At 37.2% G+C, this 63287-nt stretch overlaps 3 protein-coding genes and 1 long non-coding RNA gene across 17 annotated transcripts; 2 read left to right on the top strand and 2 right to left on the bottom strand.

The window, feature by feature from the left end:
- Positions 1 to 4925: 4925 nt before the first annotated feature.
- LOC113066512 (zinc finger protein 862-like) lies at positions 4926 to 14428 on the bottom strand. 4 transcript variants are annotated; one of them, XM_026238374.1, is made up of 8 exons: positions 14103 to 14428; positions 12676 to 12794; positions 12500 to 12576; positions 12138 to 12397; positions 11962 to 12029; positions 11615 to 11802; positions 10272 to 10802; positions 4926 to 9743 (listed from the first exon to the last, which is right to left on the bottom strand). In XM_026238374.1, exons 2-8 carry the CDS (start codon positions 12741 to 12743, stop codon positions 7585 to 7587), a joined length of 3351 nt encoding a protein of 1116 aa, XP_026094159.1. In that variant the 5' UTR covers positions 12744 to 12794; positions 14103 to 14428; the 3' UTR covers positions 4926 to 7584. The 4 variants fall into 4 exon arrangements, with proteins under 4 accessions (XP_026094159.1, XP_026094160.1, XP_026094161.1 ...); XM_026238375.1 differs by having other exon boundaries at positions 12676 to 12777; XM_026238376.1 differs by having other exon boundaries at positions 12676 to 12761.
- Positions 14429 to 15628: 1200 nt separating this feature from the next.
- Positions 15629 to 40385, bottom strand: LOC113066514 (PHD finger protein 21A-like). Of its 11 annotated transcripts, XM_026238380.1 has the most exons (18): positions 39600 to 39925; positions 36297 to 36339; positions 35712 to 35814; positions 33993 to 34025; positions 33725 to 33790; positions 30877 to 31044; positions 29713 to 29967; positions 29270 to 29362; positions 27278 to 27565; positions 27025 to 27123; positions 26883 to 26934; positions 26699 to 26778; positions 26530 to 26590; positions 24377 to 24570; positions 23587 to 23742; positions 23072 to 23147; positions 22549 to 22652; positions 15629 to 21159 (listed from the first exon to the last, which is right to left on the bottom strand). In XM_026238380.1, exons 3-18 carry the CDS (start codon positions 35766 to 35768, stop codon positions 20470 to 20472), a joined length of 2472 nt encoding a protein of 823 aa, XP_026094165.1. In that variant the 5' UTR covers positions 35769 to 35814; positions 36297 to 36339; positions 39600 to 39925; the 3' UTR covers positions 15629 to 20469. The 11 variants fall into 11 exon arrangements, with proteins under 11 accessions (XP_026094165.1, XP_026094172.1, XP_026094171.1 ...); XM_026238387.1 differs by lacking the exons at positions 36297 to 36339; positions 39600 to 39925 and adding an exon at positions 40092 to 40385 and having other exon boundaries at positions 26883 to 26931; XM_026238386.1 differs by lacking the exons at positions 36297 to 36339; positions 39600 to 39925 and adding an exon at positions 40092 to 40384 and having other exon boundaries at positions 29713 to 29964.
- On the top strand, positions 15721 to 35698 carry LOC113066516 (uncharacterized). The gene is made up of 3 exons (XR_003279181.1): positions 15721 to 15775; positions 35157 to 35269; positions 35428 to 35698. It is a non-coding gene; the product is annotated as an uncharacterized LOC113066516 (long non-coding RNA).
- A 9399-nt stretch (positions 40386 to 49784) lies between the features above and the next one.
- LOC113066370 (diacylglycerol kinase zeta-like) lies at positions 49785 to 62942 on the top strand (the record flags this gene model as incomplete). The annotated part of the gene is made up of 3 exons (XM_026238283.1): positions 49785 to 50523; positions 62567 to 62675; positions 62848 to 62942. Coding segments are annotated over exons 1-3 (392 nt in total), but the record flags the coding sequence as incomplete, so codon positions are not given.
- Positions 62943 to 63287: the final 345 nt, after the last annotated feature.

Raw genomic sequence — 63287 nt, 5'->3', positions numbered from 1 at the left:
TACTTTTGGAATTACATAAGGGTGAGTAAATGATGGCAAAATTATAATTTTGGGGTGGACTATCATTTTAATGTGGCTATCATAGTTGTTTAGTTTGTAAGTGTTGACATATCGTTTACATTGTGTGGGTTTGTGCAATAGTATTGTGTACTAGAGGACCTCTTACATACATACCTTCATGTTTGTGTCCTATTTAAATTAAAAATTAGGGAATACATTCCATGTTGATTTAACAGTTTACATATCAGTGAGTTTTTGTATTTTGTGTATTTCACATATTTAATAAAGCATATGGCATTTTATATATCTGACTGAAGGAATTCCTGAAATTTACTTTTTTTGGAAAACAGCGTGTTATGTCACAGGATTAGGGCTCAACAGCTGGGCAGACTTTACAGCGAATGAAGCTGTTCCATCTGTGTTCAGATGGTGGAGATTTTAAAGTTGTCTGTTTCAAATCCACTCACTGAATATATTCCTCCTTTTTATTAATTTTAGTGTTATATTGATGTTAGGTGCTGTATTTCAATTGCTAGTTGAAGTGGAGCTGTCCGCAGTGCTGAATAAACACTAGAACCATTGAAGGTGGTTTGAAATTGGACTTGTAAGACGGTAAAGGGTAAGCCAACCTCAAAAGCACCTGTTTTTAAAAACATTTAAAATGTATAAATTCAGAAAATCATGGTTTATGTTTAATTAGTTAATTTATTAATGTAAATATAGTACATACAAAGGTAATTTATGGGAAGATCAAGCATTTTGCTGCATTCTTATGAAATATCAGGCAAAATAAAATAAAAATAATTTTAAATAAAAAAGTCAGAAAACAAAGGTATTAGAATAAAAATAGTTTACAACAAACAGTGCTCTTTCATATATAAGTGGTTAGTTAAAACCAAACAATCACAAATAATGATACATAGTAAATATATAGATATCCATAAAGGGTATGGCAAGAAATAGCCTTCGAGGACACTAGTGAGGGATCAAGCAGTGATGCAGCAGGACCAGAGGCTGGTGAGCAGCGCCAGCAGAGATAAGATCCACGTGCTTGCCGCGGTCGCTGGGCCGCTGTTACACAGGTCAGTGTTGCAGCACCTGTAAGTATATTCTGATATTGACGGAAACTTCTGGGACAGACGAGAGTTATCACAGTCAGTGTAACGAATGCACCGGCGAATGGTCTTCCCACCTAGAAAACGAGAACTCTTAATCAGTGAATAGAGTAGAATAAAAAAAAAATAGTCACTTAAAAAAAGTATTAATACAATTAAATAAATGTTATTTTAAACGGAGCATATTTTTCAACAAACACTTTAGAAATTAGATTATTTACTTATTTATAGTATAAAAATGATGTAGCCTTTCAGATAAAATGCACTAATTACATAAACTGCATTCTTACATCCACTAAAAATCTTATCACCAATAAATCCATCAAACATCTTACCTTCTGGGGATTTAAGACAAGTTGGAAGTTTTCATAACTTTTATAGATTATTCGTCATGTTTTTAAAATAATTTATATTTATATATATATATATATATATATATATATATATATATATATATATATATATATATATATATATATATATATATATATATATATATATATATATATATATATATATATATATATATATATATATATATATATATAAAAGTTTGTCACTTTTTTAAGAAAAATTATAATATTCTTAAGCAAAGGTTTTGGGAATATAAAATATTAACTTAAGTTAGAAAATAAGAAGAGAAAGAAGAATTGTATAATTATTTTATTGTTCCATGTCTGCATTTCTTATTTTTCATTTCCCTTTAAACATCTCAGTATTTATGTCTTCATTACTAAGAAATCTAAATGCTGCAGTATAACCAAATCTTGAACACTAAAACCTTATCAAACTGAAAATTTACACAACTTATTTTAAGAAAGTTATTTGATCTTTTTAACTCAAAGAAGCTGTTTTGATGGACATTTAATTAACAAATTAATAAATAATATGAATCGGTTATTTTTAGACAGATTAATTAGCAATGTTCAGTTATATACTTATCTTACCCAATATCATTTGGTTAGTAGTTATTGCAAAAGTGCTACAGAAAAGTGATGTTAATTTTTACAAAATGTCTAGTGTCACTTGTTTGCAGGTGTCACTTTGTTTGATAATATAATATAAAATTTAAACAATCATTGTGTTTTAAAATATATACATGAACCAAACACTTAACTATTAAAGTAAATTAAAATGTAAAAGCCAAAACCTTTTTGTGTCTGTCTCAGGAGGATGTGCCATTGCATGCTAAAACTTCATCCACAAACCTTTCTCATGAAGATATAAACATGCGTCCTCATAAGAACAGACTTGCTGCAATGTGCATCGGCCCCCAGTGTAATCCTCACACTTGTAACATCGAAGAGACGAGCCTGCAGAGGAGAATCGGATTCCATAATGCTTAACGCCTGTTTCAAATAAAAAGCACTGGAGTCATGATCAAACCACACAAAATTAAGCCAACAATAATGAAGTGCATTTAACTTACCTAAGCTTAGAGTCACACAGCAGACCAACAGAAAAAGTCCAAGAGAGCACTTCATTATGAAAAAAAAACCTTCCTGACCTAAGAGACTGATAATGAACATCAGTAAATGAAAACAAAGAAAATGATTAAACATTGAAATTCAGTGCATTGATGATTTCTGAAGGATCATGTGACACTGAATACTGGAGGAATGATGCTGAAAATTCACCTGCACATCACAGGAGTAAAATAAATGTTACAATATACTCACAGTTAAAAAAAATTGAAATACTTTTTCACAGTTTTAGTGTCTTTCCTGTATTTTTAGCACATAAAAGCAGCCTTGCTGAGCAGAAGTCTTAATTAAAATAATTTAAAATCACAATGTTTGCAAAATTTTGACAAGTACTGTATATACAATACAAAAATAAAAAAAATGTCTTTATACTAATATATATATATATATATATATATATATATATATATATATATATATATATATATATATATATAGAATACATGAAACAAAAATGAAATGCAAAACTGCACAGTTTAAATATCTTTTGCAATAATGAAGGAAAATATTAGCATCAGAATTATATTAAGTATGACTTACAATGCTCAAAATACTCAGGGTTAATCCAAGCTTGTGCTCTTCAACAGTCCGAAAGCATTCTTCGTGCACCTCTTCTCTGCTCGAGCTCTCGCCTCGCCCTTGCCCCAAATGAATGATGTCATTGATGGGGTTTCTCCTAGATGACAAGACAGATTAAAGGGATCCGAAAAACGAGACAAGATTATGTTTAACAGTCATTATCATTAATATACATGAATGTATTGCAATGCCTGCGTGTTGGTGACTTATAGATAACTATAAGTGCAATTAACAGTTGAATTACTTGCATTACCAACCATTTTGTTTATTATAATAAACTAATACGATAACAGTTTGCAATATAGAGCAGCACAACATACTCTTTTTGTACAAGTAAAATAGTAAAAAGTGAATAACATCATAACGCATCTCAAAAACAATTGCATTTCGCTAAACGATTATATTGCACAGCCTGATCACTGTTATATTAGTCTAAAACAGAGCACATACAGAATCTGTATCAAAACAAAAGATCTTGACTCTTAGTTCAATCTAACTGTCTCTCTCTTTGTACAGCGTAATGACTGACCACGAGAATTAAACCCCAATCCTTTCTGCTAGGTTTCCCAACACTGCAGCTGGTGCTCACAATAAAGGCCTGTGTCACACTTCCTTTCTGCAGTCATGGAAGCACTCAATTCAGAGTCATCTCAATGCCACCCTTATTTCAGACTGAATTTCAGAATCTGAAAAGGCATGAAATGCAACTGTGAATCTGGATCTGATGATAACAGAACAATTGGTGATAAGCGAATGGACTTGTTGGGATTTTAAACAGGGAAGTAGTGTTGTTTGTGTGCCAGCCCACACAAGTACTCATGTTGTTGCTTTTCTTCTAACTTACAAAAGGGAGCAGAAATTCACCCATCACATGTCAGGATGCTAATAGGAGAAGGCATGATGATTGGCTTATTCCACAGAGCTGGAATGGGACTGTGTTTTATGGACCAAATATTGACACAGATGAACAAAGAAGCTGTGGTCATACAAGCAACAAATGGCACTCGATCTTTGTTTGGGCTGAAGCATTCAGTGCAGCATTTTAAATAATGTGTGTATGTGTCTAGTTAATCTAAAAAAGCTTTATTTTTTTAACATGCAACAATCAAGAAATGGCTTTCTTTTTAAACCTAAAATTAAATGGCAACTCAATTAAAGGAATAGTTCACCAAAAAAATTGCTGAAAACGAACCCTCAGGCCATCCAAGATGTAGAGGAGATTGTTTCTTCATAAGAGAAATGTATTATTGCATCACTTGTTCACCAATGGATACTCTACAGTGAATGGGTGCCGTCAGAACGAGAGTCCGAACAGCTGATAAAAGCATCACAGTGATCCACAAGTTATTCACACAACTTGAAGAATTACATTTCCGGTATGATATGAGCACTCTATTCATAATATTGCAGAAAAGTCATCTTGTGTGAATCAGGAGAGTAGTATGCACGGATCAAGCCCTGTTTACAAGTGTACTTGTGGGTTATCTTAATGTTTTTATCAGCTGTTTGGCACCCATTCACTGCAGAGCATCCATGATGTAATGCTAAAGTGATAATGTTAAATTACTCCATCTCCATCTGTTCTGATTAAGAAACAAACTCATCTACAATCTTGGATGGCCTGATGGTGAGAACATTTCCAGCAAATTAAAAAATTTGGGGCGAACTACTCCTTCAAGCAAACCAATAAAAAACAAACAAACAAATAAAAACAAACAAACAAACAAAAAAAAACACACAAGCGATACCACATTTTAAAAAACTTTATTAAACCATTATTTGTTGAATATAGTTTCCATATGCTGTAATTTTAAGCAGGTTTCTATAATGCATGTACACATTCCCCAGGCATACATTTCACATGTAGTTCGTATTCTGGAGTTCCAGTGTTATTTTTTCAGGAAGAAGCGGTGTATAACGTGTAAATCCAAGCAAAACACATATTTCTCTTTGCAAGAAGGAACTGAATGAAAATATGGAGCAAACACTCACTTATTTTGTCCGAAAATAAACTTGACATCAGAAGTAACTTTGTTCCTTAGGCCTAAGACCTGGTGTCTCCCAGATAAAAACATTTCCTAATAATTCATGATACGGACAATGCACATGATTGTGTTTACATGACATCTAAATCAAGGAAATACAAAATTATGAATCTAGACATAACGTTTACATTTGGTACATATAGTATTTGATTAAAGGAAAACAGATATTAAAGCATTAACTAAATAATATCAGACTTGATTTTGGCTCATTTTCTGAGAATTCACCATTAAAGATATGACACAGCTCACAATATGAGAAGATTCACTCGATGGCATACCTCACTGTGAGGTAACAGTCTAACATTCATAAGCATTCACATAAATAAAAGATCCTTACAATCCGTTTGCTACTCATGAGTTCAGAAGTGGGTATGCTATGCCATCAATTGTTCACTAAAGCATGAAATGCTAACAAAAATAGCTTCTTTGAAACACTATAGTTTAACCAATTAAATGAGACTAATCTTTTGCGTAGAACATTGAAATTTCTGTTTTTAAAAAGTACATTCATTAAAAAAAAAGGATAAAAATGGATCCTTTAAACACATGCTAAACATTCAGACTTGCAAAATCTAAATCTATTTCAAAATAAAGACAAGCCATTTCAGTATGATTAATATAATGTATAAAACCTCGCAGCACATGGAAAGTCACCATCGATCAATACTCTTCAATATTACTGCATTTAAAATTGATAAACTGAGACATATCACAAAATACAATATTTTCTAAACTGATAATAATGATGCTTTAACAACTGCATGAATAAAATTGACATGTTAAATTTCAACTGCAACATTGAAAACATTATGGTTAAAAAAGCCTATTAATAGATCTCTACAGGTGACTCTTTTTTTTTTTACCTTGATTATCATTTTTTAAAACAGTCATGGCTTGAAAAATATGGAAATTTTTAGCACAAGTAAGTTATCTTGTAAAACATGCTCAGTCATGTTGGACACCTCCAAATTACACAGTTTCAATGAATATTATTAGTATTAAACTTGCTTGTATTTAAGAATATACAATTTAAGTGTAAAATATATATATATTGCACAGGTATAATAGATGGAATTTAGTGGAAGGCAAGGTAAAACAAAAATGTGAAATATACATGATGCGGACCATAACACATGCAATTCTAGAATACACGAATGCACATAATAACACAAATTAAAAATATAAAAGCTTTGTTCTTGTATGACTTAGTGATTTAAGTAGTGTTATTCTTTCAAATACAAAAATGTAATCCAAGGTTCAGTGTCGCCTGCTAGTGGTGACAACATGCACACACATTTGTATTGGGTGAAAAGTATTGCTGAGACAGACAGTGCTAGAATTTTGGGTTATTAATGCTGAAATATTTTCTTTTTATCATTAAACATTTTAGTAAACCTTTGACTATGCAGACCACCTCTTTGCTGCATTAAAATGTAAATATATATTTGTTTCTTTGATGTGGAATCAGAAAATGTAACTATAATTTGGAATGGCTCATAAGGGGCTCTGGCATAGTAGCCGGTAGCTGTACATAAAAATATGTACCAGAAATCAAGCACTAGCAAATGCTAAAAGCACAGAGAAAACTTTTCTTTTTTTTCCGGTAAGGCTAAACCTTGCATATTTAGGCTATATATTTGAAATCTTTAAATCAGATTTGGTGTAAACTGCACATTACTGGCACCTGTATGATGGGCCATGTTATCAAATCAAGATTGACAGATAATCTTAAAAGTAGTGGTTAACTAAAGAGTATCTATAAAAAAAAAAAAAAATAAAAAAAATGTTAGGAATAGGCAAAAGAGTGGCCATTTCCATTCCAGTTAGTGATAACCAGCATAAAGAGCATGCTGTGAAAATTTGAGCAATTTTTTTTTTATCATTTCCATACACACAAGTCTACGTACAAAGACAGAATGATTGCTCAAATTATATTGCAGATATAATAATAAAACTTTTTATTATTAAAGGTTTTAGTTGAATCGGTCTTTGCAAGAAGGTGACTTTTCAAAGATTAAAAAAAGACTGTAAGGAGGCTTCACTCACCAATATCTGATGAAATGGTGCTTAGTCAAACATTCACCTTACGGCAACAATCCTTGCGACTAGAAAATAGCCTAGTTTCTCTTTGGAACAAAAACACATATCTACACATCACATGAACATTTTAAAGTGTTTTATGTGCCTGTGACCTGCAAAGGCACATTTAAACCAATTCATAGAGAAAACGCTGATCTAGGCCATTTTAGCAGCAGGGCCAGTGTCAAACTACTTGGCCAATCACATTATAGTACCGATCAGCCCTTTTCCAACGGGATGGCTTTTTGGAATTATGTTGGCTGAGTAATTGGTGCCGATCAGTTAAATATCTGGATAACACTCATATGCATTCATATCCATATTGTGCAACACAGACTTTTGTTCGGTGGTGGGCATTCTGCTCAGCACTTCTGCCGAGGGTGAATAGCTGTTCCCGGATTTCTCTTCAAACCAGTTGTCCAAAGCTCGCTTTCCATCAAAGCTCCTGATAGGTGGTCCGTTAACGGCCAAGGTGAGCAGATCATTGATCTGTTCCAGAGTTAGTCTGGAACGGCAATTTCTGCGCACTTTCTGCAAAGAGCATCTTCCTTTGTCACAGCATGTCGATGACGTTGGCAGGACCCTGACAACGTGCAGGATGTGATTGAGAAGAGGGAAACGTTGCTTGTATTTGAAGATGTGGCTGACTAATTCTTTAAAACCATTCACACTGCAATAATCAGCTTTTAGATCCCTCCATTCAACTACAAGGCTTCCTCTGGCATCTATTCTCTCTTTAGAGAGCTCACGGCCAGAGGAAGGAATCGTCTCCAGGTGGTCAAATATGACAAGGATCTCCTTCTCCCCATACACACCAAGATCATCCCTGTTAAGAGGCCACGAGGCCAGGTCAAGGACCTGACAAGCCTGAACCACTGAGCGACTGCGTGGATCAAAACGTTGGGCCAGGATGCCTTGACTTCGCTGACAGATCTTCTCTCGAATGGACTGAAACTTGGACTCAGCAACCCGCAAGTTCTTGAGGTCCACGCCATTAAAACTCTCCCGAAAGTTGTCCTCAAACTCCTGTAGGTGCTCCCCTGGGGAGTCCACCAATTGACCAATCTCATGAATGGCATCCTCAATTTTTGCATCCACCTGTGACGGCAACAGATAGTCCCCCTGAAAGATGAACGCAAGTCGTGAAAAGACAGCAATGATGTCCAACAGAAAATAGATCAGCTTCACCGACTGATAATCCAACAGGAACTGTAGGAGAGACAGAGCAATGGCAGCAGCATCGCCTCTCTGGGTTTGGCTGCTTATGCTCTTCAAGTGAGCAACCACCTCTAGATAGTCCTTGATTAGGGCAGTGAGAACATTGGGTTCACCTATGATCCAACGCACAGCTCTTATATCCCCAAGAAACTTAGTTTCCTCAGACAGAGTTGGTGCTGTTGATTTCAACTCAGCCATCATAAGTGGAGAATACCGGTAGAAGCTAAGAAGTTGCTTCAAGTTGTTTTCCAGATCCTCCAAGCAAGACAGTTCCTTTCCACTGATAGCATCCAGAACCTCCAAATGGGGACGATGGATCATCACAGGTAGACACAACACCCAAGGGATTGTCTTTCGTACGGATATGTAAATTTTTGCCCTCAGACTAGAGGAAAGGTTTGAGCCATCTATTCCCAAGCCAACAACTAGCATGTCCTGAAGTCTTAGACCAAGGACTCCAAAGGCACGATCCACAGCCTGGAGGTAGCCTTCCACGTTGCCTCCGCAAAGCCTTTGTAGGGAAAGGAACTCAGTGGCAGGAAGTCCATCAGTGGTGGTGAACTGGACGTAAACAGCAACAGTATCAGCCAAGAGCTCATCATTCTGCCCATCCATGATGATGCTTAGAAAGGGCGAAAGCCGAATCTTCTCAGCCAAATCCTCTTTGAATGCTCGAGCAATGTGTTGGATGAGAATCTGACAGTCATTTTCATTCATGTACTGATCTACCACTTTGAGGTCGCACTTCTTGAGGAGCTCCGCCAAGGGTCGCAGATCGGAAAATGGCCGTCCTTCCAAAGCCAGATGGTAGGCAGCATTGAAAAGAGTCATCATGTTACGACACATCTCCTCGGTCTTCTCCGGGTGCATGCGAAGTTTGTAAAGCTGCAAACACTTCTTGTGCAGATTGCTCTGGCTGTGAAGTTTAATAGTGTGGATTTTGAATTGCTTGGAACCAATAATAAAAGCAGAGGTGCGGGAAGACTGGACAGTGTATTGTCGGCACACGTGGCACCACATTTCATTCAGTGTGGGCGAATAACGGAGAAACCAGAACTTCTTCAGCCACTCCTGTTTGAAGCGACGAATCCGACGACCTGAGCCCACCGAGAGCTTCGAAGACTCATCCGTAGCCGCCATGAGGTCAGCAGAAATTGATTCATCAGCAGAATCAACATCCTGGTCATCTTCCTCAAGCACTCCTGGGACGGGCATCATGGCATCTAAAACAAATGAGCAAACAGAGCACAGAATTAAACTGAAAACCAACACAAAGCAAGTTTAAACTCAAACATTTCTAACTGGTTAGTTTGGGCATGAATGAAGGCATTTTTACACCTATTGTAAGCATACCTTCTCAATACAGTTCATGATATCTCAAGTTCTACATCAACTAATACACATCCTTTTTAGTTATGATTCAATTAAAACATTCTCAATTCCACACACCAAACAAACAAAGACTTAAACTTTAGTGGCAGGCTCCAAAAAGAAAACACTCATTAATAATTGTATTAAAACTTTTAATTAAGAAGGCATTTCCATTTGAAACATTTCAACAAATTTGGCAATCACACAATCACTAGCAAAAATGGAAAAAACTAAAGAATGTTAACAGTAACTGATTAACTACGAGACAAAATTTCTATACACACACACACATACATACATATATATATTTTTTTATCAACAACATCTACTCCAGAAAGGCTCTCATCCATGGTAGCATTCCATCCCAGGTGTAAACCTACCTTTGAGGTCCTCACTATGAAAGGGCTCAAATGGTGGGACTGGTTTAATTTCATGCCCCTGTCCTCTGAGACAAAGCAGCTCAGCCTCCAGCTCACGTATTCGTTGTTTTAACCTCACACAGTTTGGGCAGAAAGATGCTGATGGTCCTACTTTGGGCAGGGTCACGTCTTCTTCTGTTTCTTCCATTTTAATGCATTTTGCATCAATCCCACTCTCGTGATGTTCCATGGAAGCCAATCCAGAGGCGAAGACAGACTCTTTACACTCTGCGTCAAGCTGGCTGAAAACCTGGCAGACATTTGTTCTTGCTCTTGGAAAAGATGAGGTGCTGTTCAGGGGGTTGTTCTGGCTTTGATTAGTCTCCAGAGATGCTTCCAGGACATCTTTGAAAATGAGGTCAATTTTCTTTTTCTTGGCCTGGGGCTGGTTTTCTGCCTCATCACTTCCATGCTTACTTCGGGTCCTTCTACCATGTATTGCAGATCTCAACACTGGACCTTTATGCTCCTCCTGTTCTTCTAATTTCACTCCTGCAATACAATAGTGTTATGGTTAATGCATGTAAAACTACCAGAATATTTATATATATATAAAAAATAAATAAAAAACGGGGGAAAAATATAAGTGATTTTGAAAAAAGTATGATGACTAAAGCAGATCAAAAGAAACAAAAAATGTATATAAATCCCATTTCACTTACCTGTTAAACCATTGCAGGCCTGGAACATCTCTTCTGGGTACTTTTGGTTGATCAAAAATGTTCAATGTAAAATGAGTTACATTTTGGTCTATTCCTACCAAAAGCTACTGAAGACTTGAAATATAGCGCACGTTTTATCATGATCACATTTTTTTTGATGATGCCTTTAGTTTCCCTTTGAAAAATGAAACCTCCAACCTGCATTAATGGTTATTGAAAGGAAATCAGGGACCAGTAGAATTCTTTCAAATTTCTCCTTTTTGCATTTCACAGAAAATATAGTTTGAACCAACATGGGGATGAGTATGTAGTGCAATTTTTTGGCTGAACTACTTCAATTATAGTAAATATTGTTTACATTTTGCTCAAATCTTGTTGTGAGTTTCAGACTCCTCTAGACTGATCTAATCCAGTAAACAAAACATCTTCCCATAAATGACTTTGCAAATTTAAAATGTGCTGTTAGGATTTTATTAGAATATATAAATGTTTATTTAGAATATATTATTCTTCAGTTCTGGCCCTGTAGTGTTTGTATTAGCAGCCCCTTAAAAAGTCTTTGGAGATTCTTTTTGACCTATTTCAAAAGTGTTCAATTTTGTCAACTTTTTTTGGCTCAAGCTCCAGCGAGGGGTGTCTCACCTGTGTCCAGATTGCAGTCGATGCTGTCCCGAGACACACTCTGCAGTCTCCTCATGTACTCGCTGCTGTACCACACACAGAGTTTCTCTCCCACCGTCAGTCTCTGACACACTCTAAAGTAGATTTCTTCCCCATGTTGAAATGCACTCAGGTTATTTTTCCTCTCATCAGAAGAAATCAGAATGAACCTGAGAGGAATAAACAATTATTACTGTGAACAAACATATCAACTTAACCATAACCCTGACTAAAACATAATTTTCCACACAAGATCCTTAAATTACAATAGCACAAAGAAAAGGAAAAGATTAATTAAAGTGGATGTCATCTCAGCAACATGGTATTACCTCATCCAGTTAGACGTAGTTTCATCACTCCCATCAATGAATTTATTTTTGTTGTCCTTACCAACAATCTGTAATAAATACATTAGACATTTAAATATAGTTTTATCTGCATTATAAATAAATGTGCATACATACAACTATGCTAAATGGTGTTTAAATATATAACAATAACCTACCATCCAAGAGTATGGTCCTGAGTGTTTATCCGAGGCATTTATTTGGCCTTGATAAGGACCAAACAGCGCCCCCTTTGGTATGTTTTCATCCATGCAGCATACATCCACCTTATCACCATCTCTGCGGATCTCAATGCCTGAGGGTACAGTGAGAGCTGCCCGATTGGGAACCCCTGATTCCACAGGGGTGTCTGGCACAAAAAAAGGGGGCCCATGGGTAGGGCACTCCTCCGAGAAATATTTCTTGCATTCTTCACAGACTGTGCATGTAACATTTAATAACCAATGATTACAAACAACATAATTATATGTATATACACACCGCAACACTTCTATTTCAATATAAAGTAAATGCTACTTACACCAAAAACTGGTTGAATGCTCATAGTCAACTTTTAGTTTTTTGTTTGGCTCTTCAGTGGACTTCCCATTTGAGGCACTAGTATATAGGTAGAAAAACAGCTTATTACTCAATTTTTTTAATGCACATGGATTTCTACTTAAATGTTTGCTGTTGTAAACACTTTTTAAAGCTAACCTGGTGCTGCAATCAGCCTCAACTTCCATGGAAGAATGGTCTGGAACAGCACAGGAGTCTGCCATCATTCTGGGTAGAGCGTTTCACTTCAACATATTAAAGCTGAAGTAAAATAAATGCTGTAAATGAAGTAAAACAGGAAATTTAAAAGATGTTATAAAGAGATCATTAATACAGTTAAAACATAATAAAAAAATGAAGGTCACAGTTTATTTTAAGGTCCAGTTAACTACTATTAATAAATAAAATAAAACTAATTTTCTGCTTATTAATAGTTAGTAAGGTAGTTGTTAGGTTAAGGTACCTGTATGTGCTAGGATTACAGGATCTAAAATATGGTCATGCAAAATATGTTGTTAATATCTGCTTTAGACTGTAAGTACTAATTAACAGCCAATATGTTAGTTAATAGTGAGAACTGGACATTCAAATAAAATTACCAAAATGAAAAACATAAGAAACAGGGATCAATCAGAGCACCTAAAATAAACATTAAATAAAATATAATTTGACTTTAGCTTAAAAGTCAAATTTAAATTTTACATTTTGAAAAATGTAAAGAAATATGAAAAAAAAAACATTATGAAGAAGAATGAAGAAGTATTTAATATTATTTCTGATAATAACCATATGAAATTTTTACTACAGAAGAACAATATTTTAGTTAGAGGCGTCTCAAATCATGCTGGATAACATGACCATTACACAAACATGTGGAGTCCATTTCAGGACATACAAAATAATAAGACATTCAGAAATTAATGAGTTAATCTTTTTACACATTGTTATGCTGATTGTATATTTTGTGATTAATAAAATATATTTAAAACTTAACTAGTTATCTCAACATTTTAACCCAAAATTCTTATATTATGGAAAAAAAAAGTATGCCTGTTATGCGCTATCTTTCCTTTACAGTGGGGCACAGTGACGTCATGCTGGCTTTGCCTTAACCATGTCATCTCATTTTTAATTCTTAAATGCTTTTATAGGTTTATAAATGTTTACATGGTTACAAACTTTGAGCGGCTTTCGTAAAAACATACAAACGAGCCAACCACGAAAAGTGACCTCAAGAAACCCCGACTCTGTTCTGCTGACGTTTCCGAGTCAGTCAGAAAGCAGCGCTCTGATTGGTCGAGCCGGCCATCACTCACAGCCTACCCGAGCTGTGAGAGAAACGAGTGCAGGGAAACAAATAGGACAACAATGCTCGGTTGAAAAATAAAGCTCTTGAAAAGTTTGTTCATCTTAAACTTGTGAGGTAAAAGTTGCACATGAGCTCGAGCGCAGGCGACGACAAAGACGGTACGCAATGCTTCTGTACGGCTCGGTCTCCGCTTAGCTTCTGCAAGGCAACTGGCAATATGCCTAACGCTTTCGGAAGCCATTTTCATTGGCCACAATGGCTAGTGAGTGTAACTCACCTTCTGTAGAACATACGCAGTGCGTCTCGGGGTCTTTGGTGGTCTTCTTCAGCCGTGGTTCGTCTCGCTATCTGCCGCTCCGAGCAGGGCGGCGGTGACGCAAGGGCACGCGGGGATTTCACTAGTCCCGGGCGATGCAAAGTTTATCATCTCCAAATGTTTGTACCACAGTCATCTGCTTCTCTCTGCTGTGACCACCATCTTTTAATACAGGAAATGACATGGAAAACGGAAGAAAGCGGGGTTTGTGCCGACTGGGCATGAAATTTCAGGAAAAGGAAAAGTTCGATTGTGTGAAGTTGTATGAGGCCGCGGCTCGCGCGTTTCGTGTGCGTTCGCTTTTGGAACGCGTTTATTTATTTATTTGGTAACACTATAAAATAAGGTTCCATTAGTTAATGTTAGTTAACTACTTTAGTTAACGTAATCTAAGCAAGAACAATCATTTTATTAATCTTGGTTAATGTTAATTTCAACATTTACTAATGCATTATTCAAATCAAAAGTTGTGCTTGTTAACATTAAAGCACTGTGAATTAGCATGAACTAACAATGAATAACTATTTTCATTAACATTAAAAGATTAATAAACAGTAATAAATGTATTGTTCATGTTAATTAATAGATTAACTAATGGAACCTTATTCTAAAGTGTTACCATTTATTTATTTTTTAATAATTAAAAGTTTAATAATTAAAGTTGTAATAGCCCTTTTCACAGTCAGCCACTTAATGTTAAAACTCCATTTGAACTTTTTGTTGATAATTTTAGCCTTGGGTGTACAATGTACTTTTTGCCTCCATTATATAAGTGTTATACTTTATGAGTTCGAAAAGCTCCCGTTCACTTAATATCCTCAGAATTACTGTGATTACGACCACTCGGGGCTATTCACGTACATAATACATTTCCGTTTTTATGTCAACGCCGTTCATAACAACAAAATTGAGCTTTTGACAGCAGAATACTTAATCGTCTATATTCTCTTGCACATATGGAAGAATAAACTATCACCATATGCACACCGCTATAACATAAATAAAGACATTGCATGGTGCATAAATAGCTCTATCAGTAACTACCCATCATCCTTTACTATTGAAATTGCTGCCATTTTGGTTGATTTTATATGTCATGATCAAGTTGGAGGAATTTTCCACTTCCACATCTAATAGAACGGTTTAGTCTAGTCTTAAATTTACCATGGATTGCTTCAGGTGTGTCCTACTGGTTAGTCCCAATGCAGATTTTCAATTTAGAAGTAAAATTATATTTTCGGTCAATATCTTGTGAAGCGGTGGTGTTTTTTTTTTTTTTACATTAGCAAATTGTTGCATGCAGCAATTGTGCATTTTATGGACATCATTGTGGTCCTTAAACCCAGGCTTTGGAGGCCCCTGACAGTCAACATTCACGCCAACACTTCTCATCTTTTTTCCAGCATGACACTTCCATATAATCAGTTTCACAAGTCATCTGGTTGTCCTATAAAGCCAAGTTGAATTCAAGACAAACGGGAGGCAAATATTCTTTGTCAATTTATTAACAAAATGATAAAATAAATAAATACAAATTGATCAAATGCTCCTAATATCAATTTCTTCCCATGTTTCCTACAGTATTTTCAAAACACTGCATACAAAGGACTCATCACAGGCTCAATACAGGAGAGGTAAGAACCAACTGACTCACTCACAATGTCAGGCGAACAAACAAGGAGAAAAAAATACCAGATTGAGAGAGAGAGAGAGAGCTCCGTAACAGAAAAAAAGTCAAAAATAAACACACTCCTTTTTAAAATCATTATGAAAAAATACAAACAATTTTACAAATATTCATATTGTGTAATAAACCATTTACACTAAGTTCAGCTCACCAGGTGAACTTTTTTTTTTTTTTAAATAACTCATGTCGCTACAATGTATCCTGTTGTGTTTCATCAAGTGGAAGATTTTTTTTTCCCTCTTTTTGCACGCGTAAACGGAAATGTTTTCCAATTAGACAGCTGACTGTATATGAGGTAACGCTCACACACACACACACACACCCACCCTTGCTCAAACAAACACACTCACTCACAGACAGTGCACAACACCAGGAAAAATCACAAAGACAAATGAAATGCATCAATAGTACAAGAAGGCCACAATCATGACTAAGTAAATAGTATGAAAAGTGAACAGAAACTACATTGAAACTACAATGATTTCATTGTCACTGGAATTATAACGTACCATAATGAATATGGATGATCTACACACTAAGATCAAGGTGACAGGATGAACAGCTGGAATGGGTCTGAAATTTTTTTTTGTTTTATGCATAAAATGTACACTGCAAACGTTCGCTTTTTAAAAGTTCTAAAACCAAAATTGCAAAGCCATACAGATAACTTAGATAGCTGGCGGAAAGCGTTTCCCACACGTCAGAGCCGTAAGCTAGAGAAGAAATCAATCATGATGGGGGAAAAAAGTTGAATGATATGTATCTCGAATGCATATAAAAAGGCTTCCTAACAGCAAAATGTTTGCAGTCTCTTTGGGTATACTGACTTAAGAATTTGAATGCGTGGCTTTCAGAAGTCCCCCCCCCCTTTCTTCTAAAACCCCACCCACAAGGTTACATGCACTCTGCAAGATAAGCCATGTAAGACCATAAATATCTTCTCACAACCACTGGTAACCCCCCCCCCCCCAACACCCCATCCCAGCGCCCCAAGATAACAATAACATTCAGCATGGTGTGCTAGCAAAGGCAGAATTGAATGAAAAATAACGGTCCATGAGATTCATACACAGCAGAAACGCCACATTTCCATCTTTCAAAGAGCCCAGAAATGTGGCCAGCAAATAATTCCCTTCTGTAACTGTACATGAATTTTCTATTTTCTACAGATGCCATTGTGAAAGTGTATATTGTTCATAATTTAAATAAAAACAACAACAACAACAAAAACACTGCAAGTGTTTTTAAGAGATGTACATATGTATACTGTTTTGTTTTGGCATCATCTTCGCCAGACATGTAAAAAGGAAAGTGACAGAGTTTACATAAAAATCTTTACAAAATAATGTCGAAACTAAATGCATATTAAAAAAGTCTGACAAAAATTATATAAAAAATTTGCATAAGAAGGCATGCTTTTTGTTTAACTGATTGGACAGGTTGGTGTTCTTGGGGGTTGAGTCTATCCAATCAGATTGCAGGTTTTCTTTGATCAGGTCAGCCTGGCTAATAGTCAAGGCCGAAATCTAAATACCTGATTCAGGTACAAGTTCAGTACGCTAACTCAGTGACTGAAGGAGAGATGAAGGAAATGAAGCGAATAAGAAAGGGTGTAAGTCTTTTAAGAGCAGAGTGTTACGTATGACATTAAGTAGTAGTCACTGGCCTGAACAGTCCTGTTTTGTGTTACACGAAAAAAAAAAAAAATGTCCTGAATAACACACTAAAGAAGAACTTAAAATGAGCAGACACTTAAGTGTTTTGAGGGGGAAAAAAGTAATACTTAGGACATTCCTATAAAAAGTGCATAAAGACAGGAAACCATGACTTCCTAAACTTCCAGAACTTTTTCCCCAATGAATGTCAATCCAAAAAAAAATTCCTTTCGCCACAGTTTTCACACAATTAATATTTTGCTGGCACAGAGTGCTCTGATAAACCAATTAATTAATTTAAAACGCATTATAATGAACAACTCCTTTTTTCTTTTCACAGACCAATTTTGTGCAATCACTAAGATATACTTTTGTTCAGAGTGTAAAAAACTCAAGGCAACTCCTTGCCTCTTTAAAATATAGCCTACTCTTAAGGGGCTCTTTAACTTCACAGCAGATAACTAGATTTAGTAAATACAGACAGGACTAGACCAACACAAGCACATCACTACAACCATTTTACTTTAACCAAATGAAATTACAACAAATGTGCTTCCAATCAAAGTTAACTGAGTGATGTTTTAGAGAGAGAGAGGGAAATATGACCAGTTTATGAAATTAAATTCAGTATGTAAAAGGTTGAAGGCACTCTGGGCACCTGTACAGGAAGGATTAAAAGTAGAATAAATATTAAATATTCTCTAGACTGACAATGGTGACTTCCGCAAGGCCTTTAAAATTCATGTCGGTATGTTATGCCACAATAATGGTTGCAATGATATGAATGTTTATCCATTATTACCCAGTCCTGGCTCAAAGGGTAACAGGGCATTATGGGAATGTATTTAGTACAAGTTTGTACATTTTCACAGTAGATTGTGAGAAATTGCAGCACATTGTTGATATAACCAAGATCCCATCCATTAAGAATTACAAATTGGGTTTTAAAGCCATGAAATCCTGACTAATCAAGATAAATACATAATTTAAAAAAACAAAACAAAACCGTAAACATCATCCCAAAAACAGAATCCATATTGTGGTAGGTTATCTCTCATGTTTAAACAGCCAGAATGAGCAAATCATCATCCTTTTGAAATCAGAGATGTCCAAACAGATATGTGGAATTTGATAAGCGTAAATTGTTCAATCCTTGCCGTGGCTGTCATTACAAAGCTAAAAGGGATATGCTTTTTTGGAATGGCCTGACATTAACGTAACAAAAGGTGCCAGCTGTGCATTACTCTTAAGACAATTAAGACTTAAGATGTTACGTGGGACAGGTTAAGATACTATGCAGCACAAATAGAAGCCAGCAAAACCCAGCATAAGACGGTCATAAACAGTGCTTCCTACTTTGTATGTAAGCAACTGGCTGTTGTTTTCCTTTTTACAGGATGTTATGTTATGTGGGCGAGCGTAAAAATCAAAGGATAAGATTTAAGCGCTTTTGAAAATTTAGCTCAGAAAGTCTCTTTAGAGGTTTTTAGTGCGATTGCTCAAGTTATCTGCAATAACGCTTGTGCTTTAAATGAAGGGTTTTCTGTAGTTTCTTTATTACTCAATTTGGCTCATACATCAAACCCTCAAGTTTAAGACAGCAAATTGTGACAGTCATTATTGTTTTTTCAAAGACAAATAAAAGATTTTGGAAAAATAGGGATGGGACTAGTCTAATATATTCTTGACTAAACACACGGTAAGAGGATATTTCCATTATTTTCAGTAAAAAAAGAAAAAAGAAAAAGCATTTGGCAGTTCGGAATTCAAATAAAAACAGACACTCTTTATGCAATGTGCATCTCTCGAGATTGAGGAAGCTGCTTGCATAATTCATGCCAATTTTAAACACCATTGATAATAAATGAATGGTTCGTGAAACAGAAATGCACTTATTATTCATCAAAGACTAGGAAGACCTGAATATGTTTTCTTAAAAACGCAGGGGGGGGGGTCCACAAACAGCATTGAGTACACACAAACTAACTTTAGAACGAGACTCATTCAATACATAGAACCAACACCATTTTTCAGACTAATCTATCACACATGATTTGTTGCAGTTACCAAGATGTGATTTCTGGTGTAGCTTCCTCTTCCAGCCCTTTGTCAAAAGATCTTGAGAGGCTTTGCCATGCGCTCTACCACCGATTAGCCTGAGATGACATGGAGACGGGATACTTCTACAGGTAACTGGGAAATGCAGACAAGATGTAGAGTGGAGGGGTTGCTATAAGCAGTCCTGATTTAGTCTAACCCATGCCAACAACAGGAATCTAAACCTCTGCCATGTCACTGGCAAATACTGATGGGTCGATTTTTTTTGTCATGTTTGGAAAGAGAAGCTTTTGGTATTGCCGGTCCACTCTGGCTGGAGATGCACAGGGTGTGGGCTTAGTCATGCAGTCTTTGGACACGTCTGCCCTGCCTTTTTCCTCTCGAGGAGAAGACAACCTATGAAACAAACCCCATGTTGGAGGCACACACTGGTCTGATCTGATCAATCATCCATCATCTTTATCACCATCATCATTATAATAATAATTATTATTATTAATGTTATTAAACTACTATTTTTGTTTTTTCATCTAATAATTGGCATGACATCTCTTTCGTAAATCACCCTTTTCACCCACAAGATTGGGCTCTATTAGTCTACAAGAAACAAGACTACTTTGTCTTGGATGTAGAAGTACTGTTGACACAGTTTTACCATTAAAAAAAAAAGAAAGTAAAGGGAAATGAAAGAAAAAAAACCCGAAACATTTATTTGGATATAGATAATATATATATATATATATATATATATATGTATAATATATATATATATATATATATATATATATATATATATATATATATATATATATATATATATATATATATATACGTATAGATTGGCAACTTTGTGCACCAGTCCAAGGTGCAATAGGAAATCTGTTTAAATGTTTTGGTGATGTAAGTGTGTTTAGTGTGAGACTGAGAACTATTTGGGGTTATCCATGCTGCTTAGAGGAGCTGGCAAAGCCTGCTGAGAAGGTTCTGAGGTTTTGCCGTTGTTGGTGTTCACGCCATGACTTCCATCTTCCTGTAGCTCTACTTCCATCTTTCCAGCATCCTCTACACAACTGCTGTCATTGGGAGGGATGTTCTCAGAGTCTGCATCATCGACAGCACACTTCTCTTCTTCTTGGTTCAAGATGGTACAAACACAGTCCGTTCCTCCATTAGTCTTTACATCCCTGGCCTGAGGTGATTCCACAGGCTCCGCCATTTTTGCTGTATCTATCATCTCCTCGCCAACTGTGGTTTTGGGAACTTCCGGGAGACTTACACCTGATTCACCTGAAGCAGCCTCAGGTGTGACTGCGGCCGCTGGCTCTGCCATTTCGCCCACCTCTGGCTCTGCCTTCACTTCGGGAACTGCTACGGTGACTGGTGCTTGCACACTAGGCTCGGTGGGACTCTCCTGCACACACACTTGTGTAGCCTCCTTTGAGTCTTTGATGCTCCCTAACTCTGTGCAGTCCTGTTTAGAATCCTGTAGGATGTCTGTCTCCATGGGCTGAGTCAAGTTAAAGCTCTGGATGAGGTGGACCAGGTGTTTTACCTTGTCCAGAGAGACCTGCATCTCCTTCTGACGGGCAAGTATGCTGTTCTTGGTCTCCATGCATTTCTGTTAAATAAAAGGAATACAGCATTATATAACAAACACAACTTGTTCAAAAATTACACTAACATTAGGAATACAACCAACAGTCATTAAACAGAAAAGAAGAAATGCCAAGATTGGTTGTGAAACCCTAGATGGCGCAGACTGATGGGTCCTTAAACGTAAATGAAGATATTTTTAGAATTAAACGACTTGTCAGAACCTGATTGGTTCATGTTGCATATGCAGCCAATGAGCTTGGTGCTTTACATTTAAATGGCTGATTAGCATTAGCTTGAGCATTGCAGCGCACTTTCAGAGTTCCTCTGAATCTGTCCACCTTCCCCAGCTCCGTCTGTATAGATCTGCTATGGGTTATTTTATATGCTATGTGTGCAGCAGCAGTATGTCTTAAATGCTCATAGTATCATATTGGCTTATGTATTGGCAGTAGGGTTGCCCCCTAATGGTCGACAAAAATATGTGGTAGACCCACATTTTTTTTAGCAGCAGATAAGAAAATGAAATTCCACACAAAGCGGTGAAATCAAGCAGTCTGTGACGGACAAAATGCTAACGGCTGGTCTATGTGGTAATATATTACATAGGGCAGGACATAGGCTAAACTCACCTAATATTCATTGACCTCAAATACGACTTATCAGAAATATGTATGTAGTAGCAACTTTACATGGCAACTCAATCTAATGTTATCCCAGAAAAAGGTTCACTGTTCATGTGTTCTGGAAGTTGCAGTCTGGAAGCTGAACAGCGCGCTTGGGCTACTGCATGACAGATGGAAGCAACGCTGTGATCATTTGCTCTTCAAATACGTCTTCATTTTTGGTTATACAGATAAGAGTAATGCATCTTTCGTATCTGTAAAGACTCTACTTTTATTCGTGTGCACTCAGAATAAAAACAAAAGTTGTGCTTTTGTAAAATAATTAAATAAAACAGGATGCACATTTTTTGCCGTCTAGGACGCCGTGAACTTGAACATGTCACTTCGAAACTATGTGAATTCTTGCCTTATTACAAACAAGAAGCTTTTAAATGAACCTATTCAAATAGAAAACATATTCTCAGATGATCTTATCCGTATGAAACATGCATACAGGTGCATACTCTGGTGATGACAAGTCAGGGACGCCGATTTCATATCTTAAACCAAAAACACTAGTGTACCAACAAATTATTAAAACATTAATGCAGTGTACTTGCTGTGTTCCGCTAATTATGTTACAATTATGAATATAAAAATGTATAATTATTATATTTGCTGGTGCACTGTGGTAAGCCTTTTTTGTGAACTTTTATTAGGCTATGTAGGCAACTAAAGGTACATTATTATGATTTATATGGTTTATTAATAAAAGTGCAACTAATAGTAAAAATAAATAAATAACTCACTGTTATAGAATTGCTGAGCTGTTTCACTCTCTGTTCTAGTTGCTCTCGTTCCACCTTTAGTTCAGCACTCCATTTCATTAACTTCTGCTTCTCTTCTTCTTTTGCTGTTGGACAGGGACAAAACACTATGGGCTATAACATAGATGTATGCATTTGGTTATAAATAATGGTAAACACTTTATTTTAAGGTCCAATTTTTGGCTATCGATTAGTTGCTTATAAACATGTATATTACTAGCATTTTGGCTGTTTATTAGTAAATATAAAGCACATATTAATGACTTATTCTGGATGACCGTATCATAGATGCCTTAATGCACCTCATATCTAAACTTAACAACAACCTTACTAAGAATTTATATTAATAAGCAGCAAATTAGGAGTTTGTTCAGGGGAAACCCTCAGTTAATAGTAAATATGTGTTCCTTATTCTAAAATGTGACATAAATAATAAAAGAACGTACTTTTTTAAGAGTTAAACTGTAAAATTAGGGAACAAAATTCTACAATTGAAAATCTCTACCTTCTTTGTAAGCAATGTAGGAATGGACGATTGCTAGAGTTCCTGGCCATGGAATGGCCTCTTCCTTCTTCAGAATCTGTAAAAGAAATTCTCTCAATAACAGACCAGTGCTGTGCTCAGTTGACCTCTGGGAAGCCATGAAAGAAACGGAGATCAATTGTATATGGCAACAGTGATGAACAACATAACTTCAATGGGAGTGCTTGATGCTGTTTTACACTTACATGATGAGTGGAAAAAAGGCACAATCAATACCAAACCATGTGAGAGCTTACAAAGGACGGAACAGCCTTCATGCCTGAAGAAACTCATTTTGTGTAAGGGGAGAAAAATGTACACTTTTTTTTGTACATTTTTGGCTAGGATAGGGAAGTTTTGATCTCTCAGTCAGTCTTCCATTTCTAATTATATAAAAGCGTGTGTGCTTTAAAGAACTGAATTCCAGTTAAAAGGAGACATCACTGACTGGCCTGGGAAAGGAGTAGCCAAGGGCTCATTGTGCTGCTATTATTTACCTGGTCTTGACATTTAGGACAGATCCACATGCCTTTGGGAATGTTTTTGAGGGGTGGGTCCAAGCAGTCGAGATGGTAGACGCGCGAACATGTGTCACACATGAGCAACTGTCCACTGCGTCTGCACACAGTGCAGAAATCCTCATGGATGTCTCCCTGTCAGGAAGAACGGCAGGTGTCAGTACCACCGCCCCCTTCTGTTCCGGACCAATCAAATGACAGCGGGAAAGGCGGGAAGGAGAGGCACTGACTGCTGATTGGAGGTATTTGTCTAGTGGCACACTGGTGACTGGATTCTTCACTTAGACAAGGAACTGGATATTTAACTAGTGGTTTTATTACTTCTACTATTATTGGGATACCTGGAAATGAATCACTATTGAAAATGTATCATGTGATTATGAGTAATGGGTATTTCGGCTTAAATGCTAAGATATGGTTTAAAGATTTTTTTTTTATACTATACTATAATTACTTCAGGCCTGATATTTGTGTGGGAAGTAGAGAAAGACTGTTCACTTTGTAAGGCTGCTGGCTCCATTTCAACAAATACAACAAATAAACACATGAATGACAGTGCTGGTAGGTCAGTCTTTCTCTTTCAAGGGTTGATGCAGGACATTAACGGGGGTTAACTTGCTCCGGTACACTTTGAGGTGTACAGGATGAATGCAGTGAAGGGTTTTGGGGGGTAAGGGCAGCCTGTGATGTAGAGAACTCTACTAGAACAATAATAATTGTGGGGGCTTTCAACAACATGGTCGCCCCGACTTGGCAGGTGGCTACTTACATCCCCGGAGCTGGGGCTGGGCTGGGGGACAGAATGAGGGTGGTGAGAGAGGGGAAAGCCCCCCATGTCAGGCCGCCCAGGGGCTGGGGAGGCGGGAAGGCTGCTGGTGGGGGAGAGCAGGGGGTTGCAGCCCAGCTCCGGCACCGCTGTGCTGATGGTGGTGGTTGTGGTGGTGCTGTATTTGGGAGGGCGACCTGAGTGAAATGAGACAGACAAGAAAAGAAAAACAAACGAAAAAGAACAAAACCAAAAGGAACAGAAAAAATGGAGAAGGAGGAAAAGGGGAAAAGAAAGAAAAAAAATACAAAGATGAAATAAAATAATGGCATTTTCTGGTTGCAACATACCTTAGAGAGGGGATCCTCATTGGCTAGCATGGAAACAAAGGAAAGGAGGAAGAGAGCGAAGGAGAAATGGAAGGGAGGGTCACAAAAAGCAGTTAGTGCAACAGACGACCACAGCAGCATGCAGGGAATTTGAAAGGCAATGAGCAATAGAAAGGGTGAAAAAAAAGTGTGGAAAAGAGCTGAACAAAGAAAGTCTAAACTGAAATCTCAATACATTTCTCTGCAGGTGGCTCCTACATGAACAAGCAATGCATCAATCTAAAAACAGGCAAAACAATATAAACATAACATCTAAAGCCATCAAAGTAGCAGATGACCAACAGACTTTTACCAACTCAAGCCAGTGCTCAAGTCTATAAGTAGAATCCAAGTCAGATCTTTCAAGAATAAAAGCCCAAAGGCCAATTGCATACACAGTCACCACTTTAAGGCTGTGTCTAAAGAACTAGTTTGACCAACTAGCGGTTAACCAAGTGGCTTTCAGTCTTACTTTTCAGATTCAAATTAGATCAATTTAAGTTTTTATGCAACTGAATTGCAGAAAAAATATTTTAGTCTAAAAAAAGTTTATGCAACCGTCCACAAGTCAACCCTTAAGTCTTCAAGGTGGAGTTCATAGCAAGTCTTTCAAGGCCAAGCTCAAGTCAATCCCCAAAACTTTGGGGTGAAGAGCAAGTCAAGTTGTTCAAAGCCAAACTTAAGAAACTGAATCACACATGCGATTCACACTGAATCGCACATGAGCAGTCTCATCAGCTCCTCTGTTCTCGAATCGGACGTTCAGTCAGTGTACTGTTTGAGCACATTAATTACTCCAGGATATTGGTTTGTTTTAACTCAGAGGGAGTCTCAGCCATGTTAAAAATGTTAACAGCTTAAGTCCATTTGTGGATTAATGCGTATTGGAGACACGAACCGTTTAAAACGATTCAGTTCAATTTGGTGAACTGGTTCAAGAAGATCCGGTTACATCGAGTGATTCGTTCGCGAACCGGATATCACTAAACTGCAGTGTTTTGAACTCGCTCACAACAGACACAGAAGAGAAGGCAATGCTGAACAAAGTTGTAGCTTTTGCTATTTTTAGACCAAAATTTATTTTCGATGGTTCAAAAATTTTAAATGACCCTCTGATGTCACATGGACTACTTTGAAGATGTTTTTATTACCTTTCCAACCATGGACAGAATACCGTGCACACACTTTCAATGGAGGGACATAAATCTCTTGGACTAATTCTAAAATATCTTAAACTGTGTTCCAAAGATGAAAGGAGGTCTTACGGGTTTGGAACGACATGAGGTTGAGTCATTAATGACATAATTTTCATTTTTCGATGAACTAACCCTTTAAATCTTTAGGGTGTAGAACAAGTCAAGTCTTTAAAAGGTTGTAGCTAAATTCATTATATTGAAGCACTGCTCTGGAAATCAATAGCAAACCTCAAATCTGAGGTGAAGCAACAATAGGAGGATATATTTCTCCCTCTAAGGCTACTGAAATTGTTCACAAGTCTCTGATTTTGGTGTCTCAAGTCAATTGCTAACAAGTCCAAAACAAGCCAAATTCTCCATCACTGAAAACTATACAAACAGGGGGAGCAGTTCCTCAACCACTATAGGCCACTTTTTAGGTCTATTTAAACACTGTAGGTCTGCAGAGAGATCAAACCCTAGCAAAGACACAAAGCAGAATTGCAAGAGAAAGCCGAGAGGTGTCTATTATTAGTTGTCTGTTAGGTGGTACATAGAAGCAGCAGGGCTACTATACATCAACTTAAGCAACTAAAGACAGGCAGGTACAGACCTCTCTTCCGGGTGCCTTGATGCAGTGGAGTGTTCAAGTAAGTGACAGCACTCTTTTTCCTCTGAGATGTATGAGAGAAATCAGAATGTTAGAGCTGAGTTGGAAGTACAATCAAAGCTCTCAAAATCAGACCAGGAGGAGGAGAGAACTACAGAACATTTGTCTGTACCTCAGGTTCAAACACTGCTCCACTGTACACTGGGTTGGCTGTTGTTCTCCTCTTACGTTCTTGTCTTCTGCTCTGAATCTCTGGAGAAAAAAGGACATCCCATGCACATCTGGTTACAAAACATCCTTATTACTTTAATTCAGTGGAAACCCTCACGAGCACCACTGACACCAGTGGGACTTACCTTCAAGATGGTCATATGTCACCAACCCAAGAGACACCATAAAGGCAAGCTTCTGAAGGAAGAAAATTAAATTTATTATTTAGGATTCGAAAAAAAAAAAAAGACATGATGGTTTTGTTAACTCTGTGAAGGTGCACAGTACCTGTGGGCTCTCCTCACGTTTGATTTTAGCTGGAGGAGGAGAGGATGATGGTGGTGTACTTGAGACCACATGTACTGGTCCCCCCAGTGGTTTCACAGTCTGATGTAGAGAATAACATACAAGAAAAGCACACAAGTCAACTGAATGTTTGATTTTTAGAGCAAGAACAACAGCTAAAACTTCTCCTGTCAGATAAAAAAAAGGTCTTATGTCTGGAGCAAACAATCAAGATAATATAAATGGGTGCTCACACCTTCAAGTCTGAGTTAAGGTTGCTGATCTGAAGTGTCTGAGCAGGACTGATGACAATGCCTGTGACTTGCGTGGTGCCACTGGTGACTGCAGTCGTAGTCTTGTCAATGGTGGCACACTGTTGTCCGTTCACGATGTGCACCTGATGAATGGGCCCGGCAGAGGCAGGAAGAGATGACGTCAGCTTGGTGGTGAGCATCAGGGGCCGCTGGATTAGAGGAGCTGCCACCATGGGAGGAGGAGCCGGAGCGATGGGCACATTGATGGGTGTGGGGGGTTTTGGTCGAACCTGTGCAATGGTGGAATAGGGTTGGGTCACAAGCAGACCCTGGCTTGCCATACCAATCGACCAAGAAAGCCACTCTGTTTCCATGCCCCTAACATCCATGCTGTTTTGTGTTAAGTGGCAACCTCAGCCATAAGCAATGCCAACACTGAGCTCTGGTTCACCTCTCAGTGACTAGTTTAAAAGTGGATGAAAATGTGTGCAGTGCTTAATATAGGAACACCAAAACAAACCAGGAGCAAGAGTGGGCAACTCTGGCTTCAGTTTCCACTTTCCTGCAGAGTTTAGCTTCAATCCTGATCAAACTCACCTGCCTGTAACTTTCTAGTAATCCTAAAGAGTGAAAAACCTTGACTGGACCTAAGCTCTGCAGAACAGTAGACTTGGAGGGCCAGATATTTCCACCCTTGCCTTAAAATCATAGTTCACCCCTGAATAGGGTCGTCATCATTTACTCACACTTACGTCATTCTAAACCTGTATGATTTTCTTCTGCAGAACACAAAATAATACATTTTGAAGAATGTTTCAACCGATTTTGTCTGTATAATAAGTCAGTGCATCAATACAACACTGGACCTCTCTAAAAAAAAGTGGTACACACTTTTTGAAAATAGTGACTTTTGGAAAAAAATCCTCTCTATTCTCTTTTGTGTTGCACATGTAACTCATACAGGTTTGGAACAACATGAGACTAAGTAAATGAAGGGGTTCAGGTGGATTCATCGGAGCTCACTGTAGCATTACGTAGCTTTTTGAGGTTAATAAGTGAGGAGGGGGGGTTAATGATAGGTTCAGCCAAAGCAAATATCAAAATTACAAAACAAAAGCAGAAATAAAAAGCTGCAACTGACGCAAAAGCATTATTACAAAGGAACAAACAGCAACACAGTCTTACTCTCAAACACTGTGTCTATACCAGGCATAAGCAACGTACATACAGTAATAATATGCCAGTTTTCATACCAATGGACCTCTGCTGAGTTATTCACCCAAATGTTTATACAACTATTGAACAAGTCATGCAGCTTTGACACTTTCAGTGTAGAAGACTCAAGCCAATCCACTATAGACACAGTGCTAAGGGAGCTAACTCGCTAAATAAAGCTGAGATGGAGTATTTTTAAACATATAGAAATGCATTTTGAGAGTATGGACAGAAGCGGGCCTTTGAAATAGAGCAGTACTAACGTGGACAGAATTTTCACTGGTCAACAGATGCCTAAGTCAGAGTGCAGCATAAAAATTATACTTTTTCTTTAGGCTGAATGACTGAGCGCAAATTTCACAAACCCGTTTTTTTTTTTTTTACACACAATATCCTAAATGAAATCAACAGAGCATAACATCTAGTGTGTAAGCACCCTAAAGCAAAGAGAAAAAAGTGAGCAGACAGTATCACAGCAACAGACAGTGCTGCGAGGAGAAGGTGAGCATCAGTATAATTTGGTGGAAGAAAACTGAATTTGGGTCTCTAGATGTGGAACTGTGATATCTTGAAGTTTGGGTGACGCTGTTCAAGCAATTTTAGTTCCCATATTAAAAACTCTTTCAAGGTGAGAAGTATAAAAATATCTTGAATCGGAATGTCTCTGTAAACAAAGGCTTTATAGACACAAGGCCTCCGAAACTAGGTTGTGTGTCGCTCTGGTGACGTCAGTGTGGAACATACAGAAGGGGAGGGGGGCAGATCTAACAGAGACGCACCTGTGGCTGATAGGTGGGTCGAGGCGTCAATCTAGGAGGAGGGACAAACTGGGGAACTTTGATATGCTGGGCAGAGGTGGTGGTGGCCTGCACCTGTGACAAAACCAGCCATTTATTGGGCACTCAGCAGGTGACATGAAAGAAATTCACAAAACCGTTTGCTTTTAGAAGAAACTATCCCTTATTTGGTTACATCACAGAAGTATGTCACCACACACCCCTGCCAAGCACACCATTACCGTCAGAAAGGAAGTCATTTCATACTAACTGGAGACATAAACATCCTGTTCTAAACACATTAAAGCAAAGTGGGTCTGACTATGACTAGTCTACAGCAAGTTATGCAAGTTATGCATTTCTACCTCAATTTAAAATTGTTACATTTAAGCTATATCTAAACACTAAGTGAAGAGGAAGAATTTTTAGCAGCTATTCACACTCACGACAATAACATTCTTGGACACGATCCGTGGGCCCGCATCTGTATCCTGATTGGGTAGCTTGCTGGCCACCTGAAGGTTGATTGGTGTGCTCTGGGAGTCGGAATTGGCGCCGGGTCTCGGGGGGTTGCTGATGGCAGTGACCATGGCGACTGTAGGGCGTTGTGTTGCCATGGAAGCAGGCATGGTGGAGGTGGCAGCTTTCAGCACGAGAGGTAGAGTCTTTGCAGTTATGACCGGCGTCACGGTGAGAGTCTTCTAGTCGAGGAGGAAGGTTGGTTGAGGGAAGCAGTGAATGAAGATGAGGAGACACAAAAGATGTGCTATTCACTACATTTTTCTGCTGTTAATGTGTACAAATTATCAGTACATGTGAGAGAAAAAATGGTCTGTCCTTGCCTTTCATCAAATATAATAACTTGAAATGACTTTTCATTCCATTGATATTAGCTAGAGAGCAAGTACTATTACAGAATGTTAACCAATCACCTATTGAGCCACTGATTTAAGTCACATTGCAGCTTTGGCTCGATAAAATATAGTCCAACCACATTATTTTTTGTTGTTGAATAGTTTATCTTAGAAATGCACTACAAAATAATATTAATCAAATTAACTTCCTACTCCATGATTTTTTCATATTGAATATTCAGTTTCTCTTAGAAACATGCCACATCACACATAAATTTTTTTTTGCAAATGCCACTTTGTGTGGATTTTATTTCTATTAATAGGTCGACAGTTAATAAATACTATGAAAAATAGTGAATACTTTGTTAAATAGTATCACATTCACTTTAGATGGTCTTCCCTCATCACACAAAAAGAAATTGAAAACAGAGAGGCTGTTTGAGGTCGTACATTATTGGCCATGTAAAAAAATGTTTTTTACATGCTGCCCTCATTTTTCAAAAGTGCAAAGCTTATTTCAGGGACAAAGATTCGTGTGTTTGCAATTACAGAGTGCTTTTAGAACAAAGCACTGCAAAAGAGTCTGGGAAATAGTTTTTCAATAAACTAGCTATTTGGCTAATTTTTCGCTACACTAGAGGAATCAAATTCATGTCTTAACAGTGTTAAACATTCCACTGCAAATCACATCGGAGTATAACGCTTTTCTACACATTTTGTCTACAAATTGTGAGGTGTTTGGGAGTGAAGTGGTACCTGTGGCGCCCCCTGGTTGTGTGGAGCCCCTGTGGTTAGCTGTGAAGCGGGACAGGCGGGCGTCAGAAGCACCGTTTTACCATCTGTAGTCGCTGGGAGCATCTGCAGCTTCAAGTCAGGCTCCTGTTTCACCAGCAACTCCTTCCTCAACTGCTCCACCACTTTTTTCTGAGAAAGCGAGAAATTACTGGGAAATTATACATCCATACGCTGTCACATTGAGGAAATGGTGATTACAGAGAAACAAATGGTTCTGAACATACACACTTTTTCCAAGAAATAAAAATGGAAAGAACTCCCCTCTCATCTTGTCTTTTCAATATTGAGTTTATATCTGGTCGCAGCAGTTTCTAATAATAGATCATTAGTCACCAAATTCCCTGGTTTTCTTTGTTCTGGATGTGAAGCTAAGCCATGGTTTTTATTCAGTCAGTCTTAAAAGACCCTTCAGGTACGAGACCATCTTAACAACACTGGAAATGCTTTTAAAAAGGCCCACTGAGCGCTACACACACACACACACATACACGCAGAGAAAAACGTGATTGAAATTCATCTCACACACTCTGCTGCCTCAGAGTCCTCTGGAGCCAAAGCGCACCTCTGAGAGTGCAACCACACACACATTCCTCAACAAAGCTCTTGCGCTAAGCACAACATCAAATGAAAGTCTCTTCCTCAAAATTAATTTTGACAAAACTATTTTTCTCTTTAAGCGGGTGATCAATCACATGGTAGCAGCTTTAGACTCACAAGCAGAAAGTTTACATACGCAGCAGGCGGGCCTCACATCCAGGCTCAAAATCACATAAATATAAATTCATGATGCGGAAAGAGTTATACAGAATTCATATGAATGGAGCCGACTGGATTTAAAAAGAATCTGAGGAAGCATTAACCTTTCGACCTGATACAATACACACAGACAAGTAATATTTTATGGAAAAATCAAATTAATATTATGATAACGTGAAGGTCATATTTTATTCCAAATTCAAATAGAATACAAAAAAACAATATAGATTGAATTTAAGAACAATTATCATTTGTTGCATAGTGACATTATTTTCATTGCGCCACTGTTTTGAAAAATTCATAAATAAATAAATAAAATAACTTATTTTAAATGAATATTAAAGATATAATGTAGATTTTTTTTATTAATATTTTGAGACCGTTTTGTTTTTATATTCTCTGTTTTCATTTTAGGTTTAATTATTTTTTTGTGCTTTTGTAGTTTACCTTTGGCAACAAAAAGGTTTTTGAATTTTATTTATTATTTTTATATTTCTTTTAATTACGTTAGTTTCAGTTTGCTATAATAACTTTTTTTTTTGCATAAACTAAATACATAGCAAAAATATATTTTGATTAAAACAATAAAATAAAATACATTATGGCTCCAAAAGTCTGAGACTGAATTAAAACTTTAAAATCAATCGTTTTACAAGGCAATTTATGTTGTTAGGATATGTATATTTTTATTAAATTCTAACATAATATTATGTATACACATTATATGGTGAGCGGTGAGCTAGACAGATTCTTGACAGGTTTCGTGAGAGAACTGAATTAGCATTCACTGGACAGTTTCATCATCTTGTGCTCTAATCCTCGTCTGGATTGACCAAGGCTACACACACATACAATATTTGCCCTCCACATTTGAGTAGAGTTAAAAAAAAAAAATCAGATCATCTGTACTTCTAGTGATCTATTCTTTCTCTGCTTCTCAGGATAAAAGCTCAAAGCTAAGCCAGCGATCTGCGAGTCAGTAAACTGGGACAATTCTCTAACTGGAAGTGAAACATTGCCCCAAAACAGCTGTGCTACAAATCCAGACTTTTCAAGAAGCGACTGAATAAGTGCAATCTCTCAAACACTCTGAGAATCTGTTTCCAACTCCCATCAGGAGACGAGAGAAGCCCCAACACACACAATTAAACGCATGCACATACTGTACACTGCTGCATGTAGTTGCTAAATGCACAGACGACTGTCCTGCTTGCTCTTTTCTCAACCACAAAACAATTAAACGTATCAGTCTTTGCTTGTTTCCGCTATTAAAAACTAAAATTCCCACATGATCCAACATCCACTTCAGAAAACCAATAAGACCAAATCAAAAAACGCTTCATTAAACACAAACTGACCTGGACACAGAGATGTGCTGAAAACACACTGGTGTTTTTGTGGTGTTGCTTGAAAAATTAAATCTGCTTCAACTAGGGTTATTATCCTTTACTTAATCTATTAAAAGCATTTTGGAAGGAACATAAATAAAAAATCTGAAATAAAATAGAAATATTAGATAAAAAAAACTAAGTGGATTTGAACAGTAGAAGCATTAAAATCACTAGCTGGAAATAAATAAACAGTCAAACTAAACTAAATCTGAAAAGAGAATAGATTAAAAATATAAATAATAATGTTTAAAAAGTAGGACTGTCAAATCAATTAAATCACCTCCAAAATAAAAGCTTGTGTGTACTGTGTGTGTACATTTACAGTTTCATACATCTATATATTTAAGAAACATTTACATGTGTGTGTGTGTGATTTATATTATATACAAATATTACATACATTTTACATGTATTTGTAGGCATTTTTATATACATAATATAATACAAACATGAAATGGAAAATGGAAATATAAAAAAACTAGTACAAAATACATAAACAATACTAAAACAGCACTGGTTTCAACATCCCAAAACAACCCCAAAAATGACACAATCAACCTTTGCTCACTGACACATATTTGTCGTATTTAATTCATGTGTTTCACTGTTGAACAACATTGACTTCAGCACCCGAAGCAGTGAATGACGTCACAAGCTCTTACCTGTTTCTCACTCAGAGCTGTGATTTTTGCCTGGAGCTCGTGAAGTTGTTTCTTCAGATCGGCGTTCTATAAAGAGCAAAGCATAAAAATAACTTATTTTTAAAAACCATGAAATTGGTGAACTTTTGTTTAATAAAATATTCATACACACCATCAAGCTGCCTTATTAGTATAGAAAATATAATACTCAGACTCAGGGAGTCACCTTAAAGCTCTCAAACAAACCAGAGGATTATTTCTGAAGAGCAACGTCATAAAGAGTATTTACCTGTGGATCCTGCTTCATTTGGGCAACAAGTTTCTATGGCAACAGAAAAGAAGACAAGAATTTGCCGTTAATTCTTCTGCCGTCAGTTTTGGAGGGAGTTCCAGACATGGTGTGCCATCTACAGGCCACACGTGGAACTGCAGCGCATTACACCTGCCTCACATTCAAACAATACAATAGCAGACGGAGCAGCAGGCAGCCTGCCAACGGCTTTCTGTAACTGTCCTCCAGCTACCAACGGTTTAATGTGTTCATTTGGAACAAACATTTTACATTTGCAATGAACAAGTGTAATTTATATGAAAATTGTTCATTTCAGTTGATGAGTTGATCCACTTGGGGTAACATCAATCTTTGAGCGACAGATATATTAAGGAAGTGAAAAAGACAGGGGAGAGTGGGGTAAGCTGTGCCACAAAGTTGGCAAGCAAGAAGAAATGAGATGTTAAATTAGTTCTTCCCCTAATTATATTTCAGGACATCTGCTGTTAACTGAAATTAGCATTTATAACATCAGGTAACACAAATGTCTAACATAGGCAATATAAAAGAGAAATAGTTTTATTCACATTTTCATAAACCAGACAGAAAATGTAGTGAAACAGTAGTTGGGCCACTTTTACAATTTTTAATAATGTAAAAATAATAAATTAAGCATTTAATAATTCATTATTATTTATTGGTATGCTTTTTTCCCCCTAGATTTTATATATTTGGACAAAAGCAACTGATAAAGGCATACATATAACTATTTTAAAATAAACACTTCATTTTAAAATTTCATTCATTTCACCGAAGATGTACAAATTAATTTGATAAAAAGTTTGAAATCTCTCAACCACAAGCAACTCTACACCCCATGAAATGTCCATAAAAATAAGGCACAATATATTGTGTTAATAATGAGTTTTCTGTATAGGTGCTTTACCCATATTTTGAAGCACTGTGTTGTATTTTTGGATTAAAGTAAATTTAACAAAAAAACAAACAGCACCAGTAATTTTCTACCTGGACAATCAGTTTTTTTTTTTTCTTCTTCTTCTCCTAACAAGGTACATCTACAGTTCTTTCTAATTACACAGTCACATGACAAAACCTAAGAGACACACTTTTCTTTAAATTAATAATAATAATAAATTCTTCAAAGTTTTTGCTGTCCACCAGTAGGCAACAGTGAGTCATGCGGGACCACAATCAACCGTTTCAGCTGCAGAAATCCCACTTCCACCTGCCTGTCAACTACTCCAAGCCAGATGAAGACAAAACCAGACCCTCCAGTATGTAAAAGAACACCTGCTTGAGATGATTTCTTAAAATTGAAGTAATGGCTTACTCTTTATCTGCCCAGTATGACCCTGATTCTCCTCCTCTTCCTTTCTCTCCTTCCCTCCCTCCCTCCCTCTCTCTCTTTTTGTCTTTCTCTTACCCCACTCAGACAGCTCGACTAATTTTCTGCCTGCTGGGACACGCTGCCTCTGACTGCGAGGGACAAGAAGAGACACATATCTTCATTTATCAATAAATGCAATGGAGGACCTAGAGACCTGATCCTGAAATCATTTGAATCCTCTATAAAACGTCTGCTTTAAAACAACCTGTTTATACAGCAACTGCGACGCTTTCTGGCATCACATTATGATTTTAGTTCTCAAGTACTGAAAATACAGTGACACTTCAGAATAGTTTTCCCATTAGAGGACCATTTGCGAGAGCTCCTACCTGATGGACTTGTATTTCCACTTTCAGGGCCTCCTGTAATGTTTGCAATTCCATCATTGATCCAGTTCACCAGAAAGAGAGTCCCAGGAAACTTTCAGCCTGTCTAGAGAAATCAAACAAGAGAGGTTTTGCAGACTTTTTTTTTCTATGTTATGTATTTAAGCTTTATTTTGCGAGATGCTCGGCGGTTGACTTAATCCAATACCACCACGAACGGGGAACACAAGACGGTATCTAATCGGGTTTGAGAGAAAAAAATTTAAATCAAGGCGTGATTCATGATGTCTCAGGTGGTAGTAAACAGACACGCTTTATTCAGTTCACATTCTGCAACTCCACACTGCAAGAAACTCTTGTTTAAGTTCAGAAAAGTATTTTGGACAAAAATTTTGGATAAAAATTTGTGACAATCGAGAAGATGGGCAGGACTGTTTGCCCGACGGATGAATCGAAACAACCTTGATGCTTAGTGTAACAGTGAGTGAAACGGAGGCAGTGTTACAGACATTCATTCACTCTCATTGATTTTGGTGTGCGGCCCTGTGCCAAGAGGACAATTATAACAGAGGCTATTAGAGGACTTACCAGCTGGCACTAAGACTGGTGTTCACGCGCTCTCTCCAACTCCCTTCACAAGATGAAACACACACACACTATTAGACGGGGGAGAGACACTCCAATTCCCTCTCTCTCTTTTATACAGTCTGTGTAAAAAGGGGCAACACTGCAAGCGCAGCATTCAGCGGGCTTCTAATTGCTCATCCCGTCTATGAACCCCACGACAAAAAAGTCCTGCATCCCTGCTCATCTCCCAGCATCTTCGCGGACCTAAAAATAACTTCTCTGAAACCCAAGCATCGGATTTGTCTTTTGTACAGTTCTGCCAAATGGAGTTCGGAGATATTAAGCGAAGCCTGTACTCGCCAGCGATGACATCTGTCATGACCACACGGCAGACGGGTATCTCAGGACCTCCAGCCTTCAATATACAGGAAACGGCATCCGCTCAAATCAAAGTGTATGAGTCACTCTGCCAGTCGTTGATCAAATAAAGTCTTTTATAACACACACACAACTAAATATTAGGATCACTTGCACTTTAAGAAGAGAACTGTGTCAGCTCGGGTGCCCGCAAATGTTAAGAATGATTATGAAAACCTAAGTTGATTATGTACATTTTCTTCATTTTAAAAGCATACTGTCCATATTTGTAATATATAAAATTATAACAATTCTTGAAAACTAATATGTGATCCTGGAGCACAAAACTTAAGAAGCTGGGGTATATTTTTAGAAATAGCCAAAAAAAAAAAACATTGTCTGGGTCAAAATAATCTATTTTTCTTTTATGACAAAAATCATTAGGCTATTAAGTAAAGATCATGTTCCATGAAGATATTTTGTACATTTCCTACCGTAAATATATCAAAACTTAATTTCTGATTCGTAATATGTATTGCTAAGAATTCATTTGGACAACTTCAAAGTCGATTTTCTCAGTATTTTGATATTTTTGCTCCCTCAGATTCTAGATCTTGGCCAAATATTGTCAGATTCGAATAAACCTTACATCAATGGAAAACTTATTTATTCAGACTTCATATGATGTATAAATCTCAATTTCGAAAAATTTACACTTAAGACCATAAGCTGCGATGGCTAAGTGGTTAAACATCTCTACTATTAACTACCAGAAAACAATACAATACATAAACAATACCACCCTCAAAATAATAATAATAATAATCAAAAAAAAAAATTATATATCACAAGCATTCAAGCTCAACAAGAGCAAACGGGAAAAGTAAAGCAGACCATGCCAATTACTGTACAGAACGTACATACACCCGAGTCTGCCTAAGTTAATTGTGTTTATATTGTTTCACATGTTAATGTTGAGAAAAACAATAATATCCATATGCTTGGGTGAAAGTTGACATTCTGTGATCAAATACAATCAACTTGTTAACACGCTCCACAGTGCATTGCACAGCAAAGAAACATTTAGTTAAATTTCCATTAGTGTTTTTATTTTTCAAATAAAAATCACAATTAGACTATGTGCACACACCCCTAATTATTATTATTATTAAATAGTAATGCAAGTATTAAGGTAAATAATAATAATAATAATAATAATAATAATAATATCATCCGCCAGGGAAAGTTAATTCATTAAGTATTCTATCACGGATGCCATAACAGAGATTTATGTTGAAGCAGGATTCTGACTGGCTTTTAGAAAGCATTTGAACATCTTAAAACAGGTGTCTTAAAACCCTGCATATTAAATATTTTTAAACAATATACATTTACATTTAAGTTTACAATTCACATGAAGGTTCTTATTTGCATCGGAAAGCTAAACAGTACAGTAACACAGGACTTTTCTTGTCTCTGTAAAGTTTTTAGTGACCTGTTGAAATGTTCTTTGTAAAACTGTACAACCAACCCAGATCAAATCTACATCCCAGAATAAAACTTTTAGCTGTAGTTTCCTGAATCTATAATGTACTTTGTATTTAAATTAAAACAGCAATATGAATTACATCAAAAGTTGAAACAACATATTACTGTAATCAATCGCGTACACTGTACAACAAAATATTATAACGGCACATAAAAACGAAACATTTTATTTAAAAGAAATACCTATAAATGTATCAACAGACAATCATGGAAATTAATTAATCCAACTGTTAACAACTGATTCATCCGAGTGCTGAGAATGAATAAATGTAATCAAACTGATAGAAGATGGCTAAAAAATATCATACGAAATAAGGGTTGTGTGAATTATTGTCCTTTATAAATAGTATCCAGGCCTGGGTGAGGTAACAATATCACAACTACACCTGACAGGACAAGTTATAGGACTGAAATACTTCCAGTGTCATGTTACATAAACCAATACGTTTTGTTTTGCATAACTGCTTGATATTCATGAATTGCATCAACAAGAAAACTCCTGTGTATATTTTAATGTAGTATCATAAAGGAAATATATCCATTATGTACACTGGTACATGGACTCATAAATACCCAAAAGATGTGAAAAAAGTGAAACTACCTGGATAAGGAAATCAAAACCTAAAGAAAAAGAGCTCAACATCTCAGATGAGGGTGTAAACGCATTGTAAAGTCTCTCAAACAAGCGAATATCAAAATATTATACACATAATGAAAGCAAAATATGAGCAGAAAAACAAAGCAGATAGAAAGTTAATCAATAACAATAACAAACAAAAGGGTAAACATGTTACTGAAGTTTGACAAACATCAACAATCAGCTGAGAACTAAAATACATTGATTTTAAATCTGTTGAAAAGCACCTAGATTAAAAAAAAAAAGGCTTTACAAAATGTTCCAACTCTACAATAGTGTGCAAAACACTCTGACAGACAGTTAAGGTGCAGTTTGACCCCAAATTATCCTGAGCTGTACATGAAACCGGCGTTTAGTTCAGTACATCTGATCAGGAATGTGCACATGACAGGAAAAGTTCATCAGCACTTTGATTAGGCCACTATTATAAACCTCAATATGCCCAAAGTGTTTATCGCAAGCATACTTTCACAAATATTCACAAAAGTGGGGAAATGCATGTTTGAATCACTACAATATGAGGGGAAAAGCGTTGTGTTTCTTTTGCACTCTCTAAAAGAATCTAAAACACATCAGCTCCAATAACTCAGCCTCCTCCAACCAAAAAAAAAAAAAAAAAAAGAGAGCAAAAAAGAAGCAACATTTAAAAAAAAAAACACTTTCTAAACAAATAACAAAATCACATAGCTTTAAAAAGCATCACTTTACCACCCACTCACTACAAGCCAAGACACTAAAAGCGTTGAAAAACTACCAAAATAGGAGTGAATCTTTTTACAAACCTGCTGCTGGATACAAGGATCTTTCATATTGTGCTACGGCTAACTCTGCTAAAGCTAACAGGCCAACAGCACAAATTACAGTTAGATGGACTCGACTGAGCCGCAACCACTAATTCAAGCCATGCGTGAGCAAAAGATCTTCATTCTACCCTCTTTTATCCCCCCCGCTGCCATCGGATACAATGTTTCCACTGAGCTGGAAACAACCGTTGCGGCAACAATGTATCCAGCGAAGTTTAAAATGTTACAAAATAACAAGACGCGCGGAACGTTCGGTTCACGCGCTGCACTTAGAAATACACCACAGTCTCAACTCCTAGAAATAAGCGGATATTTTGCTCCAAAACCATGGGGATCCTGACTTCTCTACCTACCCGATCGCGACGGGGTTAGGATTTGGAAAAGCGGCGAAGAGTCCATGAACGAGTAAAGTCTAAAAACGAGGCGCATAAAAGTTGCAATAATAAAAAAAAGATCCCAAGGTGCACTTACCCTCCTCTACTCACTTGAGCAGTAGTGCCTCTCTCTCCCCACAAATTATTTAAATAAATATTTACAAACACTCCGAGATCTCGGTCCGATCCGATGCCTCACATGGCTGTAGAGGTGCTCTGGGGTGAATTTAGCTAGGTTAACTACCTTATTTTTTGTTTGTTTAATTTTAATTTGTGTGTGTAAAAAAGAGAGAAACTGAGATACAAAACAAGAACTCTTCTTCAATCTCATTCACCACAGCCGCAGAACCCGACGATTCATCCGCGCAGGAAGAGGGAGACGAAGGGGGCAGGAAAAGTAGCCGTCAAAAAGAACAAATACTCCGAACATCCATCCAAACGATTCAGAAACATCGTGATTACTGTACAAGTACGCGTGCTTCGTGTAAAAGTGAACGTGGAGTTTCCTTAAAACGTGTTTGGTAAGAGGACTATTTTTTGTGACGGTGCGGCGAATTTATTTCACTTTGCCTAAGGAACGGCTGTAGTGCGTCTCCCATTGCCTAGGGAAAAACCCGGATGTAAACTCGGCGAAACTCATCTGGACAAGAGAAGTGGCAGTCTAACTCACTCAAACTCATGGATATACACTCACAGACAGCAAAATACGTTTTTTATTAGCATATTGGTTATATATGCATATAACCATAAACGAACCCAAATAAATGTTTATTTCTAATGTACAGTATTATAAATGGTTATATTATGCATACATTAAAAAGCGGCAGACTGTAATACAATAAGGGAAAGGTGCTGCTTAACGAATCTACCAATATTATAAGCTGTTTATTAATAACAATATTATATGCGCTAATAATCACTAATCACTTACAAAACCATATGTCGTTTTCTTTTTATGAAATGCCCTTGCTTATGGGTTAATGAAGAAACACCCCTTTTATGACATTTGTGATTTAAAGAATGTCTTGAATTCCCCTTTTCTATGACTAATGTGTTTTCAGTTTCAGGTTTTTTTTTTTTTTTTTTTTTACGTTAAAAAGAAATACAACACTGTCCCAGGACTGTAAAACATTAAAAGGCAGACATTCCTGATAATGCTGTTATAAGTCACTTATATTAATCTTTTATAATTATTTATCTTAAAAAGTAAACAATTGTGTCTGCTAATTCAAAGTCAGTGAAACTGCCAAGAAGCCATTTTGTTGCCATGTGACAAGAAAAACCTCAACAAAGATCATGAATTTTAAAAAAGAAAAGAAAAATAACCTTTTGCTCATATATATATATATATATGCATTCTTGTGTATCATTGACACTTATACAAAACATTATTGTTATATGTATAAAGAGGATCCAGACAAATGCATCTAATGTCTATATGACTTCCTCAAAAGTATTAATAATTATACAGGCTCACACTGAAATATATAATCATGTTACCTAAACCCAGTTCCAACTCCTCTTTATGAATAATGTGTCCATCCACAACATATTTTCAAATATGCAATGTAAATAAAAGTATACCCTCTTGTCTTTGTCAACACTACAGAAATCACAGATGTAGCTAATCTAAATTCAACTAAACGTTCAGTCCAACATGTTTCACTGGATAAACCGTCAGCATCCCCCCATCCAGACCACCATGTCTGTCTGACTCCACTTCACTCCCCCATAACCTAACATCCAGTCAAAGTAAATGCCGCTGTCACAAACGGTTCAATGTGTTTCATAGCTGCTCTTTGATCAAACCGAGCACACGTGCACCGCCGCCACGACGCTTTATGACTGTTAACTGAGTAAGAAAGAGATTTAGTACAGAATATCGTACGCAAGCGAATGCTCCTACCATGTGGCCGCTCCGTTAACCAATGAAATTGTCAGGAGTTAACAGTTTTTTTCTGGTCCGCCATGACATATTTTTGAGGCTGCTCGAAATAGGCTCTTTTTTTCTTTTTTTTTGTGCTGAATCAACACACCGTGAATCAAAAAGATTGCGCTGTTGTGGCATGTGTCTGTAAATGTATGCACTGTAGAATGTGCTTCAAATACTTAAAACGAGCTTTGGTCTGAACTTAACTCAGTTTGGGGCTTTACACAAATACAGTGCGCTGCAGGCTGCAACACGCGTTTAAAACTATTGGACGTAAATCTCGCGAGAAATAAACATCATCTGTGGATTAGCTCGAGTGTATAAAACAAACGATGTGGACGAAAGTATCCCTGCCTAATATGTAAAGGAAAATATGAACGTTATCTTATATATATATATATATATATATATATATATATATATATATATATATATATATATATATATATATATATTTAACGAAGAATGTAATTCTTTAGAAATATAATTCTTTAGAAATATATATATATATATATATATATATATATATATATATAGAGAGAGAGAGAGAGAGAGAGAGAGAGAGAGAGAGAGAGAGAGATCTCCCCGTCACTAGTGATGATCAGCTCAAATATGATATGAAATAACAGTGATTTATCTAATCATCTTGACCCTTTTATTCTCCACTCTGTTCTATCATATATTGCTGCCACCTTTCACTAGTCTCAATGTCCAATTTAATAATGTTCTGCTGCAGAGCTCTAAATGCCTCTTTCAACATCATCACATATAGACCCTAAAGTCAGGCTGCACATTTAAATCTAAAATCGATCTTGAAATATATTTGGGAACTTCAATTTGCTTCTAAACTTCAAAGTAGCCTGATGCTTTTATTATTAAATTTTTTATTATTATATGTCCAATTTATTGAATAAGGATAAACTCCACAAAGACAAAGCAAGCAAGAAAGAAAGAAAGAAAGAGAGAAAAAAAAGTTAATTAGTATTCAAATGTAAAATTCTACACAAACAGCAGTGCAGATTATGTATTGTAGTTTCATCCATCATAGCTTTTTTTTCTCTAAAACCTTCTGCTGAAGTGCCTTAACACATCATTATTCATTTTGTCACGTTTCTGCAAGTAATTTATATTCCTTGTAAACAGGAGATGCTGTGAAATGTAATGCACTCTAAAGCCTGGGTGGAATGTTTTGGCACATTCATAATATGATGAATAGGACATCTTGGCCTTCTCAGCCTTGTGTAAATGGTTTTGTCTTTTTATGAACAGTAGATGGCGCTATTGTACTGGCTAAAACTCGCACTAGTGAAAGCGAGAAAGCTGTTGCACTGAGTCAAGCCTCAACTTGAATGAATTAAGTGCGTTTTTGCTCATTTGTGGTAAAAGTACGGACGGAGGCGCAGCAGTTGTAGCTTATACGTTTCTCTCTCACCTACACAGTTTGTGCAGGAGGCCGTGAATCGGGCTAAAGTCATAGGATGACCAACAGGAGGCGCTATTGTGTAATCCACTGAGCTAGATAACCAAGATCAATATTGTAGGTTTTCACTAGGTTTAACAGAATCACTTCGGTTTTACCTTCATTAAGTCTCAGGAAATTGTTTATGAGTCATCATTTAAGTTCTTGAATGCATGCATACAACTTTGCTAAATCATTTTTATCACCAGGTTTAAAGATGAAAGATAAAACTGTGTATCAGCACTCCATTATAAGTTACAAGTCACCAATTTATATGATTCTTTAGGGTCTTAATGAAAAGTCTGTAACATGGTTTGGTTAAAATTTCTCAATGTTAATGTAACAAAAAAAAAAAATTCTACCCTGTCAAAAACAGCTCTATTTAGATCAAGCTGTTTTGTAGCATTTTCCTTTAAATGTTAATGAGCTCTGCTGACCCTGCCCCTCTCTTCCAGGACCATAAACTTTAGCCGTATTCATCCTGAAACTTGCTAATTAAAACATTATTAGGAAAGACATTTTGCAAAGATAAATTAAAAACCCTTGACTCGGCTCGCTTTTCCATTACAGATATTACCTCCACAAATGTACCTGGTTATCATAGCGATGCCGCAGGAAACTGCCGTGACGTAATCTTCTATGCGACACACACCCACTACCCACACACACAGGACAATGGAGGAAATCGAGTGTATGCTGTTTTTGATCCTTGGGATGTGACTGTTTCTCACAGCAAGAAGACAAACATAGTTTCTGGAGAGGCTGTGGGCATAGTGAATAGTGACGATTTTCTGTGGTCAATCAGCAGTCTGCCATGTTTTCAGGTCACATTTTAGTATCGCCTCAGCTCGCTCAGAACATCGCCGGTGGTGATACGAAAAAAAGTACCTGGAAGCAGGTACAGGTACAACTTTACACAGTGGAAAACCAAACAAAGGCGAGACGAGTCGAGCTGGTACTGTGTAGTGGAAAAGCACCATAAGGTAAAACGCCAGTCCAGTCTGTGCTGAAACACTACTGTCAATCAAACTATCATGGGAGGGGCCTGTCTGTGTAATGTCACAAAGACAGACATCTCAGATTGGCTGGATTATAGAAAAGGGTACAGATTTTAGTAGATAAAAAAAAACTGAGTGGATTTTTATCATTATAGGGTGGTTGTGTACTTGTAAAAGTGCATGTAGCATCCGATGGCCTCTTTAAGTATTTTACCTCTGCTAAATATAGGCTCGAAGATGCAGAGATATACCAATGAAAAACAAAAACGAGCTGATTTGTGAGAAGAGCAATCACGTTTATTGTTTAAAAAAAATCTTCAAAAAGGTCTGTTGAGTATTAAATAAAATAATGTTTAGTAAAGCTAAAACGTCAAAGGCTTCTTTGACTGGATGTGCTGGTTTCAGCCTCATTGCCGGCTGCAGTCATGTCCTCATCTCATTTAAAACCTGTGATTCACAACTAATTGCTAAGGAACTTGCATTCATGTAGTCTAAGTAGCCTTTTTGACAAGTTTGTGTGAGTGAGGGCAAAACCATAGAGTCTATGGACAAAATGAACAAGATATAGTAGCCTACTTTCAGTGCCCTTTAGTGGGTGATGTCACTTTTTTTTGTAGCAGAAATAAACTGATGGGGAAAAAGCTAGGTGTCATGCAAAAAACATATAAATGACTCAAATGATTTGCGATCCCTAAACTGACTCAAATGATTCGCGATCCCGCTACGAACTCCCGAACTGACTCAAATGATTCGCGATCCCCAAACTGACTCAAATGATTCGCGAACCCGCTACGAACTCCCGAACAGATTCAAATGATTCGCGAACCCGCTACGAACTCCCGAACTGACTCAAATGATTCGCGATCCCCAAAATGATTCGCGATCCCGCTACGAACTCCCGAACAGAATCAAATGATTCGCGATCCCCAAACTGACTCAAATGATTCGCGATCCCGCTACGAACTCCCGAACTGACTCAAATGATTCGCGATACCCAAATTTTCTCAAATGATTCACAAACCCGCTACGAACTCCCGAACAGACTCAAATGATTCGCGAACCCGCTACGAACTCCCGAACAGACTCAAATGATTCGCGATCCACAAACTGACTCAAATGATTCGCGATCCCGCTACGAACTCCTGAACTGAATCAAATGATTCTCGATCCCCAAACTGACTCAAATGATTCGCGATCCCCCTACGAACTCCCGAACTGACTCAAATGATTTGCGATCCCCAAAATGATTTGCGATCCCGCTACGAACTCCCGAACAGAATCAAGTGATTCGCGATCCCCAAACTGACTCAAATGATTCGCGATCCCGCTACGAACTTCCGAACTGACTCAAATGATTCGCGAACCTGCTACGAACTCCCGAACTGATTCAAATGATCCGCGAAGTAAAGAATACATATACTTTGTAAATTCTTCAAAATATCTTCTTTTGTGTTCAACAGAACAAAGAAATTCATACAGGTTTGGAATCATATTGCCATCCAACCAGTCGTATTATATTAAAACAGTCTGCATTTTAAGGCCTAAGGACTAATCTGACCTAAAATGGATTTACAAACCACAAGTTTGTTTCAGATCCAGCTTGAATGACCTGTTGATGTCTGTTTTGTGTCCATCTGTTGTTCCTGCGTTTTAACTGTAATGGACACACAATCAAACAGTTGTTCTCTTTCTCTCTTTCACCTATTGATGTTTTTGATGAATCTAAACAGGTCACTGTAATCAGCACAAAATCAAAAGCATCAAATTACATTAAACCAGCCTTTCAGGCTAAATGAGATCCCAGAAGTTCCTCCTTTGTAGTATTATTTTGTTGTAGATGACATAATAGCTTACATTTAGCAGAACTCTATGAGTCTATAGATAGATAGATAGATAGATAGATGGATAGAAAAATGAAAAGATGAAGTGATAAATGTCTCCTCAGGCATTATGTGATCGTACAGTCACATCACTCACTTTCCATATGTTGTTTAGTTGCGGGTGGTCTGCTTGTGTAGGCTACAGACAGGATGTTTTGTGAGAACAAAGGGTTTTCCCAGCAACACCTGTTCTGCAACATCAAAACCCATGTCTCTAAATAACTTTGAATTCATCAGGCAGGCTCGGGTTAGTGTCCTGGCTCTGCCAGACCTCAAAGCAGACTGACATGAAAGCAGACGCATAAAAGCAAATGAGCTGTGGCTCACAGAGGTCTGTTGCAGACAGCAGTTAGTTTCACCATTCAAGTCAAAATTAAACCTGCCACAACTAGCATTACATCTGAGTTAAACTACTGTAGGAAGGCTAGGCCGATATAAAGTTGCTTTTAGAGTTGAACCTTCCCATCTCATCACTTGCTAAAAAAGGCTTGTCAAAGGCGAGAACATTTTGACCGCAAATGTGTCACCGTCACTAACGTTGTAACTGGAGCTGAATGAATAAAATGATAGATATAAGGCAGTTTGGTCAAAATGATCAACGATTGATTCAAAATGTGTCTAAAAATATAACACCAGCAGAACCAATCCTCTAGAGATGATAAGTGTTTGCAGGCACCAATGGAAGAATTCTTTGCCACCTGATTTGGCATGGTGTTGAGTTACCTCAGAAGTGAGAAAACTGAGAAATACTGTTCATGGTCCTGATTGGTCTTGGCTGCTACCGCTAAAGTAATCAGACACTATAAATTTTAAAAGTTTATAGTTTTGCATCCCTAGTAAAAGGATGCAAATAATTAATCAAAAGTCACAGTAAAGACTTATAGACACAGTAAAAAAATATTTATTTCAAATAAAGGCCGTTCATTGAACTTTCTATTCATATAAGAATCCTGAAAGTTAGTTGTTTCTATCATTCTATGATACTGAATGATACTGATCATTCAGCTTTGTGTAATTTTATTCACTTGGAATTTGCGTAATTTTATTCAGTTATTTTATATTCTAATAATATTGAATGATTTTACTGTATTTTATCAGCCTTGGCGAGCATAAGAGACGTCTTTCAAAAATATTAAAAACTCGACTCAACATGAGTAGTGTATATTAGTGTCATATTTACATTTCCATATATTCTGTATAAACATGGAAATAAAGAAAAAGACCTTTTAATTTCAATGATAATCTATATTCTCATCAAGAGGATTAATAAACATTTTTAATTTGTTTTGTAAGTAGAGCGGTCACTTTATAATTGGCATAGTATCACATATTATTATAGTTTATTTACTTTTTTTCTTCTTTTTGTTGTCATATACATTGGGGTATTTGACATTTTTTAATAATTTACTTTCATGTGCCATCTTACTGATATTCATCTGCAGTGTTTTTATATTGAAGTTGCATTGAATGCAGCCTATTAATTGATCTTAGGTGCCATAGTTCCTCTAATCACTAATTATCACAAATACACATCAGAATGCGCTGTGCTATGCACTTCTGGAAAACATAACATATGTGTGACAGTGTGTAACACATCGGTCATCCTGCATTGTTTGGTATCAATACCAGTTTAAAAATAACACTGACAGAGTTGTTTGGTGAAAGTACCTGCTCGGCTTTGTGAGGTGTCACCAGGGTTTTAATCTCCGTTTAGGCTAAAAGAGCTGCAATCATATTAACTGACAAGAAATTCTACACATGATGTCTACACATGATGTTCTACACGTGTTGTTTCTGTGCTCACTTAACCAAATGAACGCTCAGATTAGACCGAACTCTAGTGATGCAGCTAAGAGATATTTTAGAACACATACAACCTCTTCCTCTTTTGTGCGAGAAGTAGTAAGTATGAAGTTTGTGTACATTTATTATATACTACTTTCTGTATATTGTTTCTTTTTATCATACATTTCTAACTTTTTCCATTCCTCCTTTTTTCGTTTCACCTAACTTCTTTCTTTCTTTCTTTCTTTCTTTCTTTCTTTCTTTCTTTCTTTCTTTCTTTCTTTGTTTTGTCTGTTTTCCCTAACTGAGTAGCCCAGTATGTTATCTAACAGAACCCGGTGTGTAGGAGGGGATTACATCCACGTGCTTATGAATATCATCTCATCGTGGATGGTGCAAAGGAGAAGAGTTCTTCTCTTGTCCTCTGCTGCAGGTGGAGATCAGAACACGTGTGAAATGTGGTGAACTTTAACCCCACAGGTACTAGGATAAAGTTAAAACTTTACTTGTATTTATCCAGATATTTTACTTAATGGGTTGCAATTATCTTTAGATTCTCTTTTGATTACCATAGTACAGTTATGGAAACTGTCCTGCCCGTACATATATATATAAAATATATTTGTATTAAGATAAGAAGAATGATATAAACATATAAAAATTTGTATCTTTACTTTTTAATTAATAATAATATATTTTTTTTATTTTGCAGTTGAAATATGGCAGTTATTTTAATATGATTTTTATATGATTATAGTATATATTAATATTTAAACAGCTTTTTTATATTTAATATTGATATTTTCATTTATTACATTTTAACAGTGTAAGTAATTTTGTTATGTGCTTTAAATTTTTTCATTCCTTTTTTTATGAATATTTACACAGCTTTAATTTATTTTTTATTTCAGTTTTAGTAATGTTACTACATCAAATTCAGCTTCTTACAGTAAGAAGTTTTAGTTGAGTTTAGTTTTTCATCTAATATTTATCTAGTTTATTTCGTTTTGGTTTTATTTCAGTTACAGAACATGTTTTTAATAGTTTTAGATTCAGTTTGAACAACACTGAAATATAATCATGATCATGTTCTTAACAGGCTTGGTTAGATTTACTATTGTGGTTTTAGTATTGGGTTTTCTTGCCATTTCACTTTGCCAAATCATGATCAAACTAGATGTTTAAATCCAATTACATACCAACATTTAGACAGTTGATGACAGCACTAAGCCACCAATGAACACTAAAAAGTTAGCATTTCATCCCTTTTAGATGAAGTAACTGAGCTGAAACAGAAATGCATTTATGTGTGTGTGTGTGTGTGTGTGTGTGTAACAATCTCATATATGAGCCAATGCCTAGATGTAGACCATGCATAGTGAGCACAACGTGGGCTTCGTTCCACCCAGCTTTTTGTAAAGTCTGAGTGGGATCCGCTCATCTGTTCCAGAGTTAGAACAGTACTGCAGAAATACAGTGATGACATAGTCCAATGTGAACAAAACCACCCACTCTGACGATATAATGCCGAAAAAGTCTTCCCGTACTCTCATTTTGCACTTTGACCCTTTATATTTGAAGATATAATCATGAAAACCTTCCTATCATTGTAGAAACTTATTATGTAATACCATCATTTAAAATTGTGTGCGCTGATGAAGGCTTCCTGTGGTGGTTTACCACCCAGTCGTTCATTGGTTCCCTTGATCTACCAATAGATGGTGACACACTCCTGTCCTAACCTGGACCAGTGAAGGGAGAATGTGGTGTGGGGGAGGTGTTCGAGAGAGAAAACCTGATAAAAGTGTGTGTTTGAATGTGAATGAGTCAGTCAGGCTGGCACAGCAGGAGAGGGGCAGGTAGCCACACGTCTATGAATCCTACACCTGTTTGACACTTCCTGGATCGTGCGCACATGCCTGGTGCAAGAGGAGAAAGTGAAACAAAGAGAGAGTTTGCTTGGAGGGAAGCTTCTTGCCAAACATACAGTTGAGTTGCAGTAGGTGAGCTGCAAATGAGGAGGAAGACGACTGGCTGCAGCTCATGGACGAGAAAAGAAAGGATCTCTCTTTCATATCTTTACCCACACTTCGAGATCTACTTCCTGGTGCTTTGCCGTTCTGCACGACTGCCTGACTGAGGTAAACTGCTCGTGGAGTGTGCTTCCACTTCTGAACCGAATGTTTCCCTCGTATTGATTTTCATCTGCTATGGAGACTTGGATGGACTGGCTTCCTGTGAACTTTGTGTGTGAAGTTGTGACGAGTGAAGTCAGGTTGCACATCTGAAATGGAGCAGGCGAATTGGCACACTGAGGGAGAGTTGGAAGGGCTGTCCCGACCCCTGGATGGTGAAGAACCCCGAGGTCCAGATTCAGCATCCTCGTCTTGTTCAGACCTGTCTATCACAACCCCTGCAGCTCAAACTAGTCCCAACAACACCAAGAGCTTCTCTGGACTGCGGATCTTTGGGAGAAGGTGGGTGAAATGTTTGAGCTCTCGTATGAACTCTTGACTTCAGGGTTGTTCAAAAGAGAACATATGTCTGTATTTCCCTTTACTCCAAACATTTGTCTGTTTGAAATTTAGCCTATTTTCAGTTTTGTGTTTTAATTTTTTTATTTATATGCTCTTTCTATTTTATGGATTCTTAACTTCCATTTTTAAATTCGTTAAATTAATTAATTTGAGCAACTCTAAAGGCTAAAAGTGGATATTTGGTTTGATTCATGAGCTATTTTATTTATTATTTTATTTTATTAACTCAACTTCAGTGTTAAATTAACATGATTTATTATTACTTTTGAACATCTTAAATGCCAAAAGGAAATATTACACATTTTTGAAATTGTGGTGTCTCTTCTCTTTCATTAAGTCAAAACATTTGGGAGTGAAACCACACGTCTGATGTCTATTTGCAATTTAAACTTGCATTTTGCTTGGACCAGCCCTTTGGTAAAAGGCACCACCTGATGAAATCTGTGACTCTCCATCTTTCTAAGAAACACTTTGTGAAACACTTTTCCGAATCCTTTATTGCAACCATTTCTGCTTAAAATTTTTTACACCTATGACATCACCTCAGCTTATTTTAAAGACAGTCGCTTTCGAAATTTCATCAGGCGTCTAAATTAATCCTACAATCTCCTGTGGTTCCCTGGAAATAGATTCCTTTAATGAATTAGAGAAGCAATTAATTACGCACTATAATTGTCCGACCTGTTGGGAGAAGAGCGTATACCTGTGCTCCGCGCTCCTGGCCTGTGGATCTGTGTGTTTTCAACTGGTTTTCCATTGTGTGTGTACCTGAGAAAGACTAAGACAAGGCATTAATAATATGAGGATGTGAAATAGCAGAGAAACCGGAAGTGTGTTTCTTTTTGTATCTTTCCATCTCAGCACTAACTGATAACTGATGATTCTGACATGGTTTGCGTCTTTGTATTGTCCAGAATTGTCCCCTTAAAAGCAAAGATTACGTTTGTTATTATTATTATTATTATTCTAAAACACTTTAAAAAAGTTATTTTAAGGGTAGGTATAAAAGAATGTGTAATTTTGGGTTTAGTGGTAAAAGCTCCACGTGTCATTTCCTGTTTAATATTGACATTTCCAGTCAAGTAATTTTTTTCACAAACATCTCGGTCTGCAAGCCCTACTAGAATGTTAAAGTCTAAATAAAGCTTTTTGCTGATCCTGCTTTTCTGCTTTCCACTGTGAACAAATTTCACAAACAAAACCTAGAGGAGTATCTAATCAGATACATCACATAACTCCAGCCGGAAGAAGATTGCGTAAAAAATGTTAATCTGGAATTTTTTTTGCAGGTTTTCCAGTTGGCTTTCATTGCACTACAGACAATGGAAGCTCGCTTGCTCTATTTATGGGCACGAAAAACCAGTTTTTCCAAGTGTGAGTTTAAGAAGAATTCAGCTATAGTCTGGTTCTGTGAGAAGTTCAGTCACTCATGCGAGCATTTCAGTTTTCTTGATTAGCTTTCATTGATAATGAAAGTGACATGACATTCAGTCACCAAGTATGGTGACCCATACTCAGAATTCATGCTTTGCATTTAACCCATCCAAAGTGCACACACACAGAGCAGTGAACACACACACACTGTGAACACACACCCGGAGCAGTAGGCAGCCATTTATGCTGCAGCACCTGGGGAGCAGCTGGGGGTTCAGTGCCTTGCTCAAGGGCACCTAAGTCGTGGTATTGCTGGCCCGAGATTCCACCCCACAACCCTAGAGTTAGAAATCGCACTCTCTAACCACTAGGCCACAACTTCCTTGATAATGGTGTTTGCTTCCAGCAAGGTCTTAAAGTTCTTTCAGCATTTTCTTACCTTCATTTCATTCCAAACCTGCATGACTTTCTTCTGTTTTTGGTCCACACAGTGAAATGGGGGCCAGTGTTGTTTTGGACCCCATTGACATTCATTCTATGCACAAAAGCAGTATTATATGTACAGAGTGTCTCCTTTGGTGTACCACAGAAGAAATAAATACAGGTTTTGGAACGGCATTTCATTTTTGGGTGAACTATCCCTTTAAATATTAAAACTTGCCACATGACAAATTAATTAACATTTTGACAAAATATGTTGTAAGTATAGAGCTTAAAATGAATAATGAAATTCGGGTTTTTAAAATGATGTAAAACTGTCAAACATAGAAACTGACTTTCCTCTGTTAATTTTCCAAAATAAATGACCACTTCTCCATCATCCAGTCCCCAGGCCTTCGAGATGTGTGTTTGTGTGTGTATTTGTACTCCACCTGATCTGTGTGCTGATGAGGCACCTGTTCACCACCGTGTTGATGTGTGTAATCTGATAATGGCATACGTGGCTAGGACACCTGAGGCACACAGGTTGTGCATCACTGGGGTACAGAGAGTTCAGACCAGATTCCTCAGGGCCAGGAAGACCTGTGCATCCACACGGCCGTTAAATGTGCTGATTGCATCAAAGAACTGCTTTTTTTTTCAGGTCATAGTTAGACACAGGTTTCCTTGAACACTCTCACACCCAGTGGCTCATCTCGTATGACTTCATTTGCATGGCTCCACTGTTCCGCCCGGTGGAGGACCAGGCCCATCTATCTGCATCTATCTTTAACATCTCGTTCTATGCTGGAGCTAAGTGTGGATCAGGGTCAGAGTCTCAGGGTGGGCTAATGGAGATCTTTAGGCCTATGTGGGTGACTGAATATGTGTGAAAACGATGAGTGTATGTGTAACATATTTTTCTTTGCGGTATCAGCAAGGAATGAGCACAATAACTATAAATAGAACAATTAGCACAACCTACACAGAATAACTTGTTTATTCTAAGTCTGTGCTACAGTTGTGTCATCTGCCTCTGGCTCTCTAAAGCAGGATGGATTCTGATAGGTTGTCAGTGTGTGTGTGTTTAAATAATTCATTAGCTTGAAAAAAACATGGTACCGTCTGGGCAGGTATTGTTATAGTTATTTCAATTTCACAATTTCTAACACTTTAAAAAATATTTTTCATTGTAAGTCTGGTGGTGGAATGTCAGAAGGGCGCTTCTGACCCGCCACAAAAGCCCAAAATTGACAAAATCAGTGACAAGATATTAAATGCACATTAAGCTGTGAAAGAATACATGCGCTGCTCTTCAGGTGGCTTTCTGTGAGCGTGCTTCAAGACCTAGGGGAACATGGACAAGCAAAATACTTTGGGCTTCGCGTGCATGCCTGAACAGACAAATACACATAAAAATATGTCAAAATGCTGGGTTTGGCATGTATTCATGTAAACTCAGTTGGTTTTGTCTTAATGTAAACGATTGGAGAATATCAGATCAGTATATTGGATCCATGCAGCAGGTCTTAAAGAAAAACCTCCCACTTCTCTCAAATCAATGACTTTTTTAACTTTAGAGTCAAGCTAATTCATACAGTGAAGACTATGCTGTTTTATTTTACATTTCATTACTTAAATTATTAAACTTCTGTGGGTATATTTTATACTGTAGTCTTGCATGAAAAACATAAAGTATTATTTTATTTATATTATTGATCCTATATTGATTGTAGTTTGCTTCTTTGTTTTGACTGTTTACTTTTAGTAAATAAATGTTTGAGGATTTTCTGGTGTCAAAATTAGCAAGAATTGGATGAGGTTTTATTTTGTTACCTATAATTTTGGTATCTACAACTTTTAGATCATAGCAAACACACACACACACACACACCTTATCGTATTAAATAACCATGATTTCAACTGACCAAAGTATTTTTTCCTTGATTGACACATTCTATGACAAATTCTCTACAAATTCAGTGAATCTCTGTAATTTAAAACAGGCTCTAAAAATATCCGCCGTAAGGCTGCCATGCAAAGACATGTAAAAAAAAAAAAAAAAAAAAATCATTAGTGGTATGGCACGATTCTTTATGTTTGCATTTTACAAAATATTTCTAGAATGTTGTGAGTGACATTCTATAAAAACCCTTTGTCATTCTTCTGTGGTCATTTGTTCATATAGTATATACAGATGTTCTCACGTTCACATACCCCTTGTAGAATCCTTATGATGTTTAGTTAGCAATAAAAATATGTATGTTTTAATTATTGATGCAATATCTGCACTATTCCATAAGGCAAAATAAATATTAACAAAGCAAAAATTTACAAATAAATAAAACAGATACTCCAAATGGTCATAAGTTGGCAACAAAACATATTAAGAACCATGTTAACGTAACTTTTAAACAGGATCATTAGTGTAAATTCAGTTAATAATTTGTGTCGTGAGATGTAAATCTGAAATAGACGAATCAAGGCAGCTTAAAAGTATTTATATATATATATATATATATATATATATATATTAGTGCTGTCAATCGATTAAAAAAAATTAACTAATTAATCGCACAATTTTTTAAAATTAATCGCGATTAATCGCGATTAATCGCAATTAAAAGACTGAAACTTTTTGGATATGTAAATGTAAAATGTAAATAATTAATGTAAACTCAAGACAAAGAAACTATTTAAATTCAAAATATGATTGTTTATTGGAATTTTTGTTTAACTTGTAACACAGATTTTCTCATGTAAACAACATACCTGCAATAAACCATCAATATCCTCCAAATTAACTGTTGGCTTGAAAGCCATATTTATTACAGAAATAAAAACACAGGCATGTAAGTACCATTTGAATTTCAAAACAATCAATGCCAATAAAAAACAAAAATGATTTCCATGTTGAATTCTAAGTGGACTGCAAAAAAATTCCAAAGTATAGTCATTGCCAGTGCTTTAAGTGGGCCAGTACGCACCGGTACTCAGTACCGCCACTTCCAAATATAGCTCTTGAGCTTACCGCCACCTCTCCGTGCGCCCAGAACGTGCTTGTAGCGTACCGGTACGCTCATTTGGACATCTGTTTTAATAGAGGTTTTAATCTTTTACCTGCACTGCCGATTTTCAGAGCGCCCTTCACAATGCAAGCTTCCTAATTCATCGCACCCAGAGCAGAAACTACATTACCCATTCACCCTTAAGTTATACAAGTGAATAGCGCATGTGTCGCTTTTCCCACTGTTAAGTGTCAACAACTCAACGTGGCTGGAGAAGGTGTGTGAAACTCGTTGTGAGTTATACTAAAGCAAAATCTTGAGTATTTATTGTCTGATAAACATTAAAAACTGTCTGCGGAGGTTGAGTCGTCCTGCAGCCCCCGCTGGCTGTTCATTGGCTGCAGCATCTTTTTTCTAAGTTCTAAAAAATACCGTAGACGGCAAGGCACAAATTTAGATATTCATTTATCTAATTAATCTATAGCCTATGCACAAAGACAATATGATCTTTTTGTCCCCTTTTTGTTTTAAAGCTTGATGAAGAGAGAGAGCGCAAGTTGCTGCAGCTGAGGAGGACAGTGATGCACGCGCACAGGAGTGATTGACAGTTCGCGGCACTGTGTACAAAAAATACTCCGCTACACAATTATTATGTTATTTTCGTTTAAGCTTATTAACGTTAGCGTTACAGAAAGGTCTGATTTACGCACTGTTACAGTCATTGTTTTTTTTTTTTTTTAAACAATGACATTTGATTTCATGATTTTAATGTTGCTGTTTCTTGTGGCAGACTGAATGAAGAGTAATGTTTCTTGTGGCAGACTGAAGAGTAATCCGGCAGAGTTTTATACTGAAACTTTCCGTCTAAAAGTCCTTCCTTGGTCTTATCCATATTTCTTTGCACGTTGAACACACATAGGCCACAACTGGAAATAAAAAAAAACTGCAACCGCGTTAATTGCGTTATTTTTTTTTAACGCGTTAAATATTTCAAATTAATTAAATTAAATTAAATTCAAATTAATATATATTATTATTTTTTTTTAAAGAGAGAGAGAGAGTTTTCTATAACGATTTTTTATGCGGTCAGCGCACCTTTAGAGGTCATGCATTTGTATAAAGTATGGTCTCAGTGTTTCCTATCCAGCAGGTGGTGGCATTGCCATCCTTTTCCCCTTCAATCCAACATTCAGCTTTCCTGCAACATCAGAGAAGTTTATCCAGGGGGCAAAATAAGAGGCAATTGTTAGAAATAGTGTACACTGATTAATCAGATACAATGAAACCAGGGATGTGTGAAAAAGTAAATAGGGCAAGCCTGATATCTTGTTGATTTACATTTCTGTTTCTCTATTCTTATATAACAAATATATATCTCTAATGTTAATAGAGGTTGTGAACTGTAGCCTAATTATTATTGATTTGAGCTGTTAACTGAAGGTATCAGATCTATTAATTAGCATAATTTTGACTCCAGATGCACTGTTTTCCAGTACTGAATTTCTTTCTCTTTAGAAATAAAAAGTACTCCAGGCAAATCTAGTGATATAAGAAGTTTGGTGTCATGTAGTCTATTAATTGTTTATAAAAGTCTCTTATGCTCAACAAAACTTTGTTTTTGATAAATAAATACAGTAAAAAGAGAAATATTGTGAAATATTATTACAATTAAAAGTTTTTTATTTTAATACATTTTAATATGTAATTTATTCCTGTGATGCGAAGCTGAATTTTCAGCATTATTACTCCGGTCTTCAGTGTCACATGATCTTTCAGAAATCATTCTAATAATCTTGTTTGGTGCCCAAGAAACATTTCGCATTATAGTATCATACTATTTTCTTACATAATATTGTCTGGAAGCCATGCAAATGTTTTTTTTTTCCCAGGATTTTTAATGAATAGAAAGTTCAAAAGGACAGCATTTTTTAAGGAATAGGAATTTTCTGTAACAATGTAAACATCTTTACTATAAATTCTTGCTGACTATTAGTTTAATAAAAAAAAGTTACTAACCACAGTTTTTTTAATGGTAGTGTACACACATGCACACACGCACACGCATACACACACACCCACACACGCACACCCACACCCCCCCCCCCCCACACACACAAGAAGACTTTGTGGCCTAGAAAAAATGTATAAAAGATTATGAATACAAGATTGATGTGATTGTGATTGATGTATACTGGTGAATTAAGACCATTAACAATGCATTAAAAAGGGTGAATGGAATGAATTACTTGGGTTTCAATTAAAATATAAATGAAAACATGATTAATATAAAAGCTGGGGTGTGTTTCTATATCAAGCGAAGTTCACAGTGACTAAAGGACAGCTAACATGGGCTGCCATGATGCCCCACTCCATGGTAACAGCCAGCAGATCTCTCTCCCCCATCACTTAAAAGACAGTAATTACATCCACATGGAGTCTCCAGCTCTGTGTGCGTCCGTCACACACAGAAGTGTGCCAAAGAACAAGGGGCACAATCAAGTGGCTCGTATTAACACTCAGAATTTAAAGCTCGAACCCCTGGCATAACAAAACGGTGATGTTCGTTATAGATCGCCGAATTGATATTCAAGCACATTCACCCCTCGCCTGTGTTTTCTTGCGCTGATCCATAATGCAACAGCACGAGGGCCTTGAAATGGAAATGACACTCTTTGTGCTTTTGGGGTGGAGTGGTATCACGTTGTCGTCCTGTTCGAGGACGCGAATAGACCCAAGGTGTCCTCACTAAAGCCATCATCTTTATGATTAGCTTTAAAATGGTTAAAAAACCTACATGTGATACTTCTCTCGTGGGTTAAACCACACAGATCATCTTCACAGCTGTGGGTGTTGCATGTCACGGGTTGTTTCGTGCCAGAATTAGTGCTATGTCCTCTTTCTCTTAAGAAATATGCATAATTTCTCTTAAGCAGCTTTGCACAATGTTCATGATGGAGATGGTTATCATAAAACCATTAACTGTGTTCCTATAAAGCACCTGGTGTCAGCCCCATATGTGCCAGGAACATGATCTAGTAGTCTAGGAAGTGCATATTCTGGTGCGTACGTCTTGCACAGACTCCAAGTGTTAAGCTGATAATTGGTCATTATTTTAAACCGGAGGCTTCGATGCACCCTGGATTCCCTCCTACCGGTTGCCCTCCTGCCTAGCCGATGGCTCTTTCCTCTGTGATGTTTGTTGCTGCTTCCCAGTGAGCGGTGTTGTTTGTGGGTGGATGTGGGGCTTCTCTTCCTGTAGGCTTGAGTTGTGTAGTACTGTGTGTGTGTGTGTGTGTGTGATTGTGTGTGTGTTGGGGGTGGCTGACTCACCTGTTCATCTCTTGGACTTTCTCTGTCAGTTCACTGTGAAGAGACGGTCAGAGAAGGAGCCGGGGAGCTAAACTCTCAGGTTGTATAATATATTTTTGTTGTTGATGTTGGATAGACTAGAACTGCGGAGTTAAGCTTCAGAACTTTAAGTGTTTAAGGGAGGATTTGTATGTGTTTGTACTGGTATATTGAGCATTATTATGATTGTTTATTTTTTACATGGATAAAGCTTTGTGTAATGTAAATCTGTCTAAATGTAGTCGACATAAACAAGTGATATGTGCAGCTGAGTAGTACACATTCATAGATATTGTAACGCAATTATATATATATATATATATATATATATATATATATATATATATATATATATATACATACATACATACACACACACACACACACAATGTACAGTATATAATCATTAAATATAACATAACATAAAAATAATATTAAAAATCATTGCAATATAGGTCAGAATTACGTAAAATAGTCTTAGGCTGTGCTTTTTAATTAAATCTGTTGCAGAGTAAACAAACCACTAATCTTTATGTAATATTATTATGCATCTTGTTTATAGCCTGATTTAGATGGAGCTACTCAAATTCAGACTCTGGGTTTAAGTTCATCTTTTGATACTAAATGAATCCACTTCACTAATAACATTGCTAGAGATGTCTTGGTTGAGTGTGACTTCCTTATTCTGCTTGGTGAGTAAGAACAGTTGTTTTTCTACAGAGAAGTGTTAAGTGTTGACACAAATTATTTTTAGTCCAATTTTTTTTTTAAAGGTAAACTTGTCTGTACTGTAATGTACTTTTTTTAAGTGTAAATAATACTACAAAATACTTTGCACCAATGAGTATCATTCTTTACACTGAGGGTTGTGTCTAGGTCATATCCGCCTCTAAATAAGATAGACTAGTTACGTTGCTATAATTAGTACAGGCAGTCACAACTAAAGGGTCAGAGAGCCCTTATAATCTGCCCTGGACATCCCTGTGTGATAATCAGGACCTTCATGAGCTAAGCTTCATTTCCTTGAGTGCCTTTCACGTCATTGTGACATGATGTCATCACCTGCGGACTCACAATGCACCTTTGTAGTCCACTGGCTTTGTTAGTAATGCGATTTGGAAGGCAAATTGTCAAATGGAAAATCTGTGCTAGGACAGGCGGAGTTAGCTTTCCACATTCAAAGCAATCATAACAATGCTAATGACCAGTATAAACTCATGTCTAGTCGACACTTCTGAAATGACCAGCATATGTTGTGGATGTTAGAGTGCCCTTCAGGGTTTTTAACTAAGGTAACCCGAAAGGACATACTTAGTAGATCAGATTCATTGTCTGTTAATAATGCAATCTCCATCTGTAAATGGAGTTGTGAAGTCTGTTGTTGATGAGGTTATATAGTGTTTTCATAATATAATTGCCTATAATTTGATAATTTCGGGAAGCACGGGCATGTGTTTTCGGTCTAGTTAGATTATCTCCATTTTAAGGATTAGGTTTAAATCTTGGTCAATAGAGGTCAGTGTAACAAGCTTTCAGCAGTTTTAGAACTTAGTGCTAAAATGGTTTATCTATGCTGACAGGCTACATCATTTTTCAATCAACAGCCTCAGGGGGAAGTTTAGAAAAAGAACTGTATTCTTCCATCCAGGATGGACACTTTTTTCAGACGGCATTTTAAGAGGAAGGAGGCAGGAGAAGCCATGCACGACGACCACGTACCTGAACCCTGTCTACACAGGAGACCTAGCATTGCCGTGCCAGCCAGCCGTGCCCGTCGACGCTCCAGTGTAGGCCTCCGTCCACTGTGTTGACCCAGCGACGCCGATCCAGCGTCCAACTTCAGGCTTTACCTCGAACTGCTAGCAGTCAGCTGGTTCAGAAAAGCAGTGGTAGACGGCGCTCCAGCACCACAACCCCAAAGACCAATCCTCGATTTGCCGTACGCCGGAAGAAGGTGGGCAAGCTCCGCAACATAGACACTCACCTCTTGGGTCCATCCATGCTGTTGGCCAGCTTGATTCAGATGACAGAAGAGGGGAAGAGGATGAGGAGAGCCGAAGTCCATTGCCAGGGCAGGTGGAGCTCAAGGGAAGCAGCACTGAGTTCAGGAGTCACACCGATGTGCTTCTCTCAGAAGGCGACAGCGACAGTGACAGCGAGGACTCCAGCGGCCACTCGGATGAGAGTCATCACTCCGGGCTGCACAAGGAGTGCTTGGAGGAAGCCGATTTGTCAGACTGGGAGATCAAAGAATGCGCTGTCTCATGCCAGCAGGAATGCCTTCCTCTAGCTGTGTTGCAGAGCGTGTCCAGGCCCACCCGCTTATCCGAGTTCCCCGCTGCCTCCGGAGGAACTCGTCACATTATGGCCACGCGGAGCTGGGCCCGCACGTCCGCTACTGCCGCAGCAGCCAAAGGAGGCGCCGTCGACGGGTATCCACCATCTCGAAAGCGGAAGCCCCTGGCCAGGAAGAGGCCTGCCGCTTCCTAACCGAAGAAGCTCTACTTGCTACAGGGGTCATACGACTCTCAATCCTCTCCTGGGAGCTTATTACGATCCCAGGCTGGAGTCTTGGAGTGGATTCTTGTCGTATGTAAAACCTTTTCTGTTGTAGGTTAAAGTTGTCATTATTTCATGCTGTGCTTGCAAATTATATACAGGGTCTCATAAAATCCAAGAACAACAATACAAATTGTTGCCGTGCTGCCCTGTCAGTCAATGACTTCTGAAGCAGCATAAAGGTTTAATGATCTACAACAAAACTCTCATAGAATCGCACACACAGGACAATGGCAGCAAATGATATATCTATGCAAAAATCGATCAGATGACAGTATCTCAGTAGACAGAATGTGACAATCATAGAAATCCAGATGTGCACTGTTGCCTTCCTACTCCACTAGACTCAGAAAAAAGGTACAAAGCTGTCACTGGGGCAGTTTAAAGCATTTAAACATTTAGATTGAATGCAAGAGCAGGCAGTTGCAATGCAGCTTTTCATTGCATCGACCTTCTCATTCTCTGTCCCGTGGATACAAGCTCCATAGCTCTTGCTCATTAGCACAGCTGCTACCATAGCGAGGCATGTGACTCATCAACGTTACTGATCACCCAGTGGGCTTCTCATCAACAGGTTGCTAAGCATCACTGATTCACTCTGTAGGGATTAGGACACAAAAGGTCAGGGTGGGCAAGGTTTTGATTACAAAATGATTACAAAAAACCTTGAAATGCCCCACCCGAGGCTATAGCTAATATCTGCCATTTTTCATTGCATAAACTAATTGAAAACTTGCTTCTGCATCTATACTTGGACCAGAGGTCATGTATAAGGAGAGGCCACATCTGATCTGCACTAGTCAATTGTGTTAGCATTTAGCATGAACACTGATGTACAGATAGCACACTCAGATTCTATATAGATGTGTATAAAATAAAGTTACAGTAAAGACCAGCCAGTTTTCATTTTGTATAGTTTGTTTAGTTTAAAATTCAGTGCTGCGTCTTCCAAATTCGGTTAGCTAAATAACATTAGCTTAGCATTAGGTATCCACAGTGTAATATGGAGTTACAAAAAGCTGATCGAAGGCTGAAAAAATATATAGATTTCCAAGCCATGCTCTACAATGTTCTTTGTGGTGGCTGGTGAAAATAGTCTTATTGATTGATACAGAATTAAACAGATGCAATTTAAAGAGACCCTCAAGGCATTCTGGCTGGAAAGTACTATCATTTCAGGAAAGATATTCCTAACGTTTTTGCTTTTGAGGATATGATGGACACAGACAGTCTGTTTAAGTCTGTTTAATGTCACTGTCACTGTGTTTTGTCAGGAAAGCCATCGCCAAGGCTGGTGTGCAGGATAACGCTGCCCAATCCGGCACCATGATACCTGCCAAATGTGAGCCCAACAAAGATATCTGCAGCACTGTGGATTGGACTGTGAGTTACTCATCTGTATTTTAACAAACAAGTTAGCTTTCCAGCTGTTAGCATACTCAGTTATCGCAATGTTAGTTAACAGTAAAACTCCCATCTCCAACTCGTGACACAGTAATGCATTATTAATTTTCTGTAACTAATGTTCAGCTTACTGATTAATTGTCTTGCACAGGAAAATGCCCAGTTTGGTCAACAACGTGTGTTTGACACCAGTCCGTCTGGAGATTTCTGTTACGTTGGAGAGACGTATTGTTGCCAAAGTCACTGGTAAGTGACACATATTTTTATTCTTAAAACCATCGACAGCAAAACGTATATGTGTGCATGTAAGAATCTCCACACACGAGCTCCCTCTACTGGTCAGATGTTATATGCAGAGATTCAGATGCCAATTGTTTAGTTTTTTTTTCTTTTCATTTTGTCTTCTCAGCAAAAATCTCTCCTCTCCACAAATGTGCATCCTGCAAAATAGCTGTTCACACTGTATGCATGGATCAGCTGAGAAAGTTAGACATTTGTTGTAAAGCTGAAAACGTTTTCAAAATGATGATGCATTAACTCTTTTTCTCATCAAATGAAATTTACTATTCCTTATAGATTAACTTTAGGTGT

The sequence above is a fragment of the Carassius auratus genome, chromosome 50, assembly GCF_003368295.1.
Source record: "Carassius auratus strain Wakin chromosome 50, ASM336829v1, whole genome shotgun sequence".
Lineage (NCBI taxonomy): Eukaryota > Metazoa > Chordata > Actinopteri > Cypriniformes > Cyprinidae > Carassius > Carassius auratus.
The sequence above is the reverse complement of the archived record's forward strand: the minus strand, read 5'-3'. Positions and strand labels throughout refer to the sequence as shown.

Coding starts and splice junctions, on each gene's coding strand:
- LOC113066512 (XM_026238374.1), bottom strand. CDS start 12,743: ATGATGGCAGACTCCTGTGCTGTTCCAGACCATTCTTCCATGGAAGTT. Junction 12,030..12,137: donor CAGGACCATACTCTTGGATG/GTAGGTTATTGT, acceptor TATTTATTACAG/ATTGTTGGTAAGGACAACAA. Junction 9,744..10,271: donor TCATAGTGAGGACCTCAAAG/GTAGGTTTACAC, acceptor CATTTGTTTTAG/ATGCCATGATGCCCGTCCCA.
- LOC113066514 (XM_026238384.1), bottom strand. CDS start 35,768: ATGATGGAATTGCAAACATTACAGGAGGCCCTGAAAGTGGAAATACAA. Junction 34,026..35,711: donor TGGAAATACAAGTCCATCAG/GTAGGAGCTCTC, acceptor CTGTTGCCATAG/AAACTTGTTGCCCAAATGAA. Junction 24,571..26,529: donor TCAAGGCACCCGGAAGAGAG/GTCTGTACCTGC, acceptor CATTTCACTCAG/GTCGCCCTCCCAAATACAGC.